Below are 72,089 nucleotides of genomic sequence, written 5' to 3' on the forward strand. Positions count from 1 at the left end.
ATATTAGCAGACAATCACATAGGATAGTTACTATGAATCTTTTCTATATGTTTAAAAAGATAAGTATAGACATATAAGATACATAAAAAAATCTCCAACTGAACTTTTAGAGACAAAAACTATGTTTGAGATAAAAAGCACATTGGGTAAAATTATCAGCAGAATAGTCATTACAGATGGAAAAAAAAGTGAACGCGAAGGTAGAGCAATTGAAGTTAAAATAAAATTCATGAAGAAAAAAAAACTACAATTAAAAACTCAGTTGAGAGGCCTGGCACGGTGGCTGTTATTTAGAGATACACTGAGGCTGCTGGGCTTGATTTCCGATCAGGGACGTTCAGGAATGAAGGCGTACATGACTGAAACAACAACTGATGTTTCTTTCTCTCTTTCTAAATCAATTAAAATGCTTCAATTAAAAAAATTAACTGAGCATCAGTTAACTATGAAAAAAATAAAAACAGCCTAAAATAGTGTCATTGGGTAACAAAAGAGAAAGATAAATTAAAAATACATTTGAAAAGTAACAATGAAACTTTTTTAAGTTTGACAAATTCTATCTTATAACCCTAAAGATCCAAGAAGCTTAATCAGCTCAAATGTGTGCCAGTCATACACACATACACAAAATTTGAAGAATGCTAAAACATACACAACATAGTCAAATCTCTCAAAAATCAGTGATGAATATAAAAAAATCTTAAAACTATCAAGGGAAAATAAAAAAGATACACAGAGGAACAAAAATAAAGGTAATTATTTCTTGTTCAAAATAATGCAAGACAAAATAATTCTGTCTTAGAATTAAGACAAAAATTAAGTCAAAAATTCAACTTAGAATTTCATTTTTTTAAAAGATTTCAGTTGTTTATTTTTCGACAGAGGGGAAGGGAGGGAGAAAGAGAGGGAGAGAAACATCAATGTGTGGTTGCCTCTCACACGCCCCCTACCGGGGACGTGGTCTGCAGCCCAGGCATGTGCCCTGACTGGGGATGAACTGGGGACCCTTTGGTTTCCAGGCCAGTGCTCAATTCACTGAGCGAAACCAGTCAGGGCTCAATTTAAAATGTCTTTCCAGATAAGATATCTGTAAAAACAAAAGTAAAATAAAAATAATTTTAGATAAACAATGGCTGAAAAATGTTCATCACTAGCAGACCCATACTATAAGAAATATTAAAGCAAGTTCTTTAGGGGGAAGAAAAATGATACCAGATGAAAATATAAATCTACATAAAAACAGACAACAAAGAACATAATAATGGCATAGATAAGTACATTAATATTTTTATTTAAATCACTTAAAATAATTGGCTGCTTAAATAATAATAATTTTGTAGTATGGTGTTTATGACATATATGTAAGCATATTCTATAGCAGCAGGACACAAACATTAGGGAGAATTTAGCATATTATTATAAATTCTTATACTGTTAAGTAATGTAATATCACTTGAAGGTAGAGAGTAATACGTTAAAGATGCAAAACTAAACAAAAATTAAAATGACTAACAAAGTTAGTATGGTTAATAAGCCAACAAAAATAAAATTGAATTATAAAAGTTATTGCATTAACAAAAATAAAGCAGAAAATTGGAAAAAGTGAATAAAGAGGGGATAAATAGAATGCAAGTAACAAGATGATATAATTACTCACCAGATCAATAATCACATTAATACAAATAGTCTAACCCGAGTATTGCAACTTAACTAACTCATTTTATTTCAGTTTAAATGAAAAGGACCAGACTGACTACATGCTATTTACAAAAAGAAACTTTAAATATAAAGAAACCCACAAGTTACAAGTGAAAGAATAAAAAATTGCACTATTTGTTCTGCAATAGGAATTTAGGGCAAAGAAAAATGCTGGGTTAAACAGGTCATTTCCTTTGATAAAGGGGTCAGTTCAAGCAGAGAAAATAACAATCCTAAATGTTTATGTACCCAGTAATGAAGCCACAATGTATACCAAGCTAACAGTGATAAAATTAAAAGAGAAATGTAATAGTTCAATCCAAAATTATAGTCAGAGGTATCAATACCTTTCTCTTAATAACTGATGGATCAAGTAGACAGAAAATCAGTAAGTATATAAAATATTTGAAGAATATGATCAACCCACTTGACATAATTAATATTTATAGAACAGTCCACACAAAAGCATTATAGTATTATTGAGATAAATTAAAGAAGGCTCCAATAAATGGGAAGATATATACTACTCATTGGTAAAAATATTGAATATTGTTAAGACATCAATTCTCCCCAAGTTGATTCACAGGTTTAATACAACCATAACAAAAATACCAGCAGATGTTTTTTGGTACAAATTGACAAGAAAATGCCAAATATATATGGGAATGCAAAAATTCGAGAATGAGCAAAATAACCTTGAGAAAGAAGATCAAAGTTGGAAGTCTAAGCCTGCTCTATGTCAAATCTTGTTATAAGTTACAGAAAATCAAGGTAAGGTGGCATTGTCAATATGGTGTCATTTAGTAGCAAAGATTAAAGAGCTGAGAAATACAATTACACATATACAGACTATTCATTTTTGATGATTAAAAGATAATTCAGTGGAGAAAGGATAGTTTTTCAACAAATAGTACTAGAACAGTTATCTACCCATATGTGTAACATAAATGTCAATATGTATTTTATGTCATATGCAAAAATTAAAGGCAATGCACCATGTACCTAAACGCAAATCATAGAGCTATAAATCTTACAGGGAAAAAATATTGTGATCTTGGGTTAGGCAAGTGCATAAAAGAACAAATTGATAAATTAGACTTTATCAAAATTATGAAGTCTGCTTTTCAAAAAACTCTGTGAAGAGAATGAAAATAAGCCCGAGATGGGAAAAAATATTTGATAACCATGCATTTGTTAAAGGACTTCTGTTCGTAATATACAAAGAATTCTCAAAATCCAGGAAAATGTCCACTAAATAATCCATTAAAAATGGGCAAAAGATTTGAACATATTTTTATTAAAAAGATATATAAATGGCCTTGACTTGTTGTAGCTCAGCATTGGGATATACCCAATACCCTGTGTTGGGTATTGTCCTGCAGTATCAAAAGGTCACCAGTTTGATTCCCCATCAGGGCACATACCTGTGTTGTGATTCGGTCCCCAGCAATGTGTAGGAGAGGCAACCAATGATTGTTTCTCTCTCACATCATGTTTCTCTCCCTCTCTTTCTCCCTCCCTTTCCCTATCTCTAAAAATAAATAAATGAAATCTTAAATAAAGATAAATAAATGGCAAATAATCACATGAAAAGATGCCAAATATCATCAGTCACTAGGAAATAGAAACTAAAATTACAGTGAGATAGCACTACATACATATTAGAATGGCCGAAGTCAAAAAAGATTGAACATGTGTGGTGAGACTTGTACACGATGCTCATAGCACTTTTTTGCAATAGCTTCAAACTTTCAACAACCAAAAGTGTCTATAACTGGTGCATGGATAGACACGTGTCCCTCAGTCATCTATACAAGGAAAAACAATTCAGTAATAAAAAGGAATTACTTATTGATGTATGCCAACACGATGACTCTCAAAGTAATTCTGAGTAATACTGTATCATTTAATTTTCATAAATCCAAAAGGATGAAGCCGATCTTTAGTGACGACGAACAGAGCAGTGGTCCTCTGGGAAGGATTGGGGGGCGAGGTCAGAAGAGGCTGGTCAGAGGGATTAAAAGTACATAAAGAGAAATGGGGAGATTACATTAGCGACTTTAACTTAGAAAATTAAAAAAATTCCAATGGGTAATTAATCTACACAAAATGTTCAGCCTTGGCACTAATGAAAAGAATGAAAATGAGGTTTTTTTCACTTATAAGAGGAACCTAATAAACAAGACAAACAAATGAGCAAAATAGAACCAGAGATATGGAAATAAAGCACAAACTGACAGTGACCGGAGGGGAGGGATGAGGTAGGTAATGGGGAAAGAAGGGGAAGGGGGGAGTCAAAGAATGTGAATAGAGAGCTCATGGGCGTGGGCAACTGGGGAGGTTGGCTGTGGGAGTGTGGGGGACGGGGCAGGGGGAGAGCAATGGGGAAAAAAGCAGGAAAACTGTGAATGTGCAATAATGAAACATGTTTTTGATCAAATCAATTGATCAAAATTTACAAATTATGATAGCCAATGGTAAAACATAAGGGAGATGGGAACTCACAAAACTATCAATATTAATGGGAATACAAATTGTTGCATCCTTTCTGAAGAGCACTTTGTCTCTCCACATAGAAAGCTCCATTTTTTTTAACAAATCAATGTCAATCTTCTTAACATTCTTATAACAGCAAGTATTTAAGTATACCCTATGCCAAACTGCTTAAAATAATGTTTTTGCAGAATATTTGATAACACAAAATGCCATGGTCATTTATGTTCAGTAGAAAAACTGGATACGAATGGAAAATTACTTTCAGTATGAAAAAAATATTGAAAATATGGTAGACTAAATAAAGTTAATTAGGTACATTGATTTGTATATTGTGTATTGTGTAGGCTGACACATTTATTAATGCTTAGAAAGGGGACTGAAAGGATGGACAACAAACATACCTGATTACCCTAACTCAGGGAAGGGAATTAAATATTGGGGGGGACTGAAGAGGGTGTTTGAAAGGTGGACGTTTTTTTGCTACGTATAAATCTGTAAAATTTAGTTATTTAATACTATGAATATATTTGTATATTACCTTCATAATATGTTAATTCCTTTGTATATGCTGAAGACTACATTAGTAGCTTTTGCCCACAGTAGTACCTCCAGTCCTTGACCTCTGTCTCTCTTCATTCTAAATTTATATGCACTTCATACAGAGATGTTGGTAATAATTATGCAATATGTATTTGAAATAAGTCATAGATAAATCATAGTGTAATGCATATCATGCATCTACAGTATACACATATACCCACAGCATACTTTAGAGACAGATTGTTAAGTTAGGTTTATCATACATATTTTTCAAGTAACCTAACATGGTACTTTTTCCATATTGTTCACTACATCAGTACTTTCCAAGTAAACTGTCCTGGGAACTCCCTGGGTGGTGAATGTATGAGGACAACAATATTGAACACTTTTATGCTGCACGGGAAGGGAGAATAACAACATCAATGGGATTCCAAGGCTGCACGTTCATTGGGTGACAGATGAAGAAGAAATGCCTTAAAAGCAAATTGGCTTTGGGCAATACTTTTCTGAAAACACACTGCTTCAGTTTCTGTTGTTGAGGAAACATAGTGCTATTGACAAAAATGAAAACAAAGCCATTTGGAATTAATTGGTATAAAGTATTTGGCATGGAAATTTTGTCTAGTTTAAGGCTTCAATGGGTAATGGGAAAATCTTTTTTTTGCTACTCTTATTAAGCTTCTAATCATCTTATTAACATTTATTGAGTACCAACACTTGAGCAGCTGCAATCACACCTGCTCTTGGGAAGCTTTATTTTTCAAAGTATTTGTTCTATTTAAAGTTCTGTGTTTTATAAATAAACTTTATGCATTTAAAAAGAGAACATGCAGCACCTAGATTGCCTCTGAGTGAAGCTGCTATTGCCACATAATAATATATAATGTGTTCCATGTTGACACCTGTTTTTCCTCAGCATTTTTCTACTGTATGCCCTTGTGGTTTTCCCTTCCCAGAAAACTCAATGCCAGGGAATCACATTACCATTCACTTGTCAGTCTTGAGCCTAAGGCCTCTGAAAGTGGGCAGAGCTTGTCCTGGGCTGGTAGCCCTGTGGGACCTGGTAGGAGGAAGGGAGAGTCACTAACTTTAAGGTGCCCCAAGGTTTCTCAAGGCCAAGTCCACAATGGCGCAAGATGCTACTTACCACCAAGAATAGACCAAAGGCCGCAGAGGGCCAGTCTCCTTGCCGAAGTAAACCTCGATCCTATGCTTACTGGGTGTATGAAGGAACCTGAGAGGAAGATCATGATTATCTCTGTAATTAATATCCCCCTTCCGAATGATGTATGCATGTCACCTAAACTTTGTCAAAGACCCAGAGTGCCTCGCAGCTGTTAACTTGGTGACCTTGGCGAGGCGCTCAGTCACTCTGAGACTCAATTTCCTCACCGCCAAAGCAAGCTAATGACAGCTGCCCTACCTTCTTCTCCGACATGCAGTGACACTCTAACTAATTAATGTAGCAGATATGAATCAAGGTCTGGCTTTGTATGTACCCGACACAGTAAAGAGGCAAGGTCACACACATGAATAAAACATATCCCTACTCTAAGAGGAGGAGCCTATAGTTCATCAGAAGAGACAAACAGGTGAGTAGCTAATGATGCCAGAGGGTGGGGACACCATGATAAAGCTTCCAGCTCTACTTTATGGGTGGATTAAATGAGGGAATAATTAATTCCACTGTGAGAAGGAGGAGTATGAGGGGATGATTTACAGAAAGCATGATTTTTTAGCATCATGATGAGAAATGAGGGGGTTGCCAGGTAGGAAATAGTTGAAGGGCATTTTGCAAGGAGTGAAGAGTGAACGGTAAAGAAATAGTGCATCAGAGGAGAGATGTGGGGGAAAGGCATGCATATTATGATGTCGATGCAAATTCTCTGCTGTCTGCAAAGGGGTTGACTCATGTATGGTGGTGTTATTGCCAAAACCAAACTGAAGTTGTCTGAGAGTGTAACTCATCTCGCTCCCTCCTGCACCCGTGGCGTAGTACCTGACTGATCTTCATGACTTCTGCTCTCATGTTGCTGTGTAAACTGTAGTCTCATAAAAGCCAACACTTGCACCTTATTTGTTAAAGCTAACCAAAAGTCTTACAATACTCTACTCCCAACTCCACTCCCCTGTTGTGTCTTATGAGGAATCAACTCCTTCCACATATGATATTTATTCGCTCATCTTACAAATTGCCTTGATTGTTTTGGTTTGAATTTCTATGTATTTATCCTTAACTGTTCTCTCCAGAAATATCTAATGAAAGTGTGAAACCCTTTTAAACAGGGACAATACCACTTAAGGTGAGAACTTTCATAATTTTCTTTTTTTGGGGGAGGGTATATTTTGTTATCCGTTTGCAATGATTTCTCTTCAGCCCTGCTGTTCATATGTTAAATGAGAATTTCTTTCAGTATTTTCTTATGTGAAATGCTTTATTTCATGGATCATGTCACTTCCCTTTTCTTGATTTATTCCCTTGGTTTGGGGGATTTTCTTCCCAATTACCTTCACAGAATATACAAATTTAAAAAATTTAAGTATATAAAGTATCTGAGATTTTTTACTCTCATTCATCTTTTAATAGTTTGACATAGAATAGAACTATGATTTGGAAACTTTTCCCCCTCAGAATGTTAAAGGCGTTCTTCATCGCATTTGAACTTCTGATGTGTAATAGTCATAGTGATACACAACTCCAGTTTTCCTAAAGGAAGGAACTTGGATTTGTCCTGGTATTGCAGTGACATTGTGGTCATTGCAAAACTGGAGGAGGGTACACTTTTCCTGAAAAATGAATAAGCATCATGGAATTTTAGAGCCTGCCCTTTTCTCCCCAGAGCAGGAGTTCTGGGGAGCTTTTTTTATTCCGGAGTATTGCTGTTCGGTTAACTGAGATTTCATCAAATCTGTATTATAGTATGAGACTCTTCCTCCCCAACCCTACTGCCTCCCCTCTTCCTTTCGCAGGTTTCAAATTTGCACCATGGTTTTAGAGCCTAAGGTAGAGACTTTTAAGAACAGTCCCTTATTTTTAGCCCCCGCCTTACTCTGTTTTCCGTGTTGCCTATTGTATTTAAGTCAGTAGGCAGTAGTGCTCAGGGTTGCCCATTCTGCCCTTCTAAGTCAGCTGCTAGGTATCCATCAGCTCTTTTTTCTTACAGGATGTTGTTCACAAAGTAAATCTTGTCTTCTGAGTCATTATAGTGGAGACTTAGACACTCATTTTCTCCAGCTCCTGAGAGTACTGGCTTGCTTGTGCATGGCTCCCACTTAAGTCCTTTTCCAGGAATTGCCCTCAGCCTAAGAGAGCTCAATCAGAAACTCTGAGATTTGATTCTAGTTCTATGTCTATGCCACGAGATGGAAACCAAATCTTGTTGCCCTCTCTGAGCCTCAGACAAGACATCCGAACTGTCTGAGTCCTGGGCGTGTTTGCACACGCACATGAGAATTTGACCTTGGCTTTATCTAAGCTCATGTCCCACACTCAGGAAAATGTCACCTGCAGGTGGTCTGCAGAGAATAGACAGCTGACCTGTTCAGACTGTGTGGGGAAGGTGTGACTGTGTTAGATTCTCTTAGGGAGAACTTCAAAACCAAATGTGAAGCCCCATGGTGAAACCCTACCTCCCCCTGTGGTGGGCAGTGTTTTCTCCAACTTGTCTCCAGGATTTCCATCAATGTTTGTCTGTAAAGAATGAGACAAGTTCTTTCTCTGGGACCCTTGAATGTCTTTTTCAATCGCATCATTGGGTCAATATGTCAAGTATGCAGATCCTAAATTTATTTACCTATAAATGACACAGAATTAATATGTCTTAGATAACAGAATTTGTGTTAGGTTTATATTTGTGCATATGTGAACGTAGTCTTTCAAACTATGCTAACTTTTTTTTTCTTTTAAGCCTACTTTCTCAGGAGATCAAATGAACAATTCACTAGCAAATTAGAAAGCCAATAAGGTGGGGATGTTCTGGATGGACTATATTACATTGCACAGACATTTTATTTATAAAATCCAGTTTCTAAATAGTATTTTAGGCAAAGATATCCACTATAGCCTTTTTGAATATTTCAGCAAGTCACCTCTGTAACAGAGTCTAGAGGGGAAAAAACTATAAAAGTAATAGAAAACAGCAGCCTGAACATTTTTTTCTCTTGTGTTATCCATTTGTTTTTTTATAAAGATTTAAAAATCTACTCTTTATGGAAACAAAAGAGTAAGGTACTTTAAAAACTATAATCTCTTTGGGTGAAATGTTGTATTCCTTAACTGAAAATGTTTACAATTTATATATAATGACAGCATATTTCTAAACTCAAATCTGAACACATGATCTGATCAAAGTTTTCTTTCTGCTTTGTGAATATATGGGAAAAGACTGTTAAGAATTAATAAATTATTAGTTTAAAAATTCTGGGAAAGATGAAAGATACAAACTTATCTGAAATGTGGGGAAAAAACAGGGCCTTTTTCTTCTTACAATTTTCCCCAATGAGATGTTTGCTGAGAGGCAATCAGCTTAAGTTTAAGGAGACCTGACATTTAAAGGCACAAAGACCTGAGAAGTCAGCCCCAGCGTTTCCAGGTTGTATAATCTTTTGTAAATTATTAATCATCTAAAGACATAGTCTTGCTCTCCTCCCTTCTCCCCAATCCCCACTCCAACCATGAAGTTAGAATGGGAGTGACACTTTCCACACACACAAGTGATTCACCAATGGGGGAACATATGACCAAGTCACGTCAGGTACAATTCTTTTTCTAACTTTTTTGAAAGAGAGTTAGAAAAGACATTGGTCTCAGTTTGATGGCAAAACTATTACTCATTAGGGTTATAAATTGCTGTTTCGTATAAAAGAATGAAGCTATTACAGAACAGACCTGAGAGTAAGGTGAATGATATATTATTACCAAATGGACCCACCCTTGTGCACCAGGGGTCCCCTACCTGGTTCTAGGTTTGCCTTGCCTGCCACCAGGGAAAGACGTCTCTCAATACCAGAGACTGGTGAAAAGGAAAGAAATTATTTATTCAAAGAGTTATACAAATTTAAGAGTAATGACTTAATGTCTTCATTGAGATCCCAAAGTCCTTTAAAATACCCACAAATGCATAGTCCATCCTTTCCCTCTGGCCCAGTCCACCGATATCTCAGGAAAAGAAATAGAAGTCTGTGATTCTTCCCTGCCCAAGCTGCATGGTCCCAAAAAGATGCTGCATGGCTGCTGTGCCTGGCTTTAAATCCCACTACCAGACTTCCTCTGTCGCACCATTTCTGACTCTGCCCACAATTGGCCACAGCTGCCTGCACTCCTCTACTTTTTTCCAGCTTCACTGGGCTGCCATAGTAAGTCTGAGCAGGTGCGGCCCTGTGTTGAGGGGGCCAATCATCTCCAAGCTCTTACTCAGGCTCTGTAACCAGAGGAAGTTGCTTCCCAGTTGCATCATGGGTTGAAGTCACTTCCATCCCCCTGGCTGAAAGCATGGCCACAGCTGTTTAACATATCAATTAAACTAGTTAAAGGTTATAGATATGTTAAATGACCACTCTAGAGGTTATCTGCAAAACTGTTGCTATTCAAAACAACTCTCAATGGCCCTGCTCCATGAGTCCCATCCCTCCTGCTCAGACATTTAGGGGTGAGGACCTCCTATATATATTTTTTTCTAATATTTCCTGGACACTGAGTTCTGGACCCATTACAAATCCCTATTTGGCATCCCACCCTTGGCTGCACTCTGTTACAAAGCTGATGAACAGCAATGCGTGGGGATTAGGGAGAGAATTAGTTCCAGTGGATCCTCTCGTACCTCAGACCTGACTATACACTTGACCTTCCACTATCTGCCTCTTTGCCTTCCTGAGTCATCTACTTTTTGTTTAATTAAAAAAGCCAGGGGATTATCTTTTTAGTTAAATTATTTGAGTTTTGTTCCTGACATTTGGCAAAGAAGAATTCCTGACACACAATCTTTGCATCTATAATGTGTTTTATAAAATATGAAGGCAATAAGAAAGTTACAATGATGAACAAATTGATAAAATACCTTATATGAAGCGTAGAGTATGGTACTCATCAGCTGCCAACTTCATTTGTCTATTCTCTACTTAAACAGTTTAAATAATACAATAACATTAAATTAATCTGTTTATAGTCAATCCAAGATAAGTAGTGTTGAGCTGTGAACAAAACCCGGGGGCACTTTGACATAGCAGATATTAAGAGATTTTTAGAGAAATGACAACTTAACCTAAGTCCATTATTTTTTAAATGTGTGATTTTGGGCAATTTGCTTAAAAATTCTGCACCTAAATTTCCTTTGTATAATAAAAGAATATTAGTTTTTATTTTATTATTGATATAGGATGGTATGAATTAGAAAAACTTAGGAAGTACTGAAATAATCTTACTTTTCTTTTCTCCTTGAAACTGTCTATTCACATATAATCTGACTTCACCTGGGAATGAAGTCTGTAAATGTAACTTCATAGAATGATTCATGATGTCCAACCTCAAGTCTATACAATGTATGTTCAGATGAAATAATAATTAATCGTCAAGAAGAATGAGATGGACAGAGAGAATATGATCTATCTCTCTCCTGTTTTAATGGCAGACAAAGGGAATCTAACCCTCTCTTTGTGGTCAGGGATGGAGCTTCCACCTGAAAATAATCATCATGTTATCATGCATTTCCATTCGTTTACAATTTCCTCCTCAAATTATGACGTTGAACTGGTTTAGGTGAGGGAGGACTCCTAGCTTTTTGTGGCTTGAGTAACTGCATCTGAGTGGTGTCTCAGTAAGGTGGTTAAGCAAGAACAGAAGTTGATTTGCTTAAGTGAGAATATCGCAGGAAATGAGGTTTTCTGTTTTGGAGACCATATTTAATTTGAGGTGCAGCTGGGAGAAGCTCAGTGGAGACAGTGGGGACAAGACCAGGACTGAGGACACAGGTTTGAACTGGACATAGTGAGTCAGGTTGGTAGCAGGTGAAACTTCTCCAGATGAATAAATGGGATGTGAGAGAAAACCAAGGGAAGACAGTAATGACATGGCTTTGAGAAGAGGTTTTCAAAAGAGCCTAAAAAAACAGAGAAGAAAACAAACAAGAAAAGTTAGTAAGAATATGACACACAGTCTACACTGGAGAATTAATGACTCTTGGAAATAAACAGAGCTGGGAACCAGAGCAGAACTGGAGATATTAACATTAGGTCATCTCTTCTTAATGGCAGGAAGAAAGATAAATGGATGGGTGTAGATAAGCACAGGTGTACAGGTTTATTGGCCTCTGAAACTGACCTGAATAAAACCACTTTTCCCATAGTTTCTTCATAAACTAGTGCCTTTTATGATCTCTTCATCTCAGTCAAGGGCAACTTTATTTCTCTAGTTGTTGACTCTTGTCTTTATTTTGTGCCCCATATTTTGACTTTCAACACTTTCATCATCTCTATCATTCAAATTTACCCCCAAATAAATGACTTTTCACCCTTCCATTGCACTTTAATGCGGATGACTTTCCTTTCTTAGCTGTATTGTTGCAGTTTTTAATTAAGGATATAATACCTAAAAAATAATCCAATACCTGGTAAGGTTTTATCCAGAAATAGCAACACTGCTTCAAAGTATATAAACATACCTCTCTAAATTTTATACATGTAGACTTAGTTGCTTTCCAACGTAAAAGTACCAATTTGTAAGGCCACAAACATTGTCTCCTCATTGACTGCATCATAACGTCCTTTTTATAATGAAAAGACAAGAGGTGAGTTTACATTTATGTTCCGTTGACTACTGTGACCTCAAGGGTTTTCAGAACATGACTGCCTGTTAGCTCTCTGACTTGGTCTCCCGTTACTTCTGTCCTCGCCCAGTCGTCTCTAACCGCAGCACCTTTCCTGGGCTTCCAAAGGAACGGTCATCGTTTTAACCCGTGGAATCTAAATGCGGCTTTTATCAACAAATTTTGATAACAACAAAGACGTATGAGGGCCTTAGGATGCGTTTGAACATCAAACACAACTGCTACAAAATAATCTCAGTCTCACTACATATGTCTTCGTTTCCTCTCACTGTGGACCAAGGGCCCTCATATACAAAAGGAAGCATCACCACCTTCAGCTTCCACAGGTCACGAAAATTCTTCTTTACTTAAATTAGAACAGAATGCTGTACTGAATGAAAGAACACCAACGGAATTGAGTATTGGTAGGATTTAGAAATAAGCTGGCAATGGTTGAGTCATAAACATATTAACTAAGAGAAAACAGAGAAAAAATAAGTTTCTAACAATAAAAACATCCCCACATTTTTGTATTCAAATTTTTATGCTTACTGTTATAATAATCTTACAAGTAAATACTTAGTTTCCACAACCATAGTTATAAATAACTGCAAAATGTTTAATGTAGTGTACATACTGCTTTTGGTGAAACAATTGTTTTATTATTAGACATTTATATTTTGTTAATGTACCCAATATAAATTCTCCTGCTATAATCACCTTTGTGCATATTGGATTATTAGAAAAGTTTATTAAACATTCATTCCATGAATTAAATTAGGTGAGAGGTAATTATTTTAAAATACTTTTAAATATCGTGTTGTTTTTGGTTTGTGGTATTTTTTAAATTTTTTGTTTCACTCAACAATGGTGCTCTTAAGCACTGTAGCAATATTTGTTTTCTCATCTCCATGAAACTGGCTTTGACTTTAAAGGTGATAGATTTCATCCAGGGAACAAATTATGGCAACATAAAGGAATCTTGACACATAACTGATGACTCCTGTTTTTCCTCGGTTGGACAAAACAATTTACAGAGTCAAAGGACATCAGTAAACAGATGGATCTGAAAGCTGCTGAGATTTATAAATAATTTGACTGTGTATTACATTTTCTGGCTGTATCTTAATGTACTGAGGAATGGAAGGTCCAAGAAATAAATGCTGGAACCTTCAGAACCAATATTCTATTGTCTGTGACCTGGGTAGGGTGGCAATTAGTCAAGAGAAATTGAGACATTGAGCTGACAACTTCGTTTGCATAAACTAATTCCAATTTTGATTTAATGATCTGTGGTATCGTATTCTATGAAGTCGGGTTGGATTCTGTTTGACACCTGAAATTTGCATGAACATGAACATACCATTTATCTTTTTAAACTTAAACTTTCTCATTTATAAGGTTGGGGAAATAAACATTTCCAGGGATGGTATTCAAAATATTAGTGACTGGTACAGCAGATCCACTGATGACCCAGAAAAGATGCTGGTAACAGCACTGGTGCGGGTCACTGGAGCCCTACCTGGGCCAGGTGTACCTCCTTTGACAACTGGACTGTGGGGCCTCTGAAGACTGCTGATATAGGGGGAAAGCGCTGCTGAGATAGCTCCCCAGGAAAGGAGCCAGGACATTAGGGAAGTAGCTACTCACTATTTGTAAAGAAAACAGTTCAGTATTTTAGCAACCACATGTCCACGTTAGTATGTCTGGCTGATCAGTGGTCCAGTTTCATGTTTGTGTAAGGGCTGAGTGAGCAGATACATTTGAAGCATTTTATATTGTGTTTGTAACCTAGAGGATAAATTCTAAGAGTAGCAGTGGTAAATTAAATAAATTCGGCTATCATAATTCACGTTAAAGAGAGTATAATCACATAAAAGCTTTGGAGTCTCGGGGAAGCAAATACAGGAGTCCGGTAGAATCGGATTTTTAGAAACAAGTCCTTTGGCTTCTCCTGCAGCAAATCCTTGAGGAAGAGCCGTCCACCTGAAATCACCTGGACTGAACTGGGGCTTCAAACACAGGGCCTCGCCTGCTGTGCCCCAGAGGCAGGCACAGGATCTAACCCAGGCCATGCACACACCTTGTTGAACTTAACCCTTGGATGCAGTGACTCAGAATGTTTTTGAAATATTTTACTTCACAAAGATGTCATTCTCCCTCAAGCGATCAGTGTATTTGAAGCAGTTTTAATAAAAGTCTTAGTACTTAGCTGTCCTTGACAGCTAACTTATCAAGTTGAGTTTGAAATTCATATTAAAACTTAAGGTTCAAATTAGCTATGATAATTCTAGACAAGAGAAAAATATAGGAAGGTAAACTTGTACTAGCAAACACAAAGATTTTTAAAGCTATATTGTTCAAAATGTTAAATATGTGCAGAGAGATGGAGGCTGGAAACCGAACTCAGGCATTTACAGTAATTCGAAATCTGCTAGAAATGCCTGTGGAGAAAGGGCGGATACACAGTGTTTTGAATACACACTGTTTGAACGAATGCTCTTTCCATATGGAATGATAACGTAATTAACTCACGTTACATCCCCCAAATAAATTCTTTATGGATTAAACTACACATCTATACACACATTGGGAAAAAATTACAGAGCATCTTTAAGATCTCAGGAAAGCAAAGTGTTTCTAAAGACAAAGACTGGAGGCACTGTTGAGGGGCAAGCCTGGGGCGCCGATGTCCCTTTGGGAAGTCCCTACGTGAAATGATCACCTGCCAGGCCAGGGTTCTGGACACATTTGACTTCACACTTGAACTGGTGACCAACCAGGCAGCCTCAGTCAGGAAGAATGGCCGCTTCCTCCTGAAATGTCTCCCCAGGGCAAAGTGTCCACTGTGCACTACATCTGTCACTGTGGAGCGCCCCCTACAGTCAAAGCGTTCCATGTCCAGGAGAAATGCTTCAGAGAATTGTGCCTAGTTTTTTTGGAGGGATAAATTTAGAACTTAGAGATAAGAAATGTGTAACTGGAGTCGCACTTATTTAGCTCCTGGGTGTGTGCCCGTTCTGTAGACTGGGCTGAGTCGGTGGGTTTTCTGGCCGGAGGTGAGCTTGTTCCCAGATTTGTGCTTCGGCTGGTTGATCTTTGGATGGTCTCAGACAGCCTTGGCTGCGGTGTGTCAGGGTGTCTCCATGTGACTCATTTTCCATCAGGGTTGATAATGTCTATTTTCAGGGTGATCATGGCAAACAAGGAGGAAAGCAGATATACACAGAGTATTTGAGTTTTGTTTGGAAACTGGCACTCCTTCACTTTGATTGCATTCCATTGGCCGAAGCAAAGTCATCAGGCCAGGCCCAGACTCCAGGGACAGGGAAGTAAATTCTACCCTTTATGTCTGGAAATGTAAGGTGGGAAGGTGCATCAGTACAGAGAGAGGAGGATAATTTGGGTCATGCGCGCAGTCAATGTACCGCACCATTCTTGCTTTGTTATGCAGATCTATAAATTCCACTTTCTGAAGTCTGTGTATTCAGTCGGTTCCATTGTTTTTTGCAATGAGCACTGTTTTCTTCTTCCCGTGCCTGACTACTATTAGTAATGATCATTGCTCTTAAAACAATATTTTTGGAGTTTGCATGAAGCCTTGGGTCAATTTCCCCTCCGCCAGAGGCACTGAGTTTGTTTCAGTTTGGTGCCTGGGAACAAGAACACTGGGAGACCACCGCCAACTGAGGTCATGACTTGCTGTTCCCAAACCTTCCCAGGTGATGCGTATCAGGTGCTCCTGAAACACACATGGAGGCTGATCTGTGGACTCCACTTCTCAGAAACAAGAACATTTCTCTCTACTTCCTTTGTTTTGCTCAGCATCATGGTAACCCAAACCATAGTATCCCGGATTTAGGATTAGGGTTGTTTAATTCAGTTTACCTTTATCCTCTGGGAAAGGCCTTTGAGAATTCCAGTAAAGGTGTGTCCCATGGTTTCTGCATCTTGCATACTGCACAGTTTGCAATATGCAGGAGATACAAATTATACTGTAGTCTATCAGAAAACTTCCTTCCTGCCTTGGTGTTGTGCAGTGTACACATTGTGCAGATGTACTTGATAGATCTGTCCTCAGCTTAACATGGAACCATGGCCAGTGAGCATAGAATTCTGTCCTCATAACTAGGAAAACACAGCCTTCCGTTCAATCATGGGATATGTGCAAGTCCCCTTAGCATATATTTGACGTTCCAATAGTGTGGTCACCTCGTCGAATTCAAATACTTCTCTAAATTCTGCCTGACAGTGTTTGCATGGCCTTTTTAGCTATTTCAAGTGTTTATGGTGACTAGCGGGTTTTATTTGGTGTATTTAAATGTAGTTAGCCGAAGAGTTAATTTATATGATCTCACCTGGAATCATTTGACGTATGTTTTTAAAAGGTTATTTTTGACAGTTATGCAAGGATCAGAGGAGACCCAGTTGAGAGCAGGAAGACAAATAGAACCTTTTGCCATGAATCAAGTGATAGTCTGGACCAAGGTAGTAGGGATACGGGTGGTGAGAAGTGATTTCCTACTGAGGCAAGTTCAGTAAAATGCTTCTGTGACTTCTGCATATTCTACTGAATATCTGAATGATGACTTTTGGACCTTCAAGGTTGTAGACCAGGGTTGTAGTCTGATCCATGTCACTGGGTGAAAGATAAATTCTTTGTGGTGGACTCAGGCTTATGTGAATACAAATTACCTTCAATATCAAGTGTGATTAACGTTGCGTCTATGTGTTCCACAGGGTTATTTACAGGGAAAGAAATGATGGATGAAATAAAGCCTTTTATTCTATCATGTTAAATCATCAGAGTTGTAATGTAATCAGTTTAATTTGATTGGCACAGATGTAAAGTTATAACTAAATCAATTCAGTGGGTTTTTCTTTTTTCCCCTTCCTGAACATTATGCATTAAAATATGTTCTTTTCACCCTAAATGTTAATACTCATAGCTCATCTTTATTGTTTCTTGCACACTTTTACAAATGTGCTTTTGTAATATCCTCATACAAGGGTCTCTGATTACTGCTCTGTCCTCTGTAAACAATGCCAGTATTTCAAGCAATGTCCTTGATAACCTGGTCTGCCAACTCTAGTTCAAGAACCTAGTTGAAGTTGATTAACATACAACTATTAACATGTATGTAAATAGTTTCATTGTTAGGGGGGAAACATACTTTTGCACATTTGAGATTAGAGCATGACCAATTTTATATCTTGCCTTTCACCACTTAATACATACAACATTTGAATTATCTTAAGCATGTTTTGAAGGTGCTTTACCATCATTATAAAGATCAAATTAAGTAAGAGAGAACTGTTGCATAGAGTTAATGTACCAATTGCCCCTCATTTGGATAACAAGAAATGTAGTATCTGAGGACCTGAATGACTTCACACAGCTCATTTAGGCAGGGCTGGACCCATCTCCGAATTTTGTATAAGTAGCTTTGCTAACAGGTCAATCCACAGGGAGCTTGTATCAGAGTAGACTTAGGAGTATATATAGAAGATACAAAAATATCTCAATGAAGGCAGTTTGTAAGTCAAAGAGCCTTGGTTAGCAATCTTCTGAAGGCTTATCTCAGCAATTGAGAAATATTCCCTTCCTTATTTTCTTTCTTGTTATTTTTAAGATATGTAAATATATTCTAAAGTCCAATTGAGAATGACTCACTATTTTAAGCTGCATAATAAGAGTCATTTTAAATACATTTGTCTCCATTGCACCTGGGAATTTAGACATAATCTCTAATGGCTATTAAGTCATGTGTTCAAGAAGCCTTGACTTAGCCTGTGATCTGGTCTAGCTTCTTCTTAAGACTTCTTAGGGCCCCAGAACAGATGGCCAGGTTGACCTGGTGACTATCACATCTGTTGAGGGAACTAAATTCCCGGCGAGAGCAATTAGAGGCCATATTAATAATCTGGCAGGGACTGTTAGAGACCATTTGGGTGGTCTGCTAGCTGGATATGAACAATCTCAACATCACTTAGGCTCCCAAGCCAGACATTCCCAAACAAGTTAGACGTGGTCAGGAAATTAGAGCTTTAAATGGTGTTGAAATGAATTTGGGTTAAATAAGGAGGAATTTTATGGGAACAGCAGGGAATCTGCTCATTCACATTCCCCTTTTCCTATTGCATGGCCCGTTCAATTCCATCCTATGTTTTCATAGAAAACAGTCTCTTTCCCTCTAAAGCTAATTACACCAAAAGGAGAATGGGTGGTAGAGAGAAAGCTGCAAGTAACTTACTCCACAAACTTGTGGTGAGAGATCCTATGGGCTACAAAATCATATTCACTTATTTCAAAGAATATGTTTTTCAAGAGGCCTAAGATACCAGAATTGATTTGGTGATTTGATCATTCACAGAAATTACAGGAAATAAAATTTGCTCCTTTGCATGTATAGTACATTTACTGTTTCAAAAACACTTTCAACTTACAATACCTCACTTAATCCTCACAAAAATTATTTCCCTCATTTTCTTGAAGAAGAAATGGGAAGGAGGCTAGTGAGGCTCAGGAAAAGTAAAGAAATTCCAGAGTGGTCATGTTTTCATGGTTTGTAGTTCTTTAGGGGTTGTCCCTTTTCCAATTCTTTAGGGGTTTGCCACTCTAGCTTCCTAGTTTTTTGAAAACCAGGGATAGTTGCTGTGCCCACAAAAATCATGCTGTGCACATACACGGGTAACTCCCATTCTGCGGGGGGGTGGGGGGTGGGCCCCTGATTCATCCAGTGGCAGTCTTTTAACACTGTCCCCTTATGGTCTCATACAGCACCTGAACCAGACACCATCTCAGCCCTTGGTGCAGATTTGTCCCCCAGCAGGCTTGGGGTGGGGGGATATCTAGCAAATTCTGCGTAAGAAATATCACAAGATGTGGGCATTGTAACAAGAGGACACAGAGAACAGACTCATCACAAGCTCATTTCACAAACTCTTGTATCTCTAATATCTGTGTCAACCCTCTCTTTACTTACGTAAAAATTAACTTATTGTATTATACCTGGCGACATGTGATGACTCTGCTGCCTTCCATATTTTATTTTAGACTACATTAGAAAATTAAATAATGTATGCCCTTGCATATAATATTCAAGAAGATACAGAAAGTAAATCATGAAAAAGAAGACCCCTTCTTCAAAGTACCATATCCCCAATGCATTTACCAAAATAACACAAAGATGGTGCTTAAATTATTAACATTTGATGTTTTGCATTGAATTTTTATTATAGTGGAGGAATACTTGTAGCATGCATGCTGCCTCGTTTTCCTGCATCCCTGCCTACTCCTCCTAATACCACACTATATTCATTTTTTCTAGGTTAACTCTGCAAATTCAAATAACATTGCTTACACCTTAGTTCTATCTGACAACAGCACATGACGTCCCAGGAACCCCTGTGATGTTAGATGAGGATGTCATTTCAATCACACCCCTGAACTTTCCAGTCTTGAGACTTTTCTTTCCATTCTCAGTGTGCATATTTGTATTCTATTTTGTAATCACATATACATTTTCACAGTTTATCTACATTTTGACTTCTGTAAGTTGAAATCAAGTATAAAACATAGCTTAATATATATTTTTTCTTTTTTAGTCTTTCTTTTTCTTGGACTGCATGCAAAACTTCTTATGATAGTTGTGGGCAGCTGGTACACAGAGAAAATTAGTATTTGCCAATGGAACTATCATCATTACTAAACTGGGAAACTGGTCCCTCACACTGAAAACCTACCATTTTCCCCTCTAGTTTTTTTTATTTAGTGTTTCTCCAAAGTAACAGCAGGTCTCCTCACAGCACTGAAGAGACCATCAGACACAGCTGGGTCCCAGAGGCTCAAAGCAGGCGAAGTTAGCAGCCAAATGACCTTCAGCTAATCTCCACAGCAGAATGGAACCAAGACTCATGGAACTCAACAAATTGCTGCTGCTTTCTGCCCAGAATCCATTAATAAGTGAGAGGTCCTTCAGTAAGGAACATCCAGTGCCTAGACCTAATATAGACACACGTAAGACCTGCCAATCAAACTCTGACAGATGGAATTTATTAATACTTTGTTCCCTCCTCTTTCATATTCATCACCTAGGATAGCTTAGTTCTAAGACTATCCAATAAGATCCCCTAAGTTAGAATTAATTACTATGCATAGCCCCTCCTCAGTTATTTTTTGAATTTGCCTCAAGTCTTTATTCAAGTAGGCTAATTAGAGCTTTGTGTCTAGTCTCCTGGTTTGGGTACCTAACAGACAAAAAATGTTTTTCTCTGTGAAAAACCTGTTGCCCCAGACTTCAGCTTCTCTGTGCAGGATTAACAAGGTTTTCCCAGCTTTGGTCAGTAAAAAGGTGGACAGAAGAATTATGTGTGCAGGAAATTCATAGAAAAAACCCAAAAGGTCAATAAACTTATGAAAACTTACCCATCCCAAAGAGTAAACAGAACATTCAAATTAAAACAATTAAATACCATTGATATAGTGTCATTAAACCTTCAGATTGGCAAAGGTTAAAAAGTCTGATAAAATCATACAATGACACTATATAGGGAAAATAAAAATCTCATTCATGGTTGTCATCATTAAAACTACTCGGGGGAGCAATTTGTTTCTTTCTAGGTGAAAAAGTGCATTCCATGGTGATTTTCTGTCTTCATAGATAATAGAGAAAAACTCACACATTTCCTCAAGAAAACCTATAAAGTGATACTCATTACAGCATTATTTCTAAGATATTTCTTAAATGAAAAATCACAGACATCCATGAAAATAAATATGAATAAATAAAATGCAACCTTTTTATATTAGAGATATTACATATTAGTCCAAAGGAACGCATTAATAATTTTATCCTCTTGATGTGAACATTGATAGGGCTCCAAAACTAAAGTTGAATTAAAATAAAACAATGGATGAATGATATATTTATCAATTTAAATATACATTAAACTATAATAAGGAGAACCAATGTTTATCCAGGGTTTACTATGTTAGGCACTTTTCACAGGGCTTCAAGTGTTCATGACTCTCGTGATATCCTTATAATGTTTGAGTTGGTGGAATGATTTCCCCATTTCACACATGAGAAAAATAAATCCAGAGGACAGAAACTATTTCCAAATTTCCACAGTTGAGGTAATAATGAGTCATATTACATGCTTCTAGTATTCTGCAAACAACACCGACCTGGTCATGAGTGTGTGTGGGTGCATGTGTGTTCTTGGGTATGTAGATGTGCATTAAAGTTACAAAATTTTAATGAACACCTTTGGGGAGGTGTGATTTTGTGATTTATAATAAGACACAGATATTGGGTCTCCAACCCTGTTCTTGGCACAGAGCTTTTAAAACCCTTGGAATTTCCCATGGTAAAAACAATAAAGGTATCCTTTGTTATCTTAATAAAGGGACTTTCAGAAAGCCCTCAGGTACCGTTGGGCCCGGATGCCAAATGAACCAACCATGTGATTGAGGACTTAGAACTTTTAAGGGTGGAGGTGGAATTGACTAATCAAAATTGTCCTGAAGCCTCTATAAAAACCAAGAAGGATTTTTATTAACATATGGAGTTGGTGGGAAGGTGGAGAGGGCACAGGGAAGCTCCCCACACCCTGTTCCCATACCTTGCTCTATGTGTCGCTTATGTCTGGCTATTCCTGAGTTATATGCTTTTATAAAAAACCTGTAATCTAGCAAGTAAAATATTTCTTGAGTTCTGTAGCAAACCCGAGGGGGGAGTCTTGAAGATCTCTGAGTTATAGCCAGTCAGTTAGAAGCACAGGTAACACCCTGATCTCATAACTGGTGTCCGAAGTGTGTATGCATAGTTAGGTGTCAGTCTTATCGGACTGAGCCCTTAACTCATCGAATCTGATGATCTCTCTGGGTCAATAGTGTCAGAATTGAGTTGAATTGTTGGAAAGCAAGGTGGTGTCCTAAAAATTTATCGCCAGTATGGGAAACTCACCAACCTTACACCCCGAAAGGTACTAGAACCTATTTAGTAAGGGAGAGAAAAACAGAACTGGAACTGGTTATAGAAAGTGTCTGTAATTCAAACTGCGATATTTTAGTTGATCTTAAAAAAACAAAGTAAAAAGAACAAAAATGTTATGGAATATAAACACCAAATGACTAACACAATAGAAAGTATATTCAATGTACTCCCTTAAGTAATTATAACAATTAGTAATCTTACACACATACAAGCTATGAATAAGAACATAAAATATAACATGCATCCATTTTTTTCTACAGATGTATGACATAAATTCCCAAGACAGTAGCTAATTAACATTCTAGATTTTGTAAGTGTTTATATCCAAGAGCCAGCATTGACCTTTAATTTCCTTGTGCTGGTTCAGTGATAAATGCAGACTTGAAAAACATCAACATATTGTCAATTGAGTGAATAAAAGGCATTTGTTCCTCTCAGATGGATATAAACAAAATGAACTCTTAATTTTTCCCTATGCAAATTCATGCATTAAGAAAAATAAGATAATCCTCCCATGAACGTAGGTAACAGATCATGAGACTCTCTTGCACATCTGTTACAGTGATCTAAATCAAGCCACCGCTAATATTTTTGTTGTTTTTTAATATGTTGCCAGCAGTTTTCGCAGTCGGTTCAATCAAATTGGAGCAGCTGGTTATGTCTGAGGAATCCAACCTATCCTACTTGACATGTACTGAGTGCTGTTTTTGATGCAGTTGGAGAATCAGAGATGAACAAAGCAGGCCCCTTGTAATTTTGGAACTCAAAATCAGTTAGAGGACTCATCTAAGCACACACATAATTATAAGTTAGCTTATTGTGGTAACAGACGTGTTATGAGATGACTCTGGGACCGCAGAAGAGAAGGAAAATTGTTCTAACTAAAGCAATTGGAGGACTTGCTGATGTTCCACTGGAATGCTCTTTGAAGGATACATAATATTGGAGAAGGAATTCTTTAGACAGAGGGAATCTCTACACAAATATTGTATTGCATATCATTCACATATGATTAGTAATTAGCAAGAGCAGTTTTGTGACAGTATTTCATCACATATTTTGCATATGTTAATTATCAACATGTCTGTGGTACCTGGATGGTCTTTATTGAATGATTATGACATGTCAACAACTGGGCTAAGAACAAATCTTTCAGTTCATTTAATCAACAGTGAACACTACCAGGTATATGTTATTATTTCCATTTTACAAAAGAGAAATTTGAGGCTCAAAAACATTAAATGACAACTGAAATAGACACTTCTGCCTTTGACGTCCAGGTCTGCTGATTTGAAGATTGTGCTCCCCTGTGACAAACTTCCCTTTCTGAATGACAAAACTAGTAAGCACCATCATGGAATGCAGCACTCAGGGACAAGCTGATTCAAATACCTTTAGCCTTTTCTTCTTGCATAGGATGCCGCCATGTTGGTCACACACGGGGAAATAGAGTTTTTGCCTGGGAAAGTCCCTAAAGCAAAAAATAGATATTCATGGCAATAATTTTCAAAATTTCTGACCTGGTAAATAAATACATAAATGGAAGGGAATAAAGATAGAGAGAAAGGGAGAAAAAGAAGAATGGAAGGAGGGAGGGAAGGAGGGAGGGAAGGAAGGAAGGAAGGAAGGAAGGAAGGAAGGAAGGAAGGAAGAAAGGAAGGAAGAACACATCTGATCTACACTGGAAATTTCCACACGAATTTCATTTGGCATTTATAGCTCTCAAAATTAACTGGCTGAATTCTTCCTCTTGATGCTTAAGTGATGCCACCATCCGTGCCATCACACATGCCAGAACTGGAAGGACTGTCATGACCCTTCCATTTTCTCATTACTTACATTCATTCAGCCTAAGTGAATATATTTTCTAAATATCCGTTAAATCAGCTCCCCTGCTCCAGTCCCACCACCTTGAGTCTAATCAAGCCCATGTCTGTGGCCTCCTTATAATAAGACTTATGCCTCTTGGCATTTCTTCCTGTCATCTGTCATCTACATCCCTTGCTAAGAGCAACCTGGTTCTCACTTTTGTGGCTAAATTCTTAAATCCTTGGGCAAAACTCATTACCACCAGGGCTCAGCCTACTCTACATAGCATTACAATAAAGGGTCAAGATTCCAGAATCAGGTTGAAAGTGTTCCAGTTGTGAGTCTGACACTTGTTAGCTCTGTGGCCTCAGAAAATTTTGTCTCTTAACTCATTTTTCACCTTTGAAATGATGATAATATCTACTTAATAGAATTGTTTCATGGATTGATTGATCTAATATATGTAAAATGCTTAGATCAGTGGCAGCAATTACTACTAAGCATTTTCTATTATTACAATAATGCTCCACATAACGACATTTTGGTCAACAACAGACTGCATGCAATCGTGGCCTCATAAGATTATGGTGGAGCTGGAAAATTCCTATTGCTTAGTGGTGTAGTAGCCATTGTAATGTAGTGTAACACATTATTCACTTGTTTCTGGTGATGGTGGTGTAAACAAACCTACTCTTCTGCCAGTCATATAAAAATATAGCAAATACACCTGGCTGGTGTAGCTCAGTGGGTTGAGCATGGACTGTGAACCAAAGGGTCACTGATTCAATTCCCAGTCAGGGCACATGCCTGGGTTGCAGGCCATGTCCCCCAGTGGGGGCCATGTGAGAGGCAACCACACATTGATGTTTCTCTCCCTCCCTTTCTCTCTCTCTTCCCCTCTCTCTAAAAATAAATAAAATATTTTTAAAAAGTATAGCAAATACAATTATGCACAGTAGATGATGCTTAAATAAAAATGAGTACGTTACTGGTTTTTGTAGTTAATATACTGTATTTTTATTGTTATTTTAGGATATATTCTTTCTAGTTATATAAAAAAATTTGTTGCATCTCTTCATTGCACTGTTTTCTTTAGTGTTTGATTTAGTATCATGTTGTTTTGTACAGTAACATACTATATAGCCCTGTAGCCTAGGAGTAGTCATCTATAGCAGACAGCCCAGCTGTGTAATGGGCTATGGTATCTACGTTTGTCCAAGTACATTCTATGGTGTTCACACACTAAAATGGCACCACAGCACATTGTGTTAAGCAGCACATGGCTATATCATGTTATCTCTCACAAACATCGTGTGCTTGGGATATATGGTGCTCCTTCAGGCAGCTGGGCTCATGCATAAAATACTTTAGCCTTGACATGTTTGTACCTTTTCTACCTGGAAAACTCACCTTATTCTTTCATGATCCAGTTCCAATATTTTTATGCAATGAGTCTACAAAATCAACAGCTTCCTTTTCAGTGTTCCCATAGCAGTTTCTCAAGATGGTGATCATAACATTTACAACGCGGCATTATAACTCTCTGGTTAAGTGTCAGCTAACCACACCAAACTCCCTCCAGAGATGAGCTTGAGTCTTTTTCTGCTCTGTTTTCCAGCAGAAAATGCAAGGCTGATTGGAGAGTGACATGATCATGATTGAGCAGAGGTAATTCTGCCAGGAAAATAAATGTATGAATGGAAAGGAAAGAGCTAGAGGCAGGGTAACTGGCTAGAAGTTTAGTCACAGTTCAAGCAGTGGATAATGAGGACAATAGTAACAAAGCATTTAATTCCAATGAACTTGGGAAACTGAGTTGAAAATATATAGTAATAAGTAATGAGGACAAGAGGGGGAGTTATGTGAAACATGCCACTTGTGCTTGGGTTTGAGGAGAAATAATAGGTTTTTGTGTTATTGTCAATCTTCTTTGTTCCCTTCTCTTCCTCCTTCCTCAGTGAATAAGTCATGTTACTCTTTATGTATGCAAAATATTTAGAGAATAATTGAATGGCTTGATTGTAATGATGTGTTTGCAAGTACAAATCTATATACAATATGTAGTATAGAATATTAAAAATAGGATGATGCAGAAATCCTAGGGGTTTGTGGTGATGCCAATGGTTTATTAGTTGTGTGACTCTTTGGTCTCTAACCATCACACAAAGTTGTAAAATTGCTGTCATAAGATGCAAATGATGAACACGTGCAAATCCATTTTGGAAATTATAAGGAGTTCTACAAATGAAAGGTATCACTTTTTTTATTGCCAGTGTTGTAGCAAGTTTCTACATAATGAGTGTAATTTTGTCTTGCTTCTAGGGAATGCAGTACTTATGTGTAGATTGCATTTATTTGATCTGGTTGAGGTTTCTAGGACATTATTTAAATCACAACAATATTTTCCAAAATTTAGTAACTTGATTTGTTATAAAGTGCTTTTTTATTGGTTGTATACAAGAAATACATTTGTACTTGAAGGGAATAGGCCTACATATCATTTTTTTAGATTCTAGTAAACAAAATAAAGTAGCCAGGGTAGTTTTTTTCACATTCCTTTTTGCTGTTTATTGTCTCAGACTCGCAAAGTCAAAACTCTCATCAAATCAAGTTAAACCCTGGCCTGCACCTAACCTGTGTTCCATTAGGGTGTAGGGTAATCTTTAAAGAGTGCCTGGAGATAAGGGTGCAAGGACTACTTACAATAAAGGGGTTTTCATGTCATTTCTGACACATTGTTAAAATAGGCTTCCATCACATCCTTTGTAAGAAACTTTTGTCACCTTTCCCAATCTAAAATAACATGTGGTGACCTTATAGCAAATACCACTTGATGATTAATTAAGAAAAGGCATCAAGACTACAGTAGCCAATGACAAAATAATCACAAAAAGACTAAAAGTATCTTTTACTAAGCTAACATATGTGAATATTTTAATACAATATACCCAGCAATTACTTGATGATATTTCCAGTTTCTAACATATAAAAACGCTTTTGAAATGTGTGTCCCAATATCAACTGTAAAATAAAGGCATGATAAATAAACACTTAATAATAGTAATATTTTAATTGTAATTTTCATGAGAAGATCAAGAACTTTGAAACATCTGAGTTGCCAGCCACCGTATCATAGATGCCAGTAGGAGACAGAAAACTCCTCTTTTAAAGGTCAAAGAAGATTTATTACTTATGGCAATGACAGAAGCCCGAGTATCAGCATTTTTGTACCATTTTCTTGGGACACATTCCTATAGGGGGATGCGAGGAGTCCAGGTGATACCAGCATATACAGTGAGTTGTAATTATGTCAGTTCATGACCTTGGGAACCAGTTTGAAACTGGCCCCATACACAGAGAGCAGGCAGGGACTAAAGAAAGAGACAGGAGACTACAGGTTGGTAGGTGGCAGGTTTAACATGCTCGGAGACATGCGTGAGAGGCATGGGTGGCCTGAAGGGGAGCAAACCTCTGCACTGCCCACTGGAATCTTAGATTCTATACAGAGGTCTTCACTGGGGCCAGTCCCATGTTCAGTCCAGATGGTATCAACCGAACATTGCTCCTCAAGTCTATGTCCTTGAAACTGCTCCTACATTGCTCGGACAGGGCAGGGGGTGAGGAGCCTCTGATTGCCCAGGTCCAGGCTGAAAGTCAACAAATGGTCATGTCTTCTTAATGACCTCCTACAACAGTTAGAGGAGAAGGACTGCAAGCTTAGGGAAAGCAAGCCTTTTCTAGTGGGAGAAAGCATGAGTACCTGCATTATATAGATGGAGACACCACGCCCATTTTCTAAAATTTCAAGCAAAGAAGATTTTTATTCTGTACGGAGAGAGCATTTCTGTCTTCCAAAAATGTTCACTATATTAACTCCTTAGAAATATAATCTGGAGAAAGGCACTATTAAATGTTAATGCCTGACTGGCAAGATATGCAGAAAATCACAGACCTCCGGATATAACTGTTTGCTCCAAAGTGAAAGACGATATGCCTTGAGCTTTGGGGCCAACCTTGCCAAGGTTTGACTATTGTCTCTATCAGTTCGTGTAAACCAGAAGAGTATATAGAACACAGTGTAGCCCTGGGCAACATACATCTTATAGTCATCGAAGTGTCCTCATCTCTAAATGGGACTAATATAAACCCTCTCACTGTTACTGTAAAGATTAAATGTGTTAACTCATAAAATGGCTTTAGAACTGTGTGTAGACTAAATACTACAAAGAATTTCCTATTTTAAATTATGTTCTTAATAAAAATTGACCTTTTTATTCTAAAATATTTTTAAGTATTGCAAATACATATAAAAGTCTACTTCATAGATTATTTTCTTAGAGTTAAAATACTCACACTTGTTTTGGATACATGAGATATTATGTCTAGAGCAGCAGAAAGCATCCGAGATCCATCCAGTTGAGTGGTGAAGCCAATAATAGGTCTTCTGCTCTAGGGAAATCTTCCTTATAAGATAGAAAGACTAAGGCTGCTTCTAGACGGGCCTCCAAATGGACTCAGACAGGTAGTACAAGCAAGGGAGAACGGCACCTTGCCAGGCAGCAAAAGAAGGGAAAAAAAGAAAGAAAAGAAAAAAGAAATACAGATGGCTCCTACACATAATAAAGTCCTGAAATCCCACCTGTGATGTAAATTGTACCCAACTCATTAAAGCCAAGCAAAGACAAAGATTTCACTGTCCTTGGTGATTATTAAGGAGAAATAGAATGACAGTGATTGGATTTTCACATCTCAGAGTCATGAGACATATTGGAATTTTGCTCCCAAACAAATGTATGGAAAATACTCTTTAATTAGGGTTTTCCCAACACAGACATATTAGAGGCACTTTATTTTCTTATATGTACACATTCATTTGTTCCAGACATTTATTAACTCAGATGCATTCCCAGCATCCTCAGAATTAGGGGGATCTCAAAGGGAATAAACTTAATGGTGTTCACTCCACTTGTTATACTGAGATATTGCCAAATTCATTTTAGATGGACCATCACTATCTGCATTGCTTTTAAAATCTGTTTAGTTCTAGGTTGACAGGAGCACGTCCCAGCTGATCCAGAATGAGTCCGGAGATGGCAGGGTATGGGGTCAAAGGTGTCATGCACACAGAGCTCCAATGCCGGGACTCATAGTCAGGTGGCCACACTCTCGTCTGATGACAGGTGTACAGATATTTCTCTCTCCTCTCCCAGGACACAACCTGGTTATCATATTTCCATTTTCCATTTCACTGTATTACAGGGTGGGGCAAAAGTAGGTTTACCATGGTAAGTATGCACGACACTGAATTTATTCTTGTATTATTATTATTTATTAATTATTGTACTGTTTTCTAAACGAACAATTGTAAACCTACTTTTGCCCAACCATGTATTGAAGTGTCTCTTATCTACCCTCTTCAGATAAGTTCTTCTACTATACATTATACTAAGCACCTTTGGTTTTTCAGCTACTCCCTTACTTATACTTGGACTTGGGACAGTCCAATTTTCTTCTCTTATACAACTTAAAACCTTTGCTCCACTGTTTCATAATAAATACAGTCTAGAACAGAAATTATGGTAGGTGTCCCCAAATGTCAAGAAAAAGGTGACTGCACATATTCTTTCCTTTGGAAACCTACCACCTGATATGTCTCTGGAATTCTGTTTGCTAGGTCCCTCCCAACTCTCAAGGTCTCCCCCACAGTTACTGTGCTTTGCCTGTGCATCAGGCTGACAGCTTTACTTTACTGTTCAACTGGAACTGGAAATCTTCCCTGACTGAATTCATTTTGATTCCTAGGGATCCTTTCATACACTTGGCCTTTGCTAGCCCTCCAATTACTCAGAGGACTGAACTCTGATCAGCATTTCTAAAAACGGCTGAGTGCGGTTCCCAGTGGGAAATTCCCCGAACCCCACCACCAGGCTGCAGGTGTTCTCAGCACCAGCTGACTCCCATCGCCTTGCTTCTGCCTCCTGGAGTGGAGACTCTGAGACACAAATGCTACCCAGAGAAGGGTTGAGCCCTCGGTGCTCTGGGGGCAGGGGTATGCTACCTGAGTTGCTTTTTTCCCTCTCTATAATGAAGGCAGGTGTTCCAAACTCATTCCAGGCAAGTATCACATGACTTCTATATTAAGGCCCCTGAGGGTGGGCAATTTATGACAGTATTAAGGAGAACTTAGCAACAGTTTAGTGCTTTAATAGTGGGCTCTTTCTTAGCTCATGCAATTCCCTGGTCCCAGGGAGTCATGAGTGAAGGTAGTAGCGGAAGCAAAGGGTCAGCACTTAAGCTTCCTTTGTTGCCCTGAGCGGAACCCCTGCTGATGTTCCAGAATGACTTCTCACAAAGCTGTTTAACATGTGTTTTCTCAAACTGGCCCCAGGGGCGTCTCATGCTGTTCAGAAACATACAAATATTTTAAACCTGTGCAAGCAACTGGAGCTTCTCCTTCGCCTTCATTCAAGACCAATTGAATACAACGTTTGAGAAGAGTCATCATGGCCACCTCAATTTCTGAAAGATAAAACTAAAACAAAAGAGCAAAGAGCCAACAGCTTTACTTGACATGTATTTTTACAGAACTAATTTGTACGTGAAAAGAGATTACCGGGCCTTTTGAAATAAGGCAAAAGGGTGGGGGGGGAGAGAGAAGATGCATACTTATTTATATAACATAACTTAAAATTCATTGTGATTTATTTTTTGACAGTTTCTGTGTTTCAAGTTATGTCACAGAGAACAAAAGGACTTAGCGTGAAAGCACCATTGATGCGGAGGGCCTGAGACTAGGACCAAATGTCACCTTCAGTCCATTTCAGGTATGTGTGAGTCTCTATTAAGGAACATATTTACTCCTTACTGTCTCTCTATTGGCCATTTTTGACTACCTTGGATTGAGAGGAGGATAGATTTGTCTGATAGAAATATAAAAAGGAGCATCTGAATTAACACCATGGGGAAAAGCTGCAGTCCTTGACTGGTACAAGCAATAACAGGCCAGGCAGAGAGGCTTAGCACATCCAGTTCAGTTTGCAGGCACATAATGGTCCACGTGTCTGATTTTGGGACCGCTGCCCATCGCTCCAAAGGTCAATGTCTTTTCTTTGTACAAACATAATAATATTAATGTGTATGTGTGTGAATATACTGAGATTATTTCTGTAAAAGGTTTGATATTTAATAACTGTTTTTATTGATGTAACAAATAAATTCAAAACATCTTTTAAATCATTTGCAAATTTGGGCATACCTTCATTTCAGCACCCACAGAGCAGCATTCTTTAACGTGTTAGTATGTGCAGTCCAGAGGAGGTTCACCTGGACACAGAGGGCTGCTGACCGCCCTTTGTGACCTCAGCTTGTCCCTGTTAAAGAGAATACCGAGCAGTGAGTGAGCAGGGGGCTTGCACCCCGCTCTGGATCTGGTAGAGGGTGACTCACAGTGCATCCTGCGCGAATTACTGTAAAGGCCAAAATTAGAAGTGTCTTTGCAGCAGAATGTCAGCTCTGACGCCAGCACATGTGGTGTTGGAAGCATAAGGATCTATCTTTACTTTAGGCATGCATGGGAGAATTCAGCCTTGAGATGACTGGAAATCAAGCACAGCCACAAGGCTGCCACGATCGTCACTTTGGAACAGTGCGCCTCAAAGGAACTGTGCTGAATGACCTATGAAGAAATCACTTACTCCGGCGCTGCGGTGCGTAACCAGTACGTAGCTCGTGCCACCTGCAAGTTTTATGTCCCATTCACCGTGAGCAAGTCTTTGGGTCTGGTGCGCATCCGCTGGACAAGTCTGGTGGGTATGATGATGCTAAATGTCTATGGCAGTTTCTACACGTCCCAATTTCTGTACTCAACGCTTTGTGGGCAGGCGTCAGTCTGTGAACCATGCTCAGCAGTGCTGTGATTAAAACTCATAGCGCTTGTCGTGTTCATCGGTGTGTTTCTGATTGCACGCGGGTCAACTGGCTAACCATTCTACCCCAGGGGGGCAGGCACGGGATCATAGGCACATGTGAATCAATCCCCGGTAACCAGTGCCATGCTTAATAAATAAGGAGATCCCAATAAGCTCATTGGGACACCCAGTATATATTTATTAGGAACCTGCTATGGGACAGGACGGGTTCTAAGCACTAGAAATGTAATGATAAACCAATCTGACAAAAATCTCTCTCCTAATGAAGCGCTAATTCTGTTGAAGGAGACAAAACAATAAATGAGATGTAAAAAAGTAAAATACATATTTTATTAGTTGAGCAGAAAGTTGTTGACATTTTGTAAATGTTTTCTAGAGAATTGAAAGTACAGATAAGCCCTGACTACTTCATCACCTGGTTAAAGTAATATCTTTCTAGTCTCACCACTCACCTCTGTGACCGCACACAGTGAAATGGTCACAGAATCTGAGCATTTTTAAAATCTATTATTTCTCTCTGAAAGCTGTCTTCCATTTCTGTCTGGGAAATGCCAGCTCCCCATTTAAGACTCAGGTCAAGTTTTCTCTCTGAGAAACCATCTCTGACTTCATGGGAGGGGTAGGCGCTACTCCCCAGCATCCTCGATATAACCGTGGTTCAGGCACGATCACATTTTCAATTATTGGTTTGTGGCAAGCTGCCTGCAAGGGTCAGGAGGCAAGAACCTTGTTTTTTTTCTTCCCTGAATTTCTGTAGCAATCTGAAGCCTAGGATATCAGAAAATCTCAATAAACATCTGTTGAAATAAATTCAAAGTAAAATGAGCAAAGAAAAACTATCCAAAGGGGGGGATAGAGAAACTTCCTGCTGCTCTGTTTTGTGACTTGTGTCCTTATCAGAAAATAACACACTTGGACTATATTAGCTTAATACCTAAACTGATGCTTTTCTGAATGTACTATTACATTATTTGGAATATGTGAGAGCAAGATAAGACATATCTCTTTTAAAAAACTATTTCCACATCCTTGACATATGTATCTCCTCAAAATCTACAGTTAAAGATACACATGATGATATTCTTCTAAAGCTCAGGTAAAAAGTTTATATATATATAAATATATATATATATATTTATTATATATATATATAATTATATATATATATAATTTCACACATGGACCCAGTGAGGCAGAAACATTTTAAATTTTCAGACTAATAAACTGAGACTGTGGATTTTCCCTTAACTGCACCAAAGCTATCATTTACTGAGTATTGCTAAATGCCTGTCACTGTGCCAGACTCCTTCTCCTATGCATTATCCCAGGTGGTTCTGTCGTGGGCTGGGGGAACATTCGAGCAATTGGGTGTTGGCCTGTCTACGTGATCATGGCCCAATAACACACACTCGGAGCTTTGAATCAGGCTGGGACTGTCTCGTCACCTGAGCCTGGCTGCATGCCCACTGTGCAGCTCTGCCTCAGGCTCAGATCATACATGAGAAGCCATGTTTGGATTCAAGTCATTTGATCCAAAGACCAAATTCTGGGTCGCACCTTACGAGGTGGTTCTGGTAGGCAGCACGAGCTCTTCCTAGACTGGTTACCTCTGGTATAAAAAATGTTTTAAATGCCAACATGTATAACTTACCTAGTACTAATTGTCATTTAAGAAAATATATATTCTTGATATCTGATATTCATATTTAAAAATGAATATGTACTCAATAACTCTACAACTGATACATTTTCCCAAATTGAACACACTTGTGTTGAACAAATACAACATTTCCAGGACCCCAGAAACTTCTTTGTTTTCCAACTACCTTCCCTTACCCCATCAAGAGCCAACCACATTCTGACTTTTAGCAGAATAGAGGCATTTTGCCTGTTTTTCTACTTTATATGTGGAACTACTGTATATTGCTTATCTTACGTATACCAAGGTATTGTCATAAAGCAGACCTCTTCTCAGCATGTTTGTTTACCTGGAAATTCCGTAATACAGCATAGCTTAGTCAAAGGGGCATTAGATTAAAGGTCAGTGGTCTTGTGATGCTAGACAGTCTGCAGTGAACTGTACATTACGGAAGAGAGCATGTGGAGTTAATGGGTCCATTAGTACTTTTTTCAAGTTCTTGAGGTTGTCAGTGCCTTCCAGGTGAACTTGTAGGAATCCGTTAGTTCCTGATGTAGCAGGCTAAAATTTTCCACAATGCAACCCTTGACTTTGGACATTCCAGCCCTAACAGGTGAGTATGAGGCTTTACCTTCGTGTATTAATTGTCCTTCATCCTTGGAATCCATTTAATGGAAACTGTTTCCCTTACCAAAATCTGATTACCTCCTCTTGTTATCTGAATTTTGTCATTCACTAACCATATGATTATACATTTAACCTATTTTCACTTAATTTTTCTAACATCTAACTTGAGACCATTGAATAAGACAGTCTCTAAGATCAATTCTAATTCCAATATTGTGATGAGGAACTAAACTGTGTTCAGAGTGGGTCACCAGGTAGCATAGCAGCAAAGAATGACGAGGACCCTGGCTTAAGACTTTCTGTATTTAAGCTCCTATTGCATCCCTGACTAGTTGTGTGACCTGGACCTTATTACTTTCTCATCTTTATAGAGGTCTCCTGCATTCATCTGTAAATGGTTTATAAGTATTTGTTACTTACAGCGATGATGAATTACTTCAGTGACTAATTCACCGAAAAAGAATATTTAGCAAATATTCAATGCTGCAATGTTTTCTATTCTTTTCATTCTATTTTAGGAGGCTGAGAAGATATATGATACATTAAAAATATTATCATTTAAATGACAAAATAAATACAAATTTTAATTAAAGAAGTATTTTTCAGTCATTGAAAACGTCAACTCATGTAGAAGGTTTTGTCCCCCATGATGCTGGAGGATTGGATAAAGTGAACTATATATAATCATTATTATATTTTGCATAATATTATTCAGAATAGATTCCCTACCTTGATTAGTATAATATGCTGATATAGGAGACAGACTCATTTTGATCATCTTGAATTTTTGTTACAAAGAACCTTAAAATGGCAATATTGAAGACTTCTAGAAAGCAGTTTAAGACCTATGGCCTACATACATTATCATCATCACCTTGCTATCAAAAAATATGGGGTGGCCCTGGCTGGTGTAGCTCAGTGGATTGAGCGCAGGCCTGCGAACCACACGATGGCGGTTCGATTCCCAGTTGGGGCACATGCCTGGGTTGCAGGCAAGTTTCCGGTTCCCGGCGGGGGATGCATGAGAGGCAACCATACATTGATGTTTCTCTCTCTCTCTCTCTCTCTTTCTCTCTCTCTCTCTCTCTCCTTCCTTTCCCCTGTAAGATAAATAAATAAAATCTTTAAAAAAAAAGTATGGGGTGTACTTCTAGCTCTGAATAAAGATAGAAGAGTTAACAAGGTCACAGATGGCTTTCCACTCTGGCCATAGAGATGATAATTAAACATGAATGTAAGGATGTCCTTGCTACATAAATTTCTTCCTTGCCTATAGCCACACTTAACACAAAACATTTAGAAAAACCATATAAGATGATACTACTAATAGCATTCATGTTATTTTGTCAAGCAATGTTATATATTTTCATTGCTTTCATAATTTCTTGATATAATAGAAAAAACAATTTTGATTTGAATGATTACAATTTTGTGTTCATGTGTGAACCACTTAACCTCTCTGAGAAACAGAACACAATTTTCAAAATAAGAGAAAGTAACATCTGCTGTGTTAGTCAGAAAAGACTGACCATGTTGTGGTAACAAATGACCCCAGTGTCTCAGTGACTCATCATGGCAAATGCACATTTCTTGCTCCCTCTCCTTGTCCATCAGAGGACATGGAGTGTTAGGGCTGATCACTGCAGTTTCTCAGAGTCCCTGGCTGACAAGGCCCCAGCTGTCCTCAACGTTATCAGCCACTTGCCAGATGAAAAACAGAGTGTACAGAAGCATGACATGACCCCCAAATGACTCCTTCATGTTACTTCCTTCCTCAGCTTATTGACTAAAAAAAACTGCTATTAGCTTTTCACCAAACTACAAGTAGGCAAGGAAATGCAATATACCATGTGCCAGAAGGAAAGAAAGAGCCAGAATATTCATGATCAGGCTTCGTGGCCATCACCCCTACCATCTTCACGGGGTATTATGAAGGTCAAATGGGATAACTATGGGAAAAGATTTTGCAAATTGTAAAAAATGTATAAAAATATAAAATATAGTAGTATGATGCAACATATAACTATTAAAACATTAGAAAGCAGATTCTGGCACTCCAGATTACATGCCACTCACTGAGGACTTAAAATAGTTTATGGGCTGAAATACATGTTAAAATCAGAGACCCATATATTCTTGCTATCCTATATTGTAATCTTGGCACAGATAAACTTTCTTTCCTACCTTGTGCACTTACTACTAGTAATTCATGATTCTATTGCCATCCCTCAGATTAATTAGGACCCACCATGGTGACATCAATTTCCTACCAGTGTTTCCATCACGAGAGCTGCATAATGCGGATGGTACCAGCTGGCTTTTTATCGTTTGTTTCACTTTGTAATTTTTACTTTCTAATTGTATATATATTCTCACATGTGTTAATACGAAGTTTGCATAGAAAATGAGGAACGAGTAATGAACTAAGGTTAGGATTGTGTAATAGCAGATTTTTCTTTTTTAAAAAATTTATTTAATTATTTTTCAAGTACAGTTTTCCGTCTATTACTCCCAACCCATCCCACCCCCCATGCCCCCCCTCCCTCCCATTTCCACCCTTCTCAGTTGTTGTCCATGTATCCTTTATATAGGTTCCTCTAAATCCCTCCCCTATTTCCCCTGAAATTCCCTCCCCTCTCCCCTCTGGTCACTGTCAGCCTGTTCTCTATTTCAGTGTCTTTGGTTATATTTTGCTGGCTTGTTTGTTTTGTTGTTTAGCTTCCTGTTAAAGGTGAGATCATATGGTATTTGTCTTTCAAAACCCGGCTTACTTCACTCAGCATAATGCTTTCCAGTTCCATCCATGTTGTTGCAAAGGGTAGGAGCTCCTTCTTTCTTTCTGCAGCATAGAATTCCATTGTGTAAGTGTACCATAGTTTTTTGATCCATTCATTTACTGATGGGCACCTAGGTTGCTTCCAACTCTTGCCTATTGTAAACAGTAGATTTTTCTTGAGGTTACAAATGGTATAAGCCACTGATCAAGTTCAAAAGTTATTTGAATTTCATGTCTTCAGATGAATATTAGGAAAGTATGCTGGCATTCCACAGATGTGATATCATGACAATGAAAACCCCAATCTCTGAAGTTGAGTCTCCAAAAGTTTGCCACATGTCCCTCTTTTAGAATCTCCACTTGTCTTTAAAAGGACACCGGCAGCTCACATCTCAGAATTGACTGGACACTACCTGAAATCAATCAACAACCTGCGTCAGGCTTCTACTTTATGTGTATACTGTCCAATCCCTGAGAAGAGTAGAAAAATAAACAACTGATCTTTAGTCTTTGGGATTAATCAAGTGTGTAATAATGGGATTAGTTATAACAACAAAAGGAGGTGCCATTTTCAAGCACCTCCTTTACTGTATATTCTCAATGGCATTTAGCAATTTTGCTCCCTATATTTTGATTAGCTCTCATGATGACTGATGAGAAGAACATCATCATTTTTCTATTTTTTTTATGTATGAGGATATGCACATCTGAATTGTTTAAGAAAGTTACCCCAAATTACCTATTACTACATGACAGTGCCTAGAAACCAGTTTTGTCTGACTCCAGATTCTCAGCAAAGCTCACAGCATGTGGATTGTTCAGCATCCTGACCTAGGAACAAGGCATTCATGACTAAGTAGTGAAGCACTAAAGACTAGCTCAATTTAAAGATACAGGGGACATCACAATCCAGCCTGTGATTGACAAGCATGTACTAAGCAAATGACACAAGCATGTGTCATTTGCCTAAAAATACCCGAAGAATCACAGTGATGCAGAATTGGCTGTACAGCCTTTATTTAAGAGCATTTTATTTATCTTAACGGTAAGTGGTTCCATCACTGAAGTGAATCAGGCAAGTATACCGGAACTACATCAGATTCAGGACACTCCGTTTTTTATTTCCTTTTTTTTGTTCAGCCTTGTGCATGTTATTCATGTTGTCTAAGACTCTCTTTCCACATTTGTACATTGGAAGTAATGAAACTTACCTTACTTAGCACACAGGACGGATGAGGTAGTAGATGTGGAAGTGGGAAACATACCAGTGTGAGGACCTTTGTAAGTATTAACGGCTCGATCAAATGGCAAGAATGAGTAGGTGTAATGAGCACTACTTCTTTATTTGCACCGTGCTAGCTTTTCCAGAAAGATGGGCATGGATTTCATGTTGTGGTATAGCAATGTTAAAACACAGGAGAGACTTTGGTCTCTATGAACTATTATAAGTGATGAGAAAGATAGAAGGATGGTTTGGCTGGCTGGCCGATGAACAGCAAGAGAAGGCACTGAGACACAGGAGCTGAGCCCATGGCTGATCCATCTTTCCCTTCCTTCCCTCCTGCGTTCATTCACTGAAAAGTGTTGAGTACTTGGCCCAGAAAAGCCATGATGATAGATGCAATGACATATATGACATGGTCCTTGCTTCAAAAAAATGTAAATTCTACCACAGAAATATATATATATATATATAACCCAAGATATAAAGGTAGAAGAGTTCTGAGATATGGGTGGATAAATATAAATAAAATTCAAAAAGTTATAGATTTTGTGGAGGAGAGGATGAGTCAAGGAAGCTTTGTGAAAAGATTATAAGACGAAATACTGCATGTCCAAAGAGAAAGCAAACTGTGTTGGTACCGTTCACCTGTGCTGAAGGGATGTTTGACAGTGTGTTATGGTTTTCGGCCAAGATGTGCTCTGCCTTGAATGACCTTCCATCTCAACACAACAAGGTCTGGTGGGAAGAGTACTTATGCTGGGTTCTGTGGAAACACTTCCATGGACTGTACAGTGTGCCATCATCAAGGTGCTTAATCTCTCTAAGTCTCATCAGAAATATCTGTGAAATGAGAATGGCAATGCTTATTTTGTAGGAACACAGGGCCAGCCTTACCAACCAAGCTCAGGAGATGTTTGTCTAGAGAATGAATGGGTACCATCAATGAAATTCAAAAACTGGTGGTAGTCTGTGTGTGTACAGGGGAATTAGATAAACTCTGGTCTTTCTCAGCTCTTTTTTTCCTGATTACTGTTAACTTGTTAAATACTGCCGGCACAATATTAAAGGGTTTTGACATTTAATGGAGAGGAGCTGGGGAGGGAGAGTGGAGAAGCAGGTTGTACCAACGGGCAACACTGAGGTACTTTACACAGTCCTTGAGCATTAACTTGAGTGCCTCCTCAAAGTCATTATCTCACATGAACCTCACACTACTTTTTGGCAGGGAGCCCTACAGGTGAGAAACTTCACTAATGAGATAAAGGTTTCACACCGGGATTTCAAGTCAAAGTACACATTTTCAGATCTATCACTCTTTAATATTCAGTTATTATAAAAGTGATCTATTATCCCCAAACTGAAATTACCCTCTCCATTCACAGCCTGCAGTTTGGCAGGATTCTGTGCAGTTGCCTCAGCACCCTCATTGTCTGTGTATGTGAGGGTGGGTGTGTGCCTGTCTTTTTTAACATTTTCCTGTTTTATTGACTTCACAATTTTGGCAAGGTGAAGGGCTTGTGGCAATCGGGGGATGTCTTAGTGTTAACACTTGGTTAGAATGTAAAGCCTGTGCCAATGAGCAGCTCACGGTGTTCAGTTTCTCGGCAGCTGCTTTTTATTCGGTGGATTGTCATCCTCAAAGCATGCCTGGCTGGTCTAGGAAATGATGTGGACTGTGCTGGAGACTCCAGTCAATGGTCCAGTAATCACACTCTCTTTTCATTCTAAATGACCCATCTCAAACTACTTTATCATATGGTGTTCTCTCTGATGTGATTTCTTCCAATAAGACAGGGCACCCACTGAGAATCACTACCATGGTATATCCACAGCTCAAATTCCACCTCTTACTGCACCGTGACCCTCCCCCACTGCCCCAAAATATTGTGGAGAAACAGGAGTCTCCCACTATAAAGCCAGCTTTAGGCTCTGGCTGGGAAACCTTACAGTTCATCTCAGAATCAACTAGAAATCGTCTTGGGTTACTGAGATTCTGATACTGTCTTGAAACAAAGAGTTAAACAGAAAAAATGTAAAAAACTCTGACATGGATCTGGTTTAATGACTGTAAATAAATAACCGTGTATTTTCATATAGTATAGTAACAGTGTATTTTCCTTTTTTAAAAAAAATCTGGGTCTTAAAATAATCTTTAAGTAAAATGCAATGAAAATAAAGTCAGCATGAGAATAAGATTTTTTTGATCATTCTTTAGTATTTCAATAGTCTCCTTCATGGGTATGTTAACTATATTTTAACCTTTCTCCATATATATGAGAAAGATTTGTGTTTCATATCTGTCTGTCTGTATGTATAAAGCTCTTAGGAAAAATACAACTTTTCTAAGACTGCTAACTTGAAAGTTTGGTTGGTCAATTTACTGGGTATACATTCTACATCTAATTATCACCAACTTTAGAAAGACTTGAGAGGTATGCTGATATAAGGAAATGCATGTCTGCATAGTTAACCAATCTCAGGAAAACCTTAGTACATGAGAATCACATGTAAACTATATTATATATAAATAATATTACATATGTAATATTATATATAATATATATAAACCATGTGAAATATATAGAGCATTTTTGTTGATTTAACACTCCTAGAGAAGTTTACATTTACATTATTGTATCAAATGCTCTGAGATACCCTGCAGTAAAAAAAAAGTCCTTCTTGTGTCATTTAATCTGGAGCTACAGTTACTTAAAATTATCTGACCCAGAGCCATTTTTTCATGGACACACACAACCACACACGGTTCCGGCAGAAAAGGCGTGCTGTTCTTACTTTCAGAGATGTGCGATTGGGTTCTTTATACAAATTTTCTCATTCACTCTGACTATATCTCCATGAATTGTTTTAGAAAATATCTGTTATTTTTGCTATCAAAACCATTTTTTTCTGGCAAAACAAAACCTTAAATTTCCTTTGAGGAAAAAAACTTTTTCCTACCCCCAATATCAAACTTTAGAGGCAGGCTTTATATGATGGGATGAGCAACTCATTCATACATTTATTCATTTGTTGGCTTATTCATCCAGTAAAGTGTATTGAGCTGTATTGGAAACCTAGGCATTTTTATATGCACGGGAGGTGTAGCTTCAAATAATTAGACAAAAATTTTGCAGTGATAGAACCTGCAAAAACGATGCATGAATGAAATATAAAGGAAATCAGATGGTGAAGAAAGCTTTGGAGAAAAAAATAAAGCAGGGGTCGGGACCAAACATTAGGGGTGGTAAATCATGGCTTCATTGCTTATATTAATTTGTGGAGAGAAAAGGAAATAATCCTAAGCTTCTTGTGGCACCTAAAATAAATAGGGTTGAAATAATGAGATTGGTTCTGAGCTATTCATTCAATAAATACTTATTGAGTGGTTACCAACTGCCAGGTATGGTTTAGATATTGCAGGTAAGGTAGTAATAAAAACCATATGGTGCTTGGCTGGAAAAATGTTTGAGAACTGGCTCCTCAAAAGAAATCAAAGGAAGTTCTAATTTGGAGCATTTGTGGAATTATGTGATTTAAATGACCAACTGCAAGTTACCAGTTGAGCACAGAGTTGGAAATTGATGTACACCACCAGTTCCTGTATGAAGGTAAGAGGCAACTCAAGCACACCGCTGCATGCACCTTAGGTTCTGCTGTGTAAATATAAGCATACTGAACGATGAACTAACACATCCATCACTAACTGGCAGGTACTGATAAAGCTCAGAGAGTAGGGTGGCATGCAAGGGAATCAGAATGCCAAAGGAAGGGGGAGAGGAATTTCAGCAAAGGTCTTAAGAAGATTGGAAACAGACAATCAGATGAAAGGGGTGGGGGGTCTTTTAGGCACAAGGATACCCAGGGGGTCAAGGAGGAGGGGTACTAGCTATTTCAGATGGAGCTCAGAGATCTAAGAACTCACCTGTGGGTCTAGCACATTGACATTTATTGCTGATATTTACAAAAATTATTTCAATGGGTGGAGAGTGAAAAAGCCTGCTAGTCGTAGCTAATACGGAAAATGTGATGTCAGGGCACATTTTACTGTGAGCGTATGACTTGTGGAGGGAGTGTGGCACCTTTCCAGGTGTTCTCAGTTTGATACTAACTATTCAAAGATGACATGCCATTGGGCAATAGGCAGTATTATTTAGACAGTTGAGGACTTCTAAGATCTTTTGGGACTTTGGCTCTTAGGTGATGTTACTGGAGAGTGATGGCCTTCTCGAGAACTGACATCTGTAATCCATGGACTCTCTTTTGACTTCTGCTGACTGAGCTGCAACTGGGGCCAACTTACCAGGAGCACTGGAGACCTGTGGTTAGGGAAGTAATGGATTTCATTTCTCCAGTCCAGTAATTAGATAACACACTAGTGAGAGTTGGGTTCCTACTTTTGGCTTACATATCAGAGGAAAAACGCTCTTTTGCTGTTGGATTTGAGTCTTTTGAGGCGATATGATATCTAGGTGGTACAGTAATCTTATTTTTGCCTGGGTAGAACCTGGAGCTAACAGAGGCCACCAGATGGGCCCACCATAGAGCTGAGAGATGGAAAGAGGCAAGCTTTCATGTCATCATTAAGTCCTGAATCCGTCCATGCTTGAAGTCTCCCCTAACTCTGACCATTTCATTTCCCTAAACTAATCTGCCTTAAGCCAGATCAAGTCAGATTTTCTGTAAGGTTTCTAACTGATCCAGGTTACTATCACCACACTGGTACAGATGAGAAAACTGAGGATTATTTTGGAATGAATGTGTAAGATTACACAAGTTATGAGTGAAACCAAATTGTCTCAGGACAACACACTTTTTCTAGTCTACTGAAAACAGAAAATAACTTCATAAGTAAGTAAAAAGAAAGCTAAGGGATAAACACTAGCTTCCTACTAGCCTGCAATTGGCAGGGACTGTTATGGTCATTTTTCTGATCATCTCAGGAAACCGCACCTTTGAGAGAGGAGTGATATCTGTGGAGAAGAGGGAGAGGATTTAACAAGCTGAGGAGAAATTGTGCTTGATTGCTGATTCTGCACCTAAGCTTCAATCTTTTTTCATCTCCACATGAAATTGCCGACTAAACAAACAAACCAGTAAAATAAATAAAAAATAGAGAGTAAGTATTGGGGTGATGAAAACAGGAGTGCTTGAATAGCTCTTAAGAAGAAACTCTACAAAATGTAATTGGCACAAAAGGCCAGTTAAAGTGGAATTCACATCTCCTCTACATTAGTGTTAAAAAGCTAGATGAAATTACATATTTCAGTTAATGAGTGGGCATAGTATGTGTCATGGAATTTGGGGTCTTATTAAGAACACCATTGAGGGGTGAACTCTGCTTAACGGTACTTCCTAAGGAGGAGAACTGATACAAAAGGGAACTAACCAGGGAGAGAAGACTATGATAAGACTATCATAGTCTTTTAAGACTATTTCTTAGCCTTAGCTAATGAATTCATGGCAATTTTGGGATGGAAACAGCAGGAAAACAGTCATACAAGATGAGAGAATTAAAAGGTTAGTTAATGAAAGCATATTTTGAGTATTTATATACTTACTTTGTGGAATGTTTACAGCTTACAAAGAATAACATTATCTAGCCCATGCCTCTGAAAATAAATAAGTAAATAAACAAAGAAAGCAACAACGAAGAGAAAGGCATCATCTAATGTGAAGATACAAAACAAGCCTTATTGATAACACTCACTTCTCAGCAGTGGCTGTAGAGTACAGCAAAAAAAGTATATGGTGAGATGCCTAGATTACTTGGGAAAGAGTTACTACTGATCAGTTGGTGTTTCCAGGTGATTTGGAGTGAGGTGGATACACCTGTACTGCATCTGGTCTCCAGACCTATTACCCTTGACCAGTGTTTCAGACAAATTATACCATTCTGTCCTCTTAACCCTCCTACTGTGAACAGTTATTCTTCCTTCCTCTAGGCAAGCTTCCCTTCACTTCAAAACAGCATTCCCTACTGTTGGCAAATTGCTCGAGCCCCTCTTCAGCCCAGCATCTCCAGAGGAAGCTGCCAATCACAATAGCCCACTCTGCTAACTGTGGGAAGTGGGCAAGTAAGACAACCCGGGCAACAGACCTCCCCTGGGGTTTTTGAGTTATAGCTAATAGAGGAGTACGTCATTCTAGGTGGGTAACGTGGAAATGTAAACTGTGAAGCAGTTGGGTGCTTGTCCCGACTCTGTCTCCCCAAGTGTAGGAGAAACTTGTCTATAATTAGAGATGTAGTCTGAAATTCAGAGAGAAGAAACAACAAGAGGCATTGAGGCCTTTCTGGCCCCTGACTTAAGTTGCCTACAAGGCTAGGTTCATAGGCACCTCCTCAGTTGCCCACATGGCCAGTCCCTCCACTTTGTTGAAAATTTTGCTGAAAGGTCACCTCTTGGGAATGGGCAATGCTGTAGTCCCATCTCGACAACTCTCTTTGCATTCACCCTTCATCATTATGCTTCAGAACACTTACCCCTGCATGCATAACATCGTCAATCTTATTTTTCTTTGAATCATGTGGACCCCTCTACACACACCAGAATATGATCTTAGAGCTCACCACTATATTCCCAGAACCTAGAATGAACATATATTAATAAGTATTTTCAATAACTGAATTAATAAGCATATAAATTATTTGAATGGTCTCTTTCCTGATTTGCTATCATGTTTTTACTTAACAATTAGAAGTTTCCTACTATTAGCTTTAACGATGATTTTTTTTATTTATTGTGATAAAGAGTATTCCATTGTATGAATATAACATAACGTATTTAACAACTTCTTGGGGGCATAGATTTTACAGTCTTTTATTATTAAGGGGAAAAGTTGCAATGAATTTAATTCTAAAATATGTTTAGTCATATGTAAGTCTAATTGTAGAGTACATTGTTAAATAACTCCTATTTTCCTCTTTTAGCTTTTTCTTGAATAATACTAAGGTTTTAGCCCATCCCTCATTCTACATTTTTTTTAGTACAAAATGAGACATTCTTACATTTTCCAACCTCTCTGATTCATATTTTTTCTTTGTAATCCAGTATGATATTCTTTGTATCTAAATAAGTAGTTTTATTTTCATTTACTGATATGAAATAGATATATATTGTTGGGAACCTCTCTGCCTGGTTTCAGGAGTTGTAACTGTCCCCCATGGCTAAGGATGAGTGAGCTGACCTCTGGAATGTGAGCCACTAAGGAGGCAAAGCTTGTCTCTGCTTCCTCCCCTGCCCCCAATGCCTGGTCAGATAGTCAATGTCAGGCAAGACTCCTCAGAGTGGGGGCAACCTAAGCCAGACACAACCACTTGGGAAGCCATCATGAAAGGACTTGGTGGGCTGCAACAAAGAGGGAGCGATGGGTCTTCACCCCCTGGCTATTCTGACATAGCCCGAGTCCCCATGTCCTCTGGAAGAAGGGCTTCCTGGATCTAATTCACTTGAGCCTGAAAACCTGTGATGGGGAAGGCGGTGCAGCCTCTTGCCGGCTACAGTGGGATCCAGGGTGATTGGGCATAAGAAAGAATTCCTCAAAGTCCTTTGAAGCCTGCTTTGCTAAGAGTGCTTTCATTCATATGATAAGGGTCCAAGCGGGAAATGAGTATGTCTCCCAAAGTTTCTGCAACCCCCTTACCTGACAGACACTGACTCAGACTAAGCCCTCAGATTTCTTTGAAATGTTATCTACTGTTTGATCCTTACCACCTGTATTCCTGTGTATTACAACCCAATAAAAGCCATTGAGGAAGAGGCTCCTGGCCTTTCTCCTCTGAGAGATTGGTCACCTCTCCTCCCCAAGCCCATCATGTCTTGGTAGTGTTGCTTTCATCCATGGCAGACAGGGGGACTTGCTGGCAAAGTTGCCCCCACAATATATTATTTGGTCTTAACTGTTCTTATATTTTATGAGATGCTTTCTGCTTTTACTGCTTCTTTTTAACTTTTTTTCCTACTTAAAGTGTATTTCTTTGTTATGTGTGTGTGTATCTCTTGATAATTTAGAATTATGTTCCATCAATTGCTCTCTTTTGTGTTACTTTTATAACTACAACTATATGTAGATTATTGCTGTTCCATTGATTTACAGAGCAACTATTGAATCCCTGCAATAAATAATTACAAGATTATAAGATTGTATGAGATTGTAAGAATATGATACTAGTGTTGTTTAGGTTCCCCCAGAATCACACCTTTAGACAAAGATTCAAGTTAAGGTTGTTTATTTGGAAGGCAATGATAGGAAGGTAGGAAAGAGAAGAAAGACTTTTAAGGTGGCATTACCAAGTCAGCTCCCGCAATGAGTGACTGCAGTGAAACCCTGCCAGGGAACTCTTAGAACCAGCATGAAACGCTCCTCAGAATCATTTCATCTGAAGGGGAGGATGCTATGGTGATGACCACTCCCCACCAGTAATTCATCCAGGGCTTCTTCCAAGGATGTTTTTTTCCCTGTACTTCTGGCTTCCTCAGAGTGAGAGGAAGTGACATCAGTAACTGAGAAAGCCTCAGATGAAGACATTCAGGCAATGTAAGTTTAAACTTTTCTGTCCTGAAATGAAAGGCACAGCAATATGGGTGGAATACTCACAGCATTTGCAACATCTCTTGTACCACTCAGATCCACTCATGTCCTGGGCCAAGCACCAGTCAGCAGTTTTATGAGATGGTGGATTACCCCATATTTTTTTTAAAAGATGGATTTATAAAAGGGGGTTGGATGGGACAAGCTCTAGTCCCCACGGCTAATGTTGGTCTTAGATTCTTAATTGATACACATCATTGCCCATCTCTACCACTTGCCCCAGGGTCTCCGCATGGGCATTTCTGGTCTTACTTAGGCTGTTAGGCTGTAGTTGTTATAAATGTCCCTCTACATTTACTATAGGATGGGGCATGGGTGCATCAAGAAGTGCCCCCACAAATTCCTTGAATTCCACACTGACTGCTCCTATCAGCTCTATCTAACAGGAACATTATCTTCTCTTGGCCATTTAGTTCAATTAATCCTACCAAGTATAATACCTCCTTTCTCTGCCAACCAGTCTACTAGCATGGACTCCATCATCTTCATTAGCACCAGGGAGCTCAGTCCCATAGCATCCCCAAATCCTCCCAGCACGGAAGTACTGAGAACATCTATCTCCATCTATGTGTGTGAAGCCCTTTCTTTCCTCCTTTGTTTCACGTCAGCTATCTGCAACCCTCTAAAAACTCTGTCCATTTTTCTTTTATCTCTCTCTCTAGGTTTTTGCAGCCTTGCTGTGTTTTTTAGCAGTTTTTGTTTTTCTTTGTGCTGCTTCCAATGCAGACATGACTTTGGTAGATGTTTTTTTTTTTCTCCATTTCCACTTATTTCCCACATGCTGCCAACTCATGTTTTATCTCTTTTGGTTAACTTGACATATTTTACTAGTGCACTTTTTAAAAGTTATTTTTAAATTTTAACTTTGACTGTGTTTGCCTCTATTTTACATCTGTTCTGTGACAATATTTTTCTGATGAAGCTTAGTCATCTTTCACATTTTGCTGTTTCTTTTCTACTTTTTGTAGTATCTTTGTATGGAACCCATGTTACTTCCTTTTTCATAATTTCTTATCTTTGAAGGGGGTGGGTTCTTACAGGACCAACTATTTTCAGGAGATTTGGGTTGTTCTGGGGCCAGGACTGGCTTCCTGCATCAACACTGGGTAGGAAGGAAGGGTAGCCAACAGGGCTGGGTAGCTCATTTGGCAGGGTTCTAAGCCTGTGAATTGTTGGAGCCTTTACTTCTTCCCAGAAGTCAGAGGTCAGTGGCAGTCAGGTTGCCCTCAAGTCGAAGTCTCTTGTCCCTGAGAAACAGGTTCCAGGTTTCCTGAAACCACTTGTTTTGTCCACATTTAAATGTTGTGGGGGGAATGGCAGGAATGTTCTTCTGGCTACTCTGCATTCCCTTTCTAGTTGCTCAATAAATGAGTGTTGGGTTTGTCCTTTGTGCATTACCCTTCCTTTTGGGAGCCCTATTTTTTGTTGATTTGTGTTTAGAGATTTGCCATTACAAATATCCTGTTCAACAAGTGTTTGGACCTTCACTGCATTTGGCAGCTCTTTCTCTTCTGTTGTTAGGCAAGTTCATAAACATCTTTAAATTTTTCAAAGATAAATTTAAATCTGCTGAAGTTTTATGATACTACACTGCCTCTCAGAGGTTTTCTATGTATAGCTTTGCATAGGAAGAAGAAAAGAGAGCTAGATATGGATACTTGAAAAACAACAATATTTAAAGTAGGAAGATACAAGGCTTCAAAGAGAGAAGAACAGGAGACTCTACCAGGTGTAGGTGCCTCAGTGAGGACTCAGAGTGTCTACTGGGTGAACACCTGTGACCATCTGCTGAGATACAAAGTTGAGCATAGGATAATTTAGGAAAGAAGACAATGAGTTCTGATTTGCACATATATTGTTTAAGGCATTGCAGACTAGCCTGGTATAGAGCTCTAGATCCCTTAAATATTGAAAGATGAAGGCTGTGAGGAGGGAGTTGGAGGTCAACACTTGGAAGCTACTAGTGCCCATGGCAATTCAGAAAAAAAAGTAAATAAAACCACTGCGATAAAGTGTGTATTCGCAGAAAAGCAGTAGCTAGAGTGTCAGATTTTGGATGCTCAGAGCACAGAGAGCGGAGCCCTGTGGGGAAGCAGAGAAGAGTAAGACAAGAACCATGCTCATCTGCAAGAAAAGTTGAGCAGCATTACTTTAACAAGGCTGTTTTAATGGTATTTTTCTTTTGGCATTGTCCCTACACAAAATTTGTATTTGTCAGTTAATTTAACACTTATTTGTGAAGGCTTTTTTGTGTGCCATGCATGTCTGGAGGAAAAGGTGATGAGTAAGTCAAAGCTCTGGTCTTCAGTTATCCTCTTCTAGTTCAGGCTGCTATCACAACAATGCCTGGGAATGGGTGACTTAAGTAACAAGCACTATTCCTTTCAATTCTGGAGGCTGGGAAGTATAAGATCAAGGTGCTGGCAGGTTCAGTGTCTGATGAGAGCCCTCTTCCTGGTTCACTCCTTGACCTCACATGGTGGAAGGAGGGCAAGACTGTTCTCTGGGGTCTGTGTTACAAAAATGCCATTCTGATTCATGACCTACCAAGGGCCCCTAAGTGGGGCCCTAAGTGGGGCCCTTGGTAGATCACGAATTAGAATGACTATGGGCATTACACTGGGAGTTAGGATTTCATTTGATTTTGGGGGAGGATACATTCAGACTCTTTCAATAATTACCCATCATAGAAAGAACAAAAAATGAATCTTTGCCTTTAAAAACATTTTTGGCTTGAGATAGCAGTTTCAGATAGAAACACTGCAGGGCTTAATTTGTTAATTCAAGAAATACCTATTGATAATTTATGTGTCAGACACTTATCCAGGTACTGGGGGTATGCCACTGGACAACATGGACAAAAATCTCTGCACTCATGAAATTGCACCGCAAATCATTGGCTTTCTTCTCAAGGGGGAAAAGCAAGCACTTACGGATATGGAATGATCCCTCTTCAAACAAAACTGTAGAGCTTGCGAACCATATGAATCTTGCTATAACTTCAGAATAGCTGGTTTAGGATTTAGTTCAAAGACTACAAAAACTATTTTACAGAAAATAATTAAAGGAAAGATAAAACCGTACAATGATTTTTGATCATTCTTCCATACAAAAATTTCAGCGAGGTGCTAGCATTGTCACCAAGCATGGGAAGCACCCAAATCTCAACACAGGTACCCTGCTCCAAGTCACACAGATGCTCAGTGGAAGAACCAGATTCTGCCCAGGCTTCTAGAACTTACTCCACCTCACTCCGTGGCTCTCAGAATTATTGCCCACCTGGGCTTCAGGAGAGTGGCTCCAGCCTGAATAAGTAAAGCCACTCTGCTGTTCTGTTTCTGTTCTCTGACTCTGGCTGTTCTTGCCCACGGTCAGGACAACACCTTCCTTTTCTTCTGCTCACATGCCCCAAAGAAAGTGTTAATTAATAAAGCTGTTTAACTTGTCAAACATCTGAAAGGCACAAAGGATACAGAGGCTTGGAACAGCAGCCTTTCTTTTTTCCTTGCCAGTGATCTGAAACTTTGAGAGGTGATTGTAGGCGCTGCAGGTAAAGAGATGCCATTTAGGGTAAAACATGTCCAGACTGAACAACCATGAAGAGTTTTCCACCAAGTAAATGGTGCTAAACAACAGCTAGAACCAGACATTAAAGGCAGTAACTTTTCACATAAAAGAAATATTATTTTGATTAAATGTTCCAAGACCTTGTTATGTAAATGTAACTCAGGCACACGGGTGAAAAAAAAAGAAAAGAAAAAGAAAGAAACATAGTAAAGCTGTTCATAGCTAAATATATTAACACTAGAAAGTATGGGAAGTGCTCCTCTGTTGACTGTGGATTTTGTCTTTGTTCAGAAGAAAAGCATCTGTACTTTCCAACCTTACTTTGGAGATTTGTCTTTAGCCTCTGGCATTGGGTGGCAAGTGTATGGACAGTTACCCATACCTGTATTTGTGTGATCTCATGTGCATGTCTCACTGTGTGAGCTTATACATTCGAGTCCATCTGAGAAATTGTCTGTGTGTAACTTCTGTGCCCAGTTGTGTAAGTGCTGGGTTTGCAGGAATGTGCACAAGCCTGTGGGTGATTAGAGGGCACACCTGGGACATTAGCATGAATAGTTGAAAGCATGATTACATGTGTGTTTGCAGTTGTGTGAGTGTGTGCATGCACGTGCTTGTGAAGGGTTGCATGTATGAACAGATTTAAGTGCTTTAGGCTGTGTATATATGGAGACAGGCACAAGCCCACCTACATGCAGGCCCTTTGATGTGCGTGCAAGCCCAGGCATATATTTGTGTTTTGGAGAATGTGTGTTCATGTGTGTGTTTTATTAGTCTAGGGGGATGTAAGGGGCCTGACAGCAATGTGGAAACATGACAAAGTGTTACTGGCGGGGCTGTTTCTCAACCCCATGCTTCACTGTCAGTGTGGAAGCTATTTCCAGAAACGGTGGCTGCTGATTTGTCGTGCTGCTAATTGATGTCACAGCTCTGTCACTCTGCTGGGTTTGGCACTCAAGCGGTGAAGTAAAACTTCCAAACAAGTCCAGACCCCCAGCATCTGCCCTGAGTTTACAAGGTCATTGGAACAGATATTTTTAGAAAAAAATTACACTTTCAGTGATATTTCATATAAAGAACTGGTTTGGCAGGTCTCTGTGCAACAGGCTGGGGGCAGGTTAGCTGGGGTGGGGGAGGACTGGGGGTGAGGACTGGGTGGAAGGGTAGCCTGTGGCTCCAGCTGAGACAGCTCCTCGCTGCATTTTCTTGGACTATGAAGCTGTTAACCACTCCAGGCCTTCCTTTCCCTAAAAAGTAGGATTCTAGAATCGAGTGAAACACCTTGCAGAAGACCCCCTTTGGTCTAGATGTTAGGAAACTGAGGCCCGGGGTGGGAAGGCTACTTCACTGACATAGCAAAAGGCAGACTTCAGATTTTTAGCCAAATTCATGGAGCGTGAAAACTGTAGAATTCAGGGTTTTGTTTTCTTATAATAGTCTTGATTTTATTTCTTGCTATCAATCAATGTTTTAAAAAATATTCAAACATAGAAAACTGTACTTGAACAATAAAATTGATTAAAAATTAATATTTGATTAATCAAAAAATTTTCAAACAGAACAGGGGTTAGGGAACTGTTGGCTGCAGAGGGGAAAGAATGGGAGCAGGAGTACCAGGCAGTGCTCATGGTCCATCCTTTTTTTCTGGGTCATGTGCAAATCCTTTTATCTGAAACCTAAACACACACACATTAATTCTCTCTCTCAATAGGTAAGTTGAAATATTTGGGGGACACCTAAAGTCCCTCTTACCAGAAGATGTTTTTAATTCCTTCTTACCCATTATGCAGATTTTTAATTGAACTTCATTTTTTCCAATTGCTGCTATAAGTAAATACATTTCATAAGCTGTGTATATGCAAGTCATGATAAAGTGCAACTGTAAATTTATAACATACATGGCAATTAAAGCAAACTATATTGTGTACTTCACAAAAATAGTTGTTTGATGTACACCAGTGACTAACTCACTCTGCAGATAAAGAAACAGACTTGGGGACCATGGTAGAGTTAGGTGCAAAATTTAAGCATGGTTTTTAGCATGTGTGGAAAGTGTGTTTCCAAGTGACCTAATCCACATGTACAGCAACCTAAAAATGCAAGTGCTTTTAGAAATGGTAAAACTATCCCTGACACACTGATGAGGTTTTGAGTGGAAATATATTTGGAAGGGGTATGAGCAAAGTATTAATGGAGTATTTACATTTCTTCAAGGACATCAAAGTTCTTCTCACTCCAAAGCACACTATTATTCCAACTTATCAGACAATTGAGTTCCATTTTGGTTAGCAAATATATCAAATACTTTAGAACTTCTTTGGGTGACTTTATGTTCTTTTCCTCCTTGGATCGTTTTCCCCAATGCCTTGTTGACCTGGTGCACAAGTCAAGTCTGATGTTGCCTCCTGCATGGGCAGGTCAGGGCAAAGGAGGCTATTTAGAACACTTGTAAACTGGGAATGAATGTTCTCTTTCCCTCTGCTTCAGATCCAAGAAAGCTACTCCAGCTGAGTTAAGATCTATAATGTAGACGTGTGGCCAAATAGACTTTGTAATGCTTGACTTCCAGATTCTTAGAGACCAGTGGCCTTCAACTGCGGTTTCACACCAGGAACATCTAGGAGAGTTTTCTAGATGTTCGTGTCCACTAACTTCAATATCCAATAACCCCCCACAATTCTGATAAAATTGGTCAGGAGTGGGTTGAGGTTTTCAGCAAGAATGGGCAAAGAAATCAAGGCTCAGGCATGGATAAACTAGACCAAAATGGGAAGAGACAAAATAAAGTTGGGACAAAATCATATTATAATACAATTTGTATTTTTGCTTGGAGTGACACTCCCAGTTCTGAATGTTAGCTTTGGGATTCAGAGATTTCCATTACATGAAATTTCCATCAATGGCAAAGTTAGCTTTACACAGTTTATGGTGAGCCAGGTTAGAAGGATACCTTCTTATCACTCCTTAACACTTCTCTAGGCCAAACCCCTGGGGAGCACTGGTGAACTGGCTTCTGCACTTCCCTCTGTTTCCTCACTCATCTGTCACAAAGTCGTGCCGTACAGCATTTGTGCCACTAGGAGACAGAATTTGGCTCCATTATAGCTCAACCCTTTCCTGGCCTCTTACACAGCTTTCTGCTCAGAGAACAGGGTCATGGTGTATTGCCTCTGGTTCCACAGCAAAAGCATTCTGGGGTCAGGTTCAAGTTCTACCTTTAAAAATAAGCTTGGAGGTCTGTATCTCCCTGGCCCCAGTCCGGAGGTAGTAAATTGTCCTACTGCCCTGTGAGAACAATCTGGCCTGCACATTTGTTTTAAATACTTGTTTTGAATTATTTTGTTGTTTAGCTTCCTGTTAAAGGAATTAGCTGTTGAAAGTTTGAAATTGAGAAGCTGCATGTAAGTTTTGGTTCTGAATTTTCATAGAAAATGAAAAGAACTAGGAATATATTTTCCTAGTTCAAAGCCTTCGTAGCTAGGAAACCTTAAGCAAGTTGGGAACCTCAATGTCCTTACCTGTAAACAGAGATAAAGATATTTACTTACCTCATGGTTATGGTAAAAATTCATGGGGCAATATAGGTAACTCCTCCTGCACAGTTTCTGAGTAATACAGTTGGGTCTCAGCAAATGAAGTTCCATCTCATTATTACTCAATAAGTTACAAAGAATTTATGGACAAGAAATACAATAATCTTATTGTTAAAAACCAGAAACATCTTACTGTTTATTGATAAGAATTATATATAATAGTTCTGAGAATTATGTCTATTCTGACCTAGTCTGAGTTGTTTCTTTTTTTAAAGATTTTATTTATTTATTTTTAGACAGCAGAGAATGGAGGGAGAAAGAGAGGGAGAGAAACATCAATGTGTGGTTGCCTCTTTCTCGCTCCCCGCACTGGGGAACCTGGTCTGCAACCCAGGCTTGTGCCCTGACTGGGAATCGAACCAGCGACCTTCTGCTTTGTTGTCTGGTGCCTAGTCCACTGAGCTACTCCAGCCAGGACTGAGTTATTTATTTCTTTGATTTTAGGTACTGCTTTCTAATGTGAACTTTTGATCAATTTTGCTCCTTTGCAAGTTGTACAGACTAGATTTAAATTATTTTGATATCTAAGTGCTCCATCTGAATGAAATATTTTCTATAGTGGTGAGTGTGGGGAAGTGTATTGTTATCTCTTGCAACAGAAAAGCCGAGTACTTCCAGAAGTCGCTCCATGTCACCTCAGTGTCTACAACTAGTTCAAAGTGCTCCATTGAATATGCAGCATTGGCTAAGCAAAGTCTTCTTTTTACAGCTTTCTACCTCAGCTCCACACATTTTTAACTCTTTCATGCCTGCTGCATGCAGTTCAGGATACATGGATATGTGTGGTCAACCTTACAACAGGAGCCAAGAACAGTTTGATATCTTAGAAATAAAAGTACATTGGTGATTATTATATGTTCAACCCTGGGCTGGACAATAGGGTACAGAGGGCAAAGAGAGACTTTAAAAGCTTAATTTGTTGCCTAAAAATTCCATTTCAGCTCTTTTTCTCTGGTGTGAGATCTTGACTCTTTTGCCAAATTAAAATAGAAATGACAATTTGATGTATTCAGCTGGTAAAACTTCTTGTGGAAATAAATCTATCCACTCAATGTAACCATCCATGATATCCAGGGTTGTTTATAACTGCAAGTAATTTAATTGAAAAACAGCAGTAGGATTAAAAGCACATTAATATTTAGCATTTTCCAGCATTTTCACATCTTTTATTCAATAAAATTATTCAAACAACTCCCCAAGACTGTTAATGAAGTTCATTAGTTAACACACACCAGGTTATGCTCTGCTAACCAACAGCCTCTAAAAGTCAGCGACTGACCAAAACAGTTTCTTGCCCACACAATTTCTTGATCATTTAAATTCCAGGTGACTTATTGATCGAGGCCCTTTTGCTGTTATAACTCTGTTGTCTCAACATGTGCACTGTATTCTAGCTCTAAGGAGACTTAGAATAGCACCTTCCATTAGAAATAGCAATAGCCCTGGTGCCAGGTAGCTCAGAGTGCTTTCCTGGTTCACCAAGGCTGTGCATTCGATCCCTGGTCAAAGCCCATACAAGAATCAACAAATGAATACATAAATACATGGAACAACAAATAGATACTTCTCTCTCTCTCTCTGAGATCAGTAAAAAAAGAAATACAATGGTGCAGGTTGCTTTGTATGAAGAAAGACCCTGTCCTTTTTTCTTTAAATGAATTATCAAAATAACTAAGTCAATAGTATCCTTGACATTGTGTGGGGGCCTGATGCAGTCAGTTGACAGCCCGGAAGAGCAACACTGAGGCTTCTCCTGGTGAAGAAGAAATTCTACCTATGAACTGCAGCTTCTGCTCACCCTGGGGAGTGCCCTGCTGGCTTCTTCTGTGGGCCTGAGGCTTGGACTGTCCCAAAACACACAGAATTTGATATTTTCCTGAAATAGGGAGACATATGGCTAATGACCCATGATCAACATGACTGGATTTCTACCCTCAAGGAGTTTCTAATGTAGGACGGTAAAAAGATGTCAAAACAACTACAAGAAAAAGAATGCAATAACAAATGACATAGAAGTGAGAGGGAGGGAAAAGGAAAGTGTTATTTTTAAACAGGTATTACGTTGCATACACTGAACTAGAGCCTTGGGTCTTTGCAAAGTTGATCCCGTTTAACATATTGACAATTTTGAAGAGGAAATTGAAGGCTAGAAAACTGAGAGAATTTTTCCACATTTCATTAGATAGTAAAAACCAAGGCTTGAATTCAGGCCTTTCTGCCTCCAAACAAGATCTTTGCCTATATGTGGTGGGGATTCAAAAAGCAGGTGAGGGGGGCAAAGCCGGTCAGAGTATGCATCAGATCTTTGGGAAATAGACCTTTCTTCACCCAAACTAATGTTCATTTGCCGATGACATTTCCAGGCACAGGAATGCATCCAATTCTTTCTGCCTACCTGAAGGTTTCCAATAAACAAACCTACTGGGCCAGTTTTCATCAAAATACTACGACTTTATAACTCAAACCCCACCTATTAATGTATTTTTTCAGACTCCTGAATTGCTACATTCTGCAATCTTTTATGTGGCCACTGTTACATAGGTGACTGATATGAGCCAACTAAATGGTTTAGATTTTTCCATTATTTTCTGAACTTCGTTTTATTTTATTTTATTTTTTATTGTTGTTCAAGTTCAGTCATCTCCATTTTCCCCCACACACTCTCTTCTGCCCCACCCTCAGTCTCACCCACTTTTGGCTTTGTCTATGAGTCTTTGTATATATTCCTTGATGATTTTCTGAACTTCATGATTCTAAACCTAACTCTCCCACTGCCCATGTAACTTTGGACAAGTGATGGACGAAATAACTCTTAAATTTTTGTCCATGAAATAAATGGTTTAGACAGATTTGAAAGCACTTTTCTGGGTCTAACATTTACTTATTATTTTAAGAAATCTCTCTTCTACATCCATACGTACGAGACCGTCAGCTGGATCCATGGTAGTACTGGCCAACAATGATGAGATTGAGTTTAAATAGAATAGAGAAGATATTAACAGAAATTATACACTATATATATATATATATATATATATATATATATATAACAGTGCATTGCCTTACATGTGATAGGATTCAAAAAATTATTTTTCCTCCCCCCTACCCCTTTTTTATACTACTTTGCCACCACCCTCAATGTAAATTTTTCTGGCCCATTAGCTGTCACCCTAAGCCCAGAGATGACGTGTTGTTACCTGTCTACAAGGGCACAGATGAGACTTGGGGCCAAGCCCCAGCTCTCTACATCATTGTTTCATTCTTCATCATCTCCAGGAGACAGATGCACAATCCTCAGTGGTTTCACAGGCTGAAAGCATTGTTATTATTTACACTCAGTTGCTCTCCACTAGCTTCTGAAAAAAAAACAACCTTTCATAGTCAAACCAAAGGAAAACAAAAATTTGCATGATCTATTAATCTTCCTGTGTCCTTAGATGGAGAGATTTACAAGGGTGAAGGCAATAATAGAAAGTGCACAGATCAGGAGATAGGAGGTTGGTTTCTAGGTTAAAGGAAATGATTTAGTATAAGTGCTCTGTGAGTGGAGTGCTATCTACATGTTAGGCATGTTATTATTCTGTTATTTTGTTTACTTGTTTTTTTACTTTGCCATAATTAGTATATATGCTCAAGAGTATAAATTTTACTCCTCAGTTTCCTCTTCTGTGTAGAATGACAACTTTTCTACTGAATTTATTGGGGTGACATTGGTTGACAAAATTACACAGGTTTTAGGGGTATAATTCTATACCACATCATCTATATATTATACTTTATGGTCACCACCCTTAGTCATATCTCATTTCATCACCATTTGTCCGCCCCTTACCCTCTTCAACCTCCTATAACCCCCCTTCCCCTCTGGTAATCCCCTTACTGTTGTCTGTGTCTGTGAGTCTTTTGCTTGTTTGTTTGTTTAGTCCCTCCCCCTATGTCACCCAGCCTCCATCCCTCCTCCTCTCTGACAGCTGTCAGTCTATTCTCCATCTCTATAAAACTATTCCCATTTTATTTGTTTGTTTGTTTTGTTCATTAGATTCCACATATAACTGAAATTGTATGGTACTCGTCTTTCTCTGACTGACCATTTCACTGAGCATAATGCCCTCCAGGTCCATCCATGCTGTCACAAAAGGTACATTTACACAATGGACTACTACTCACCCGTAAATTAGAATGATGAGCTTTGACTAAATATCATTACCACCCTCATCACCAGCTGAACCATGTTTGTCTATAATATGTTACTTCTAATTTTGGACAACATGTTGTATCCAGCACTAACAGATAATAGACAGCATTTATTAGAATTAGAGAGAAGCGAAAATCAGCCAAATGGAAACAGCTGTGTTAAGTAAGGTATTTTAAACACTCATTTTTGTTGAGCTTATTATTTCACATTTGAACACACTTGATACCAAACTCACCCTTTTAACTACATTTCACCTTCATATCTCTGCTTATTCCTCCAGGCTGAATCCGTCAGTGGTCTCAATGTGGCCGTCCAGGTTTCAGTCCCTACAGTTGGAAGCAAGACCTGGACAGCATAGCCCCATTCCCAAACTCTAAAATGACTCATCTTTTTTTCAAGAGGAAACAAAATCCCCCAAAGTGCTTTTGGCAGCATATTCTCCTGCTTTGCTGCTGGAACCATGTGAACACTAGTTGTTGGCTATGTTGAAAAAATAACAAAATTGCTCTAACCCAATTAAGACTCACTTTGGTTTGGGTAGAAGGCCAAACTTTGCTGGTACTTAAACAATGAGCAAGAGTGGCGAGGAAAAGAGGCGTGCTGTGTAGTCGTCAACAACGTTGGCGCTCCTCTCTCACGCACACCTGCCTCTCGGATCACCCCTCTACCTACCTTCTCCGGGTCATTGTACGTCCACTCCTAACAGCAAAGTCATAGTAGAGTCACAACACATTCACTTAAACTGGGAGTAAAAGACAGAAAACTGTACTTGAACAACAGTTAAAATAAAATTTAAAAACAAAAACAAAACAAAACAAAAAAACTGTCCAAGTACGGTTTTCAAAAAAGTCAATCAGCAAAGCAAATGCAACATGTATGTGAAAAAATGCACACAGTTAATTCATATAAATGTGTTAGATTCATTATATAAATGACATATGTATAAACATTTTATATATCCATTATAAATATTGAAATGGTACATCCGTACATACTCAGCAAATAAATGTCATGCATTCTAGCAGAAATGCATTAAAAAGAATTATTGAAATCATGTAATCCGATATAATTGTGTGAGGGTACCAGTATATACTGCAGTATGTCTAGAAAAAAGTCCAGCCATTACTAATATAATGAGAATGGTTTGCATGACATAGATGTAAACTGGCAGCCAAGGAGAGTGGACTGGAATGTTCACGTGTGAACAATGATGACTTCACTGTTCTAATCAGTGAGGGTAGTAGATACCGTTGAGTGAGCATGTGTACTGTGTGGTTGTTACATTCAAAATGAGTGAGTAGCACAACAAATCTGCATCTAATGTTGCCTTGAGCTTGAATGTTCCTCTACAGGAAATATTTCATTAATTCAGAAGGCCACGGCTATGGGCAACTAATGTGATGGGCAGCTTCATCACGACAACACGCCCGCTCATGCATCACATTTCATGTAGAGGGTTTTTTTTGTGAAATACTAGATCGCCCAGGTGACCCAGCCCCACTACTGCCCAGATTTAGTACTCTGAAACTTCTGGCTTTTCCTAAAACTAAAATCACCTTTGAAAGGGAAGAGATTTGTCAGTGAGACTCAGGAAAATATGACAGGGCAGCTGATGGCTATTGGGAGAACTACATGAGATCCCAAGGTGCCTCCTTCGAAGAGGACTGAGGCATCATTGTCCTGTGTACAATGTTTCTTGTATCTTATATCTTCTTCAGTAAATATCTCTAATTTTGATATTACATAGCTAGATATCTTCTGGACATACCTTTGTACATTTGTTTAATTATCATTTAAACATATATAACATTTGTGTGAATTTATACACGCATGAATACACAGACATATCTGTGTGGGTTGTGAGAGACAGAGAAACAATGCTCGTTTGTTTTCTCGTAGCTTTACCTAGATTTGTGTTAAATTTTCTGCTCCTTCCTCGTTGCCATTTCCAAACTGTTTATTCTATTGACTACATATAAAAATAGCTCACTTTTTAAGTATGTGGCATTAAATTTTATCACCCACTACCCCCTTCTCCCTTACTGATGTCACCATCTATTCTCCAGTCAATCACCCTTAACCACTGATGACTTTAGAGTCTGGCTGGCAGGCTTCTTCTCTACCCGTGACTCCTGTTACCGTTGGTGGTCTTCACCACTACTGCGACGATGTTATTCAATACCTGGGACTGTCACCGGCTCCAATGACCTCGCTCCCATTCTCTTGTGCTCACTCCCACACTTACCGACTGCATCCTGTTCCGTCTGTGGATGCCCAGCCTCTAAGGTGTCTATTTTAAGTTCCCCCTTCCTGTGCTAGTAGTCTCATTCTAAGTAAGGAGCCGCAGTTTCTGAATAAGCACACTTTCTCCTCCCCCAGAAAACCACTTCACACATTTGTCTTCCTTTAATAGTTTTCAGCATTCCCCAGGCCCATGCATACGGGTAACCAGTGACCACAGCTAAGGCTGTGTGAAGTCAAATTTTCTGAGGGTTTACCTACTAGGTTCCATGTGAGTTTCTCATTTTGCCTCCAGTTTTCACACCAGCACTGCAGGGTAGGGCTGTAGCTGGTATTTTGTATAGCGGAGGTTTATCGGGTCCCGAATATCATGTTATTTCTTTTAGACTACGTGACTCTAAATATCAGAATGTCCGCATGAGAAAGCACAGAAGGAGGATATATTACTCAGCTGAAGTACGCAGGAAAAAAGAACCAACGTGTCGCCAAGGCAGGTATTAAGGAACAACATGGTTTTCCTTCATGTCTCTTCCTGATGTGTCCTAACCCGGGCTGCAGGCCCGAGTGAACTTCCTTGAGAAGATGTGAATTCACTCCCTTAGCCTAGTATTTCCCCACTACTGGAGAGACTAGCAAAGATTCTTTAGAGTAACAGTCAGGCCCTCTCACTCTGGTCTTCCCTCACACCCAGGCCGGGATTAACTGCCGTGACAACTGCACAAATTCTCCCTCCGCCCTAGTCTGACCAGTCCTCCCACATTTCCCGGTTGCTCACTACCACCAGCGACTGCCTTCTCCCTTTTGCTCTTTTCTGTGTGTGTGTGTGTGTGCGTGTGTGCGTGTGTGTGTGGCATCTCCCCCACTCAGCACCCCGGGAACCCATGCCTCTGCAAACTTGGAAGACTTAGGTTCTAACTGAACCTTCTTGTTCTTCTCTGTAGAAAAGGTAGTGTGACCGCTCAAGGACTGACGTGGCCACAGTCGGGCAGATCATCTTCGACTTCACCAGGCTCGTAGGTTTGATGCATAAAAGCGCCTGGAAGTATCACAGAACCACAGCAGGATGCAAGATGCTTAGATGAATTTTATGATTTTGTTGACTACCTCAAATTCCTGTTGTTAGTTGCAGCATATTGCTTATAATGATGACATATGATGATATATAATTGTCGGTAATTAATTTCATAAATCTATTAATTCATATGTAGGTTTTTACAGCATAAACTATATTAGTGCTTTTGTGTTTATATAATTTTACAGCTTAAATACATGAATAATACATGATTTTAATTTTAACCTTATTTTAGAACTACTAAAAGTCTCTTTCTCCAGGGAATAGATTATAATAAAAGAGATTCTTTTTATTTGAAGAGCTCTATACTTTAAAAATATTTTAGGTCATTATATTATTTGATACTTAAAGCACTGCTTAGAAATATCTAAGCCACTGAGGGTCAGAGAGGTCCAGTAATTTTTCTTAAACTACACAACATCCAAGAAGACCCCCAACCAGAATATATGAAATGCGGTTTTATTCCCTTCTTTACAGGTCATGGTATTTCTTTTCAAGAAACAAGTAGATGATTTAAAATTCAAAGCTGTGGGTATTTTTTCATCTGTTCTTGGAAGGCAGGAAGTGGAGAGTGAAGCACCTCTTCTTGCTTATTAAATTGTGAATTTATTTTTTTAATTCCAAATTATATAAAAAAGAGAGAATTCTTCATTGGTAGCCTTTCTTCTTGGTGAAATTCCATTCTATATTTAACAGACATCTTTTTGATAACAATGCCGTTTACTTTTGATATTCCTTTTAGTTATATTTATATTCCTAAAAGCCTAATTTATCAGCAGCTGCAAATAAAGTCACCATCATCATCACTCACAATATTATTTTCACTGAGTGCAAAATGTAAGCGATGGCTTGGCTGAAACATATTGATTGTATTTCTTTGGAAAATCATGAAACTTCCTCTGAGATATACTATTTGTCATAACTGTATTTTTAGCCAAGAATAATGAATAACTGATAAAATGAAATATGGTGGGACATAATTGGCAAATGGAGAGCATTTTGCAGAAATCACTCAGAGTATTTTGAATTTCATTCCTAGTTATGGTTTATTTAACACTAGCTGAGCACTCAGAGTCGTGCACAGAAGATTGATGATCTTTTAGAGCAATTCCTAAGTGTAATATTATGTCTTAAAGAGTTATGCCACTCTCTTTGAGGGTGTTGAGAAAGATGTTAGAAGGCATCAATAACAATTCAAGTATTACTAACCATCTGCATTTTGTAAATCAGCCAGACAGAGGGTTTCTTCATACACCCTTGAAGGAGTGACATGATCCCGAAAGACATTTCCTAATGTGTTTGTATAGAAGTATAGTTTGTTATTGAAAGGTAATGAATTTGTGAATAACTCAAGAAGAACAATGAAATAGAAATAATATAAGAATCTACACAGGGGAGAATTTCTGTAAGTTTGATGTTGCCATCAATGTTTCAGTTGGCATTTCCTGAAGAATCATTTTTGTCCCCATCCTTAGGGAAGTCATAAATGTTCTGTGTACTGAGTGCTGTTCTAAATAGTTTTCCTGCATCCTAAAAACTTTTATGAGGTTCTCTCAGTACATATGTTATCTGCAGGAAAGACTGTAGTCATTGAAAATCTTTAGGTCTTAGAAACTTGAGAAGTTGGTGTTTGTAGTAAACTTGCTACATGCTTTTCTCACTTCTTTCTTGCTAGCTTGCTTGCTGTGCGTTCTTCATCTTCTCTCAGGCAGTGGGATATTGTGAGATTAATGTATCTTTCGAGTAATAAAACTTGGTTGGACTTGCAGATATGGTTTCTATTATCTTGGAAGATGTGAATAAGTTACTTAGCTTTCTTGTCCCTCAGTGTTTTCATCTATAAAATGGGGATAATAATATTAACTAGGAGCAATGCTTAGAAAAACAATACAAAATAGATCCCCATTGAAAGTAAGCAATTACCAGTAAAGCTCTTAGCCCCTTTGAATCAAAGATTCTTTCTTTACAAATTGAAAACATATTCAATTCTGAGCTTACCTAGTTGTCACATCTGATAAAAAAAAGAAAATAGTCTGAAATGTTTTAGTGAAATATTTTTTGTAGCATTTTGGGGAAGGCAGATTGTTTTCAGCATATTGGAGCTAGAGGGTTGGGCTTAAGTCCTAATGGAAAAGAATTCTATCTTTGAACCAACCATTTGGCCCACTTGAGAGGCTGTTGCTATCTTTGAAAATTATAATAACTCTCATTTATCTAGGCCACTGTGAGATGCCAAATGAGGTAGTGTGTGCAACTGTATAGCTTTTAAGAATGAAAAAGGGGCATGTTAATGTTAGCTGTTACTATCACAGTTACTAAGAACCAAAGGAATTATCATCCATCTCCCTTTTATCTGTCTCTAGCATGTGCACACAAACTCTACGATGAGGTGGAATCAAGTGTGCACTCATCAAAAGGGAGTTATAGTCAGGTGTTAGAGGAGGTCAGAGGAGGAGAAAACTCCAGTAGGTAGTGGAAAGAGCTTATGAATGAGGTGGCATTTGAACTCTGTGGTGAATATTATGTGGAGTGAGTCTGTGGAAATGGAAGAGAGACAAGCTGCATTCATAAGGAAATGATGATGAAATGTTAGAGGCAATTAGGAGGAAAAGAGGAAATATATAAATATAGAGAAACTTTCTTTTGACTAGAACCTTGTACATAACTGGGGAATTGATAGGTCTAAAAACTGGCAGTTTTGAGGAGCTGGGCTTTACTCAGATGATATGGGAGAGCTAACTGTATACAAATATTAAAGCCAGAGTGAGACATTATCAAACTGTACTTTAATAAGACATCCTATTTTTTATCTAAGTTTTAGCATAACCTTTGGAGCTGCTGCTCATGTGTGGATCTACCAATGGTCATCTCTTCCTCTCTCCCTAGTGACACAGTTACAGGACCACCCTCCACTCCTTTCCATACCCACCTTTCATGGGTACACAAATTCTTCTCCTTTCTTGCTTCTTACATTCCTTCCCACCCTTGTAAAATAATACTTTTCATATCTGGCTCCTTTCTATCTCAACCACCCTGATGTCCTTAGCCATCTCACAACCTTTAGAGGCAAACTTGATGCTCTGTATACCTTTTCAGATGCTCTGAGAGATCCTCCCACCTGCTCACTTGTGTTTGCCTGATGCTGTTCCTGAAACCCTGCAGCAGCAGATTCCTAAGGCAGTAATGCATTGGTTTATTTACATGCCTGTTTCCTCTGGTAAACTGTGAGCCTCTTGATGAGATCATCCACTTTTTGCTTTTTTTAAAGTCCACTTACTCCACTTTAATCACCACAGGCACAATTTGATAGTTATAAGATATAATACCGCTACCATTGAACACCAGAAAATAAAACTTGAAATTAGTACCAAGGTGCTCTACCCTCTTACAGACTCAAGTATTCATGCTACGGTATCTTTTAAGTCATCCTATGCTTTGTTGCTATAATTTTGATGCCATATTTATTTATTAAGTACATATTTATTGAGAGGTAAAATATCAGAATATGTGAAAATATCCTGAGATGAATATCAATAGAGTTAAGATCTTTGTGTAACTAAATCTATGACCTTAGACAATCATATTTAAAAATTGTAGAGTTGAGTTTCCTAGCTATGTCTGGAGTCACTGGCTGTATGATTTCTTTCAGCCATAATATGCTATAATGTGCATTGTGCTACATATAACAATGTGTTCTTATGATGACCAAGTAAACACAAAAACTGTTTTACTTTGGAAAAATCTAATAGTCCCACCTTTCTGCCCACCAGATCATAGACTGACTGACACAGACAGGAGCTGGGTGAACAATAAAACACATAATCCACTTAATTTCTCATAGGTATCAATTAGAAAGTAGAACCTGGACTTGAACTCAGGAATAAGACTCGTCACCTTTCCTGCAAATTGATCCCTTCGACAGTTGGACATTCAAGAGGACTGCAGGAAGCTTAATCTACCACAGGAATAGAAGGAGAATGTGCTGAAGTCATGCATAGGTCTCATTAGAGAAAGATAAAAAGCAGGAACAAACACTACTTTTAACTTTGATCAGTAGTGTAGCTGACAAATATCCAGCTTTCACCATCCCAGTACTTCCTTTCATATGTCATGGAGTAGTGAGTGACGGGAAGTAAAAAGAGAGGAAAAACCTGTCCCAACATTTTCTGGAATGGTGGACAGATGGAGGTTGAGGGGAATGTCTCTTTTTAGGCAGAGAACATAAGGTTAACAACATTTTTCATCAACACTGTCACCAACACACACGCACACACACATACAATCTGTTCTACAGAACGTGTGCAGTTAATTTTAACAAAAATGACCAAACTGTGCAGTTCTTTAGAACTTAAATTAAAAGATATCATTGAGATTTAGGAGTTGCAGATATGTACCTGCCATTGGGAGCATTTATTTTTCTGGTTTCATTCCCACCTCATGAAAGTTTTATTATTAAAACTATATTCTAACAGGTTCAAAATTATATTCATTGGTTCAGATTCAAAACTCATATATCTTCTGGTAAAAAATGTTGACTGAACATAATTCAAATGCGGAAAATTAGGTATCACAATAATAAATCCTTCAATATCCCCTCTCTTTTTCTAAACAAATAAATAAGTGCAAAGAATAATAGGCATGGTCTCTCTTTACTTCCCTGGAAAACACATCTCTGTGTATTTTCACATACTCCTCCTTTGGCATATATTGTTCCTCTTGACCTTGCTGCCTATTGGTCCCTAAAGCCAAAGCAACCTTCTCAACCTTCTCATTCATTGACACAAACCTCTCCAGCCTCAGCTGTGATACCTGCCCTGATCATATCCAAATTAGGTATAAAGAAGTCTCTGCCTCTCTGTCCTTCTCCCTCTCCCTCCCTATTGCTGTGGATTCCATAGTCCTCTGTTTCAAGATTTGTTATACTGCATTTTAATTTTATTTAATTTGTCTCTTAAGACACTAGTCTGTGCATTGCTCAGATCAGAGATATATTATATACATAAGAAGTTCCCAATAAATCTTTGTCTAGTGAATGAATAATTGATGTTTTCTTGTCCAGTGGATGAATAATAGATGTTTTAAAAGAAATTCTACAGATGCAATTAAATAGGATGGTTTTATGGACAATTTTCTAGACCCAAATATAATAAGAAGCAGAACCTGAAATAAATGTTTGAATGCAAGTCGTTTGTTTGTGATGTGATCAGAAATCATGAAGCAGCGGGAGTGAAGTGAGGTAAGTAAAGGAAGAAAGTCCATGAAAGGTGTGTTAGTTAACTGTTACTACTGTGGCTCACTGGGCCTCAGTCTTGCTAGAATCCTCTGGAAAAGTTCAACGAGTAAACAGCAGAACCTCCTCCTTCCCAGGAAGCAAGGAAGTAGAAGCTTTTAAGCACCCAACTACTGTTAATAATCAGTCAAATGCTGTTTGTATGTTGCCAATTCATTGCTACTTCCAGTCTCTCCTGTGAGAACCAAGTCTGTTCCAGTGGCCGGATAAAGCCCTTGCACAAAAATTCCCAGGTGCCTATAGCAGGAAGTCCCCAAGTCAGTGATGCACAGGAACACCTAGTGCACAGGGGATGAGTCTGGTGTCACAGCATCTTCAGGGATGGCCCACTCCATATCTAGAAACTCTGTTAATTGTTGTAAGGACATGCTTTCGGCCCCACACAGCTGACAGATTTCTTATGTAATTTGTCCTTACATGGATGTTGATCTTCTTGTTATATTCTTCCATAGCAAGGGATCATTTTTCTGACTTTGCTAATGGTAGTTTTGACATCAGGAGCACATATTCATAATAGCCTTGATAAATGAAGTTTTTAATGCCTGACCCATGAGAAGCTCCCATTCCTACCACAAAGGATGAGAGCATGCTGTGCTGGTCCTAGGGTAGATGAAGAGAGGCTAGCTGCCCTGAACTGGATGTGTTCACCCTGTTTATTTGATGGTTCAGGATTTCTGCTGAAATAGATCATCTTTCTAGTGGGCATTGATCTGAGACAAAAATATCTACACATTTTGGACCGAATTCCATAAGGCCATTCCTGAAGCATCTTTCTGATTTTCTTATTTCATTATCTTCAAGTTACAGTTTTTTCTAGGTGAAGTCATTTACTAGGTGTCTTTGTGTGTATTCTTCTTACCTGTGACCACTTCCCTCATCAAGTTGATTAACAGATACACTGTTAAAGATCTGTTCAGCAAGGTGGAATAGTGATGACCACTATATTTCATGGATACCCATGACTAGAATCATACTGCATACACTATTTTCTGTTCATACCAACATAGGGAGTTGACCCATTTAGCATCAGTTTTAGGTTATTCTTCTAATGTCAGCTGATTATAGGGAACAGTCAACAGAGCCATAGGTATGAGTTGAAGGGAGGCATTGGTCATGAGAGTCTAGTGACCTAGGGATCTGGGCCACCCATTTGTGTAAATTATATAGACTCCCTTGCCCTGTTTGTGCCTGATTCCAAAAGTAACATTTCCATTGTGTGAAGGATCGATGTTGTGCTCTCCTGATGATGGACTCACTGTACAGTATGAAGGATACCATGTATGGCTCACATTTGAGTATACTCACTGCACACTCACTAAATGTCTCACAGTCCACTATTGAGGTTCAGTGGCTTTTCAAAAATGATTAAGGTTCTGATCTAAAGGGCACAGCTTAGCCTCAGAGGCTTGCCAGAGAATCAGCGGGCATGGACTACCATGGATAACACATGGATACCTTTGCCTCTTGAATGCACCCATTTGAACTACTTCCAGAACTTACTAAAAAAAACAACAACCCTGCTGTTCTGACCTCATGCCTTATGAATTATCTAATAAATGAGTCAGAGACATGTTGTTAAAACTGATAAATGCTGTCTTTAAAATTCAAAATGAACAGCTAAGCACCATCTCAGAAAAATAACCTGAAAAGTGCTTTGGAAGAAATATATCAGTATTACCCAAAATCTCAGATCTCTAAAAAGCTTAGATATGCCAGGTTCCCTATTAAACCAGGATAGGTTTAATCCCCTATTCTCTGATACCTACATTCTTTTCAGCAATTTCAGAGTGTTTATCATTTTTTGGTCATCAAGTTCAATTAACATGATGTTATCAATATAGTGCAGAAGTATAGAAACTACAATTCTCAAGCCAAACATAGTCTGTCATAATGTCCAGACTTTTCAATGGCAGCCTTTAGTAGTTGTGACAAAGACAGCATGGTTGGTAAGCCTACACTATTTCCTACTAGGCCATTTACAGTCAAAGTTTGATGAACTCTGGAACAGTGGAATAGGGTAACACATAGCAACATGTCCAGATGATCAAGGTCCCTTCAATCTCTATGGAGACAGAGCAGGAGATGAACACAGCCCTGGGACAAAACTATGAAAGTGTCCTGCTGTCTTTCCAAGTGAAAATGTCTCTTTGACTAATAACATCTGATTCTCCTTCCTCATAGGCACTGAAAAATATAGTTTTCCCAGATCAATAGCTATATAGCAAGAGCAAGCAGTGAATGCTTTCTTCTTGAAAAGATACACCTCCAACAGAGAAACTACTACTGGGGCGAATACTTTGCTATATTTATGAAAGACCACCATCACCTGTCAAGATCCACCATTTTTTTTCTTTTCTGTGTGCTATATCAGTGAATTAAGCAGAGATGTAACGAGGCCCGTCAGTGCCATTTCTTTGAACTGTTAGAGGGTGGCAGTGTCTCTGCTACTTCATCCAGGAGGCTCTACTGCCTGTGATTTACTGTGAATGGGGGACACAGACAGCTTCATGAGCTTTCATGTGGCCCGATAGAGAATCACAGCTCTTCATCCGCAGGTGAGGAAACATGGCAATGGTTTCTGCCAGCTGCTAATTACATCCATATGGATCATACTCTCAGAGGCTGGAAGGGACCCAGTCATTGTGCACTCGGAAATGGAGATGGGCATGTTTGGAACATAGACAAAAAGGGGAGGGCTATTCCCATTCTTCTGTTACCAGGGGTATTTAGCCCCCTAAATATTTAGATATTTACTTTTCCTCAATGAAGAGTTACTTTTATAAACAGCTGTATGGTGTTTTGGGAAGTCATAGTATTATATACTATAGTTGTGAAAGCAAAGGGTCCTTTCTTAAACAGATACAATCTTCATTTTAATCAATAGACTCTGGAGTCCAACACAGACTTAGGTCTGGAAATTGGGTAACAGAAAGTGATTGTCCAATGGGTTGACTGACATCAGATTTCTTCTCATCTGTTCCTAATTTTTTAAATTATGTAAATAATATTATTCTCACTGGCTGTTTATCTATCTTGCCACTTGAAATATCATCGCCAAGATCTCTGGTGGCTTTATTTGGCTTGCCACCTGTGCCCTTTACCTCTAATAATTTGAGTCCACTTTACCTCTCGCAAACATGTGTAGCACTTATTCCTGAGCTATTCTGAATTTCTTTCATTCTTATCTATGAAGACCATTCTGGAGTCTTTCTTTCATTTATTTATAGACTGTTATCTTTTCTAAGCCTCAAAGACTGATTTTAAAAGTGTATGAGGGTTGAGTAAGGCATCCTTGTGGTTTATTAAACCCTAAATCACTCTTGAGTGTCCCCATATCAATCAATTCTCCCCCATCTTGCCATATATTCTGTTATAACCTCCAAATCTATCCCTGTGCTTGTTTTACTAATTCCTGATAGTGTGTACTACTGGTGAATTTTTCATGATGTACACTTTCATTTGTGGGTCATGCTAACACTAATTGGTTGAACACAATACGGAGAGAAACGGACCTTGAGAGGGGCAACTGCCAAGTTGGTTTGAATTTACCTTGGGCAAAGGCCTCACATGGTCTTCATGCAATGAAGCATTATTCTTCTGCTGTAAATCGTAGAAGGAAGTCTACATCCTAGAAGACTTTGGGAAATTTCAGAATTCAAGGTTCTCAAACACATCCACCTGACAATTCCATCTCAGATCTTAGAGTTCCATTATTTTCTTATTATGGACATAACTTTACTTTAGAAACTTGATGAGGCTGAAGGTTAAGTCTTCATCCTAACTCTGAAACCTTTATGGTCAAATGTTGGTCCTGATAGTCAGCTTAGTCTATCTTCAGGTGAAATTGTGAGTCTTAACACTTCTACTGAAGACTCTTGCTTTTACAATGTCCCCTGAATGAATAGTTGGCTAAACTGAAACTAGTATTTTCTTATTTTAGAACTCTGTGACACTTGTTATCAGCCAGAATCCTTCTATTTCTCATTGTCTTCTAACCCAATACCTCTTCTCTCATCTTTGTTTATCCCACACCATCTATCATGATTGACAGTTTTATGAACCTGACTAGCCAAACACCATGGTGCCATATTTTCTTTTGGCCATTTAGCTATCGAATTCCAGAACCTGGTTCTTATGGTCTATAACCCAACTTTAGTTTCCAATTTCCACTGTGTTTACTATTAAAAAGATCCCAATACAAGGCTTTGAGTTTAAAAATCTATTCTGAGAGGGATCAAAGGTTGTAGCAGTGGGAAATGGGGAAGTGAATAGGGAAGAAAAGGGTCTTAATACACTATGTGCAAATGAACAGTGATGGGGTCAGTTGAGGCTCCCTCCTACTGGAAACCTTGGGATACTGTGAGAGAATGCTTCATTTTTAGACACAAGGCTATGTGGAAAATATTGAGCTGAATGTAAATAAAACAGGAAATAATATATGCCATTTTTCAAGGAGCAATCTGGGACTTAGAGTTCAATAAGATAAGTGAAATGTGTGTCCATTAATAAAGGATTAAAATATTCACTAATGCCATTTCAGAGATAAAATCTAGAGAGAAAATATATTAAAATACTATCACTTTTAAATAAAAAATAGTTCATGGCATTCAAAAAATAATATAAAATGCCATACAATGAAAAGTATCAGCTTCTTAATTTATACTTCCCCATTACTGGTCTTACTGTGTAAGATCATCTGCTATAAACAATTTATGTATTTAATTCTTATGGTGGTTATTACATAAGTGTGCATTGCCTTCACAAATCTTGCTTTTGCAAGAGATGTTTGTATTCCAATTCCTCCCATATTCCAGTCCCTTACCTTTGAATCTTTAATAGTAAAATTTTTGTTTACTACTTACATTCAGCTGCCTTTTCAACTTTAAATCTATATATTAATATTGCATAAAATTTTAGATAGCATCTCTTGAGATAAGGATAATAGTGCCCCTACTCTTTCTTTGGGGAAAGGAGATTTACTTGGGTCTTTCAATGACATAGTTT

This window comes from Sturnira hondurensis, unplaced genomic scaffold (assembly GCF_014824575.4).
Source record: "Sturnira hondurensis isolate 20B ecotype Veracruz unplaced genomic scaffold, ASM1482457v3 Scaffold0000780, whole genome shotgun sequence".
NCBI lineage: Eukaryota > Metazoa > Chordata > Mammalia > Chiroptera > Phyllostomidae > Sturnira > Sturnira hondurensis.